Raw genomic sequence first — 72,089 nt, 5'->3', positions numbered from 1 at the left:
TTCTATTCGTGAGGGAAGAGGAGTTACTCGATCTTTAAGAGCGATGTCACAGAAGTCAGGAGGAAGATATGAAAATTCAGAAGAATTTGAAGTATGTGATAGCTGAGCGAATAGCCCTTGTGTTCCAGGTGGTAAGACGCGGGAAGCGCAGTAAGTCCGTTGGCAAGCTTGGGTGCTTAGTCATACGAAAAATTCTGAAGAAAATCTTATCTACAACCTGACAACTTTATCAGAGACAAAACAAAGATTGACAACTTGTCAGCCACAAAGTGAGGGCTCACATGTGAATTATGAGTGTTGGTAAATTATTAGTCTTTTAAATTATTAGTTTACTTTATGTCTTTTAGGAAAACAGATCTTGCAGGGGCCTATCATGCTAGATTCGATCTTATCTCTTAATTGGCGTTTTTCAAATTTACATTCAAATTCGAAGTCTATAAAAAGACTTCATCAATATAAGGAGAGCATCAATCGGCCGATAGCTCTCTCTTGAATATCAATTGAACAATTCAGAGAAAAATCATTCTACTCTTATCTTATCTATCTTATGAACGAATTTCTTAGAAAGCTCAGAAAATCAAGCCATCTCAAATGCTCTACCGATGAAGAAGAAAGTTCAAATGAACATCGAAGGGGAGAAAATCTCACAATCTCAAATACCGTCAATCAAGAATACCAGATTGCTAGAATCGAAGATCAACTCAAAAATTGGACTATTCCAAAGGTAGATCCTAAAACTATCTACCAAATTTCAACCTTCAATTTTACTCAAAGATCATGCATCAAATTCTCAGAGAATAACATCCCAATTCATAGCAATAGGGAATCTCTGAATCTTTTTTCAAGATCTCTTATACTCCAACATCGTGAAGAGTTTAACTATCTCCATGTCGGTCTTGTCCAAGTCGCGGTAAAACCATTGTTCAGACTTGGATTAGATATCCCAGTCCTTATCTCCTTACGAGATAAGAGACATGAAGATTTCTCAAATTTAGAGAATGGACCAGTCTATTTCAATTGTTATCCAAACTTTACTCTGTCTCTCCACGACCCACACATATTATCAGCTCTCATGCTAGATTTGCAGTCAAAAAATTTAAACATCAAGGCTGAAACCCATTCTTCAGTCGTTATATTCAGGGTTTATTATAAGCTCATGAATACAAACATTTCTCCAATAGCATTAAGATCCTCACCAAAGGGATCGACTATGCTCATAGATGCAAATCTTCCAAAGAGGAAAGAATCTCAAAACCCAGTCCAAATTATCGAACATGACGATGGAAGCGTTGAAATAAAATTCAGCGAAGAACCTTCGTCAGAGTCAAAAGTAAAAGAATTCCTGAGTTCTAGACCAAGTACTTCAGGAATATCAAGATCAATGTATGACCCCTTAAAGGTAAAAGAGGTCAGTTATGATCAAAAAAGGGCGTCAATCCATTATGAAGATGGCTCAAGGTCTCCAACCCATACGGATATGGATACTCAATCCGTCTACGAAAGCCAGCTAAATGTCATTACAGCTGATTTCCAGATAGACAAAGAATTTTTTAAAGCAGATTTTATGTCAACTACCAACTCTTCAAAAAGAAATGTCTTCTTCCAACGGGCCTTCTATGTCGAGACTCTCACTCTTCACTCTACTAAGTATGTTCGTTCCTAGGGTGGGATAAGACAGGAAGAAAAGAAGGAAAGATTCTGATTTCGTTCTATGTTTGCCCTTTAGAGGCCTTTGTTATGTTTTATGGCCTTATCTTCTCATCATGTAAGATGCAATATGATGCCATCAAAGCAAAGTAGGTTTTACACTCAAAGATCTTGCCGAAGCAGGACGGGCAGTGTGACATACTTTCTTTACATCGGTAATCAATTCCGGTATTTCTCATTCACAGGATTACTCACTAAAGGAAAGACTACTGATTAACGCCTGCCTAAGCCTTGATATTTCTTACAAAGAGGCTGAGCGAAATGAATTAAGAGCTCAGTGGTATTCTCATATGGAAGCCATCAAAGAAAATATACCATTCTTCGAATGGTTTGAAGAAAATATTCTGCAGGTATGCACCTTGACCCAGAGGAGTTGGAAGACTACCAAAAGAGGCGAGGTATATTCGAAACATCCTCCGTTAGAAGAAGTCGAATTCGACAACTACTGAGGAGAAAAGGTCAAAGCTAGCCCTTTCAAACATATTCCGGAAGGACTAGAAAAGGGTAATCCGACCCTAAAGGATATCAAAAATATCCAGCATCAAAACAATTATTCAAATAAGATTTTATCCACGATCGCTACTCAACTTGAAAGTATCGAGGGAAAAATCTCAAAGAAATCAGGTACTCAGCAAGAATAGGCAAGCAGCTCTGTACCAAAGGTTGATGAGTCAATACCAATACTCAAACCGGCAAATCTCGAAATATTTACAAAAAGGATTTCAAAAGAAGAGGCTGCAATGGCCAAGATAGAGGAAAAGTTAGACAGGATATTAAATCCCGCCATGACACCTCAAGATTCATCTGTCAATGTCATTAACAATGACGACGAGAACCAAGAATTCGAAGACGAGATTGCAAACGAGAGAGAAGAACCTTTCTACAATCGAATTGAAAGGATATCTAGAAGAAGTCAAAATAATGCCAGTAATCAGAAAAACTGGTATCCTCAACCGTCTTTTCCGGATATCCAGTTCGAAGAAAAGACACTACAAACTCAAGCTCATTACGATGGTTTAGCAATCTATGAATGGAATATCGATGGATTGTCTGACTATCTGATAATGAATGTTGTCAATGAAATGATGATGGCTGCAGGCGCGTATAAATTACAAGGCCATAAATCCGACCATCAGATAGCTCAAGTTTTGGTAACCGGATTTACCGGGCAACTCAAGGATTGGTGGGACAAATATCTCGACGAAACAACCCGCCAACAGATATTAAACCACTATGTCATTAGACCAACTACTCAAATTATCAAAGAAGAAGGTCCATCAACTAGGACCGAGGTACAACATGAAAGGGTAGAGGATGCCGTCAACACCCTCATATATACCCTCATAGAATTCTTCGTCGGCGACCCTCTAAAATACCAGGAGAGATCCGCCGAGATACTCATGAATCTGAAATGCCCTACCTTAGGTGATTTCAGGTGGTACAAAGACATGTACTTCAGCAAAGTTCTTATTAGAACAGATAGTTCGTTGGAATTCTGGAAAGAGAATTTCGTCAATGGACTACCAAAACACTTCTCAAGGAGGATCAAAGATGGTCTTAAGACAAAGTACAATGGAACAATTCCATGGCAAACTTTGTCATACGGATCCATAGCATCCTTCATCATAGAAGAAGGACTCAGACTTTGTAATGAGTCAAAGATTCAAAACAAGCTCAATTCTTCGATATCAAACAGAAAAGAGCTTGGTAGATTTTGCGATCAATATGGATGCAAGGGAATAGAAGCTCCCTCAACCTCCAGACGAAAGAAGGTTAAGACGCATCCAAAACCTTATCATTCATACAGGCCTAGAGAAACATATCGGAGTAAACCCGTGCAGTCTCAGAAGCCAACATACTCAAGAAGGAAGCATATTCCTACAAAAACTCATAGAGGAAAGAAAAAGCAAACTTGCTTCAAATGTCGTGAAGAAGGACACTATGCTAACAAGTGTCCAATCAGAGGAAAGATCAACGAGTTGGATATAGATCAAGAGCTGAAAAATCAGCTATTACGACTGACCCTAACCGACTCAGAGCAATCAAGCGAGGGAGAAATCCTCGAACTCCAAGAAGAATCTGATTCATATTCTAGCACAGAATACGAATTAGAAAAAGAAGGAAAAAGGACGTGCGAAGGATGCATAAATGTCCTTACCAAAGATCAAGAAATTCTACTCGAAGTAGTAGAAAAAGTTCAAGACCCAGAAATTCAACAGAAGATTGCTCAACGACTTAGGGATGCCATGACAATCTCTAAGCCAACTGAAAGGGAAGAAAAAAAATCCCTACAGACTCCAATCTGTTCTCCAAAGATTTGAAAAACCGAGGGAACTCACTACTCAAGATTTACAAAGAGAGATTAATAATCTCAAACAAGAGGTACAGGCGCTAAGATCTGAAACCAGGTCAGAATCTTATACGCTTCGTCAAGAAATTCTCAATCTTCAGGAAAGGCTGCCAGCACAAAAGGAAACGGCGCAACCGAACCTGGATGAAGAAGATTTTCAAAGTTCCTTCGTTGGAGCCATCACCACTTCTCAATTTCAAAAATGGTACGCTCTCGTTACCTTAAAAATTTATGATTTCAAAATCACACTAAAGGCTCTTATAGATACTGGAGCCGATCAAAATTGCATTCAAGAAGGCCTAATACCCACAAAGTATTTTGAAAAAACTACTGAGGGTCTTAGAGGTGCTAACAACAACAAACTCAAAATTAATTACAAACTATCAAAAGTTCATGTTTGCAATGATGGAATTTGCTTCGTAAATTCCTTCCTTCTAGTAAAAGACTTAGGACAAGAACTAATCCTAGGTACTCCTTTCATTACTCAATTATATGAGTACCTGATTTCTTTGAGATTTTTCCCTCGATACTTTCAAGTTGAGTAGCGATCGTGGATAAAATCTTATTTGAATAATTGTTTTGATGCTGGATATTTTTGATATCCTTTAGGGTCGGATTACCCTTTTCTAGTCCTTCCGGAATATGTTTGAAAGGGCTAGCTTTGACCTTTTCTCCTCAGTAGTTGTCGAATTCGACTTCTTCTAACGGAGGATGTTTCGAATATACCTCGCCTCTTTTGGTAGTCTTCCAACTCCTCTGGGTCAAGGTGCATACCTGCAGAATATTTTCTTCAAACCATTCGAAGAATGGTATATTTTCTTTGATGGCTTCCATATGAGAATACCACTGAGCTCTTAATTCATTTCGCTCAGCCTCTTTGTAGGTTTGGAAGAAGGCATTTCTTTTTGAAGAGTTGGTAGTTGACATAAAATCTGCTTTCAAAAATTCTTTGTCTATCTGGAAATCAGCTGTAATGACATTTAGCTGGCTTTCATAGACGGATTGAGTATCCATATCCGTATGGGTTGGAGACCTTGAGCCATCTTCATAATGGATTGACGCCCTTTTTTGATCATAACTGACCTCTTTTACCTTTAAGGGGTCATACATTGATCTTGATATTCCTGAAGTACTTGGTCTAGAACTCAGGAATTCTTTTACTTTTGACTCTGACGAAGGTTCTTCGCTGAATTTTATTTCAACGCTTCCATCGTCATGTTCGATAATTTGGACTGGGTTTTGAGATTATTTCTCTTTGGAAGATTTGCATCTTCTATTTTCCAGAGAGTGCTTCTGGTTATTTGATCCCAAGAGAGTGTTTTTGGGACAGTTACTGATGATTTTCCAATATTTACTTCTATGAGCATAGTCGATCCCTTTGGTGAGGATCTTAATGCTCTTGGAGAAATGTTTGTATTCATGAGCTTATAATAAACCCTGAATATAACGACTGAAGAATGGGTTTCAGCCTTGATGTTTAAATTTTTTGACTGCAAATCTAGCATGAGAGCTGATAATATGTGTGGGTCGTGGAGAGACAGAGTAAAGTTTGGATAATAATTGAAATAGACTGGTCCATTCTCTAAATTGGATTGAACCATTCCCAATAAAGAATTTGAGAAATCTTCATGTCTCTTATCTCGTAAGGAGATAAGGACTGGGATATCTAATCCAAGTCTGAACAATGGTTTTACCGCGACTTGGACAAGACCGACATGGAGATAGTTAAACTCTTCAAGATGTTGGAGTATAAGAGATCTTGAAAAAAGATTCAGAGATTCCCTATTGCTATGAATTGGGATGTTATTCTCTGAGAATTTGATGCATGATCTTTGAGTAAAATTGAAGGTTGAAATTTGGTAGATAGTTTTAGGATCTACCTTTGGAATAGTCCAATTTTTGAGTTGATCTTCGATTCTAGCAATCTGGTATTCTTGATTGACGGTATTTGAGATTGTGAGATTTTCTCCCCTTCAATGTTCATTTGAACTCTCTTCTTCATCGGTAGAGCATTTGAGATGGTTTGATTTTCTGAGCTTTCTAAGAAATTCGTTCATAAGATAGATAAGATAAGAGTAGGATGATTTTTCTCTGAATTGTTCAATTGATATTCAAGAGAGAGCTATCGGCCGATCGATGCTCTCCTTACATTGATGAAGTCTTTTTATAGACTTCGAATTTGAACGTAAATTTGAAAAACGCCAACTAAGAGATAAGATCGAATCTAGCAGGATAGGCCCCTGCAAGATCTGTTTTCCTAAAAGACATAAAGTAAACTAATAATTTAAAAGACTAATAATTTACCAACACTCATAATTCACATGTGAGCCCTCACTGTGTGGCTGACAAGTTGTCAATCTTTGTTTTGTCTCTGATAAAGTTGTCAGGTTGTAGATAAGATTTTCTTCAGAATTTTTCATATGACTAAGCACCCAAGCTTGCCAACGGACTTACTGCGCTTCCCGCGTCTTACCACTTGGAACACAAGGGCTATTCGCTCAGCTATCACATACTCCAAATTCTTCTGAATTTTCATATATCGGATGCGTCGGTCTCCACTATTAAACTAGCCCTTGGGTTTATCAGCGATAAACACGGAATTGACTTGACAAGGGATTTGATTTTTTGGACTGTTTTGGTATGTTCTTCAGTCCATGGCTTTGGATTCTTTTTTAGTCTCTCAAAAAGCGGCTTGCAAATGGGTCTGATATTTTGAAGGAAATCAGACACATAATTGAGACATCCCAACAATCTTTGTAGTTGGGTCTTATCTCTAATTTGATCTGGAAAGTTTGAGGCAAAGTCAATGGACCTTTGAATGGGTTTTATTAGGCCCAAATGAATTTCAAATCCGAGAAAACGGATTTTTGTTTGAAAAAGTTTAATTTTGGGTTTAGACACAACTAAACCGTTTCTTTTGACCGTCGTCAAAAATGTTTGAAGATGCTTAAAGTGTTGATCGATGTTTTGAGAAAAAATTATAACATCGTCAATATAAACAATTGAAAAGTCTTGAAAAGGATTGAAAATATCATTCATAATCTTTTGAAATTCGGATGGAGCGTTTTTTAGCCCAAATGGCATAACGTTCCATTCGTATTGTCCAAAAGGGACATTAAAAGCCGTTTTGTACTTGTCTTTTTCTGAAATCTGGATTTGCCAAAATCCTGATTTCATGTCAAATTTTGAAAATATTTTTGCATTTGAAATTCTTTGCAATAAATCTGATTTATTTGGAATTGGATATCTAATCCATTCCAAAACCTTATTTAAGGGTTTGTAGTTAATTACCAGTCGCGGGACTCCACGTTCCTTTTCTGCCTGGTTGTTGACGTAAAAAGCAGCACATGACCAGGGGCTCTTTGATGGTCTAATAAGGCCTTTCTGCAAAAGATCATTAATTTCTACTTTGCAGAATGTTAGTAATTCTTTATTCATTTGAATAGGTCGGGCTTTCGTAGGAATATTTTTCTCCTCGAAAGCTTTGATATAAGGAAGATCAACTATATGTTGTTTCCTATTCCAAAAGGCATTTGGGATATTTGAACAAACTTCTTTTTCTAATTGAGTTTGTAAAGTTTTGATTTTAAACTGGACAGCTTTGTTTTGAATTTGTTCTTCTATTCTTTTGAATGAAATTTCTTCTTTCAAAAAAGAAATTTGTTTTTCTTTATAATTTAATACATTGATTGAATAATTGTATTCTTTTGAAGATTATTTATTTCGCTAATCCTTATGGGGGAAAGAAAGTTAAATTTTATCTTCTCCCCTAAGGCTTTTGATTCTAACCCTTTTTCGGTTATTCTGAAAGGATATAATTGAGTAATGAAAGGAGTACCTAGGATTAGTTCTTGTCCTAAGTCTTTTACTAGAAGGAAGGAATTTACGAAGCAAATTCCATCATTGCAAACATGAACTTTTGATAGTTTGTAATTAATTTTGAGTTTGTTGTTGTTAGCACCTCTAAGGCCCTCAGTAGTTTTTTCAAAATACTTTGTGGGTATTAGGCCTTCTTGAATGCAATTTTGATCGGCTCCAGTATCTATAAGAGCCTTTAGTGTGATTTTGAAATCATAAATTTTTAAGGTAACGAGAGCGTACCATTTTTGAAATTGAGAAGTGGTGATGGCTCCAACGAAGGAACTTTGAAAATCTTCTTCATCCAGGTTCGGTTGCGCCGTTTCCTTTTGTGCTGGCAGCCTTTCCTGAAGATTGAGAATTTCTTGACGAAGCGTATAAGATTCTGACCTGGTTTCAGATCTTAGCGCCTGTACCTCTTGTTTGAGATTATTAATCTTCCCACCATTTGATTTTGATAATTTTGAAGACCTGTTTTATTTGGTTTTCGGTCTCTTTAATTTGAAAATTTCAAGTTAAAATCCAAGGAATTTGAAAATATACGCAAAAGTGCACGGTCAATGGAAATGGGATTTTGAATATGTTTTGAACAAAATAGTGGAACGATTCTTGGATTGGAACTGGAAATATACTTCGCCGATTTTCGGGTCGTCGTATTCTGGTTCTACCAGAGCTTCTGGTATAGACACAGATTTTTTAAAATAGGTTTTGATTTCAGGAACTGGAGAAAAATGAACGGGAACTACCGCGTCCGAGTAGGTCGAGGGGACAGAAGGTCCCTTTGAAGTGGAAGAGACAGTGGGTCTCGATGGAGTAACGGCAGATGGCCGTGTTGAAGAAGCTGAAGGCCTCGTCGGAGTGATAACCTCTGCCTGTTTTTGAGAAAGCTTTGCTTTAGATCTGGTCACCAATGTGAAGCCAGAATCCATTGCATAGCTATCGGATGTCATTGGAGTAGGTGTGCTTGAAATTTTTTTAATATAGCTAAAATAGTAACTCATTCTAAATTAAAGATGGAAGATGATTTAAAATATTATCAATGCGGCAAACCTCCTTTGAAAAAAGGAGATGGAAGATGATTGGGACATTCATATCGATTATGAGAATGATTGGATTCTTGATTTAAGATTCTCAAACATTCCTCCAATTACCTTTGTCATGATGGAAGGTCTTGACAAAACACTACGAAGTAACAAAAATAATAAAATAAGTTTAATTACTATTGGTATAGTACAAAGAAATCTCGTATTTAATGAAGCACGAAAAGAAACACCTTAGAGTAGATCATCAAGATGTTAACTCTAGTTTGAAGTCCATGCATAAATTGAGCATAAAGATTTGGAGACATGATCGGCAAGAAGACAATTGATACTTACATCTACCATTTGAATCAAATAAACATTAAAACCTCAACAGGTAGATGATTTGTGTCGGGATAATAATTAGGGAGGCATGATTGGCAAGAAGGTAGATGATACTGGTATCTACTGGTAGATTGTTTGTGTTGGAGGGAGGAAATAAGATATGTGTAGTTGAAGATTTAGGGGGAAGTGTTGTGATCGAACAAGTGGAAGATGCTACGCCTCAAAAGATATGGGTGTTGATGGAGCATCTTTGTGGTGGTCCTATGAAAAGAAAGTCTTGATAGACTCGAAAAACATTGAAGAAATTTTACCACATAAGGCAGAAGAGCAAACCGTATACATTTGGTCAAGTGTTGATGCACCTGAAGATCCAAGTGACATTTATGTTAGTGTAACAACCTAAAAATTTCTATTTAACCTAAGGTCGCTACCGTACACATATCATGAACATTTAATGCGAAACTAACTCTATTGATACCTTATAATAAAATCAACCATTAGGATAATCGTCTGTTTCCTACGACGATTATCCTAATGGGCAACTTGGATGTGTTATTAGTTTCCTACACACGGCCCATACGTGCAAGTATGGACTCATCATTCAGTTCGCACACCTCCTGGACTCCTTTCTAGTCGGGCGAGCATACTCTGGGAGCTGTTGATGCTGGACAACCATTAGAAGTAGTGACCGTCATGGCAGCATTATGTCAAACATAATGATCGTTCCCCTGCCTAGCAGTTTACACGTCTATGCTATCATGAAGGAATAGGGGTATCCCCCGATGCATCAGCACACAATAATGCATGAGATCCCTTAAATCTTTCCGTTTTAATTATCCTTAATACAATCAATGCTAACGCATTTTTAATATCATAAAATTTTTCATACCATTTCTCATAACATTTATCATAACTTTCATGTGTATGTCGGGGTTATATTTCATGCTAGTTATCGTTTTGCATATCAATCATATCATATCATTCATGTAACATATAAGTCATATCCTAACGTTGTCATGCTTTCAGACATAACAATCTATGTCAAAGCGAGAGTGCCGGGTGGGTGTGAAATTGAGTTGGTCGCGAAATTCCGGTGCCTCGTTGGAATTCTCGCGCATTTTCTGACGACTGCGCAAAATATCTTTTTTAAAGTTTTCATATCGTTACATTATCTACCCTTAAAAAGAACTTTTGTCCTCGCTATCTCGAATTCTTGCATTTTCTTGGGGTATTTTTACTTTATTTCCTCCTCCTGCTCCCACGTAACTTCCTCGGTTTGGTGGTTCCGCCATAGTACCTTGACGAAGCCAACATTCTTATCACATAATGTTGTAACCTCCCAGACAAGGATTTTAATTGGTTTTTCCTCATAGCTTAAGTCTTCTTCTATCTCAAGAGGTTTATAGTTTATCACATGCATAGGGTCCATGATATATTTTCTTAACATGGATACATAGAATAGGTTGTGGACGCTTGAGAGTGAGGGTGGTAAGGCTAACTTATACGCTATCAAACCTATTCGTTCCAGGATTTTGAAGGGTCCGATAAAGCGGGGGTCTACATCACACATTCTCAAAATTTAAAGAATTGAAGACGACGATCGAAATAAAAATAGGAATGAAGATTTGTTGCTTTTGCCCAGATAATGGCATATAATACACGTTAGATGAGCTCAATCAATATCTACACAAGTGCGGGATATGTCCTTAGTTTATCTGTGCCCACATGTCACAATAAAATAGTGTAGCAAAAAGAATCGACATTTGACATGCGAAGAATGTTTTAGGAAGATTTTGGGCTAAAGTTATGCAAACGGTTGGCCATGTGATTAACAAGCTTTCCCAACCCGGGTTAGGTTTCATCTCACCATTTGAGACACAATGGGACATGAAACTTATAGTTAGCTGCTTCTAAGTATTCAGTTGCATTTATTACATATTTGTGTCTAGTCATCTACATAGCAAGTTTGACAAGGAAGTAGTTTAGATGTATATTTGTTTACAATCAAACAAAAATGGTGAAAATGTTGTGATCCAACACGTGGAAGATGCTACACCTCAAAAGATGTATTTTTTTTTTTTTTTTTATGAAATATCTTCGTGGTGGTCCTCAGAGAAGAAAGTCTTACCAAACTCAAAAAACAATGAAAAATATTCTACAACAGAAGACGGAGGAGCCGGGAGCAAACTACACGCATTTGGTCAAGTGTTGATATGCTTGAAGATCTAAGTGATATTGATGTTGGTGAGCAAAAAATGACTCGAACCAGATGAGAAAGGAAACTAACACCTTATTTTAAAATCAACTTTTTGATTAAAAGTACCATTTTTATAGGCTTAATTTGTGTTTAAAAAAAAGAAGGGAAATAGAAGGAAAATAAAAGGAAGAATAGAAAGCTATTATTTGGGTTTGGCACTGGTAAGCATAAGGCGAAAGAGGGGGCGATTTAAGGAAGAACGGCAGGCAACCGTCTGCTATTCGGACGCCTGGGGATATCAGGAACTTCGCAGGTCTCGCTTTGCTCAAATTTCCCCTTCATACTTCACCATTCACACCACGGATACCTTCTCACTGGTAATTTTCTCCGTCTTTTCTCTCTTCAATTTACGCCCTGCAACTATCAATGAAGTCGGATTCAATTCGAGGAGCTTCACTGCTTAATTTACTTGTCGGTTTTCTATTCTCTGTGAGATCTGTGACCATTGTTAGCTTTGTGACTTTTGTGGTGCAAAGATTATCATGTTTTCTTTTTTCAGTTCCATGATATCAGAAAAATGATTATAATTCAAGACTAGAGTTAATGATTCATGCTTTCTTTTTTCAGTGAAGATATATGCTGTTAAGTCTGTGGACCATTGAACTTCGATACTGATGTCACCCTGTTTCATTTATAATAAACCTCAGCCTAAGAGCATTTCTTTGATCAGAAAGTAATAGAGGTTAGAGAATGTATGGAAGAAGTAGCCTTGATAGATTTAAAAAGTCTCAGACATTGGAACCATTCTCTGTAACTTTCGATTCTACTTCACATAAGTCTGCTCTATCTTCTGGCAAAGAAGGCATTCAGCCACTCGTTCCATATGCACAATCGATATCTTCTCACTTTCAGGCCGTTAACCAGCATCAATCCCATGATCCACCAAAAACGTAATGAACTTGAGGCAGGACCATTGGTGGGGCAGGCTCAACATTTAACTCGGGTTGGTGGAAGTCAGTCCACTTGGCAGCCCCCTGACTAGGCAACTGAACCACGCGCGGGAGTTTATTATCTTGAAGTTTTGAAGGATGGTGAGGCTATAGATCGAATTAATTTAGACAAGCGGAGGCACATTTTTGGGAGACAATTCCATACTTGTGATCTTGTGCTTGATCACCCATCAGTTTCCCGTCAACATGCTGCTGTTATTCCTCATAAGAATGGAAGGTTAGATGTTAGTTTTCTCAATTATGCTATCATTAATTTTGTTTCAATTTATTTCATAAAATTTTGAACCTATAATTAGTCCCTTGAATTGTATTATTGATCATAGGTTATTCATGGGTGATGTATTTTTCTCTATAATTTTAATCTTTAGTAGATTTCTTGATACAGTTGGATGTTCACGTTCTCATCACTGAAACAGATAATCTGTTTTAGGGTAGATATAATTAGTGTGTTTATTGGAGTGAAGGTGATTATAAATGGAGTGTTTTTATTTTTTGGTGTGTGGGTGTAGCCTAATAAGGATATTGCTCCTAATCTTATTGAATAAATGGTAAAAAGGAATAATCGTGTCAAAGAATACGAACTCATGTAGTTGGATGATGGTCTCAAGAACCACACCGGAAGATAGTTGCATGATGGCTGAAAGGTTGAAAAACTATCATGAAAGGACTTAATGGACATTGGACAGCCAAGGGAGATAGGAGATTGGGAATAGACTTCAACTGGAATATTAAAGACTCATATGAGAGAGAAGTTGCTGTTGAAGAAGGAAGCAAGCTTATTAGGAAAAATAGAGGAATGAATGGGCATTGTTGCAAGATTGGTGGTGGGCCTCGCCAAGGTGTTTATATTCTGACAATTAGGGAGAAGATGGAGGGATGCTTCCTTGTTTGTGGAATCAAGGTAGTGAGCAAGAAGATGAGTTCCACCACATGAGCACGATCTGTGAAAAGACATTTCCATTGAGCTCATTTCCTTTTCTCTTCTTGTCTAAGTACTGTATGCGGGATGGGAAGGAAACGTACTTTTAAGAGGAGAGTGGTGAGGGATAGACCCCTTTGCTCCACGTTTCCTCATTTATACCATCTGTCTTGCGTGAAAAACCATTATGTGGTTGATGTTTTGGATCCTTCTTGGAGCTTTCCCTCCTCTTTTGGCTTTCGACGTCCATTACCTCATAGGGAAACGAAAGATGTCTTGGCTCTCCTATCTTTGATTGAGAAGTTTGTCCTTAGACCAGGGAGAAAGGGACATTCATCTTTGGAGCAAGCCTCTAAGAGGATTTCTCTTGTAAATTGTTGTTTCAGTGTTTATTGGATCCCATCTTGATTAGTGAGTCAGTTTTTTCTTCTCTGTCGAAGGTGAAAGTTTTAAAGAAAGTTCAATTCTTCGTTTGACAAGTCATCCAAGAAGAGATTCATATTGGCTTTTAAAGAAGATGTCTTATTTGGTTGGTTCGTTTTGTTGTATTGTTTGTTGGAGGGAAGAGGAAGAGTTTGATCATATTCTTTGAAGTTGCAATTTTTCTCACTTATTTGGATCCTCTTTTTTGAGGTGTTTGGCTTTTAGCTGTCTAGACACTTAGATAGTAGGGAAATGGTTGAGGAGTTCGTTCTCCATCCGCCGTTTTGAAAGAAGGGAAAGCTTGGGTGTTGTGGGGTTTGTGGGAGGATAGAAATGAGATTGGAACTTCGGAGGAGTTGAGAGGGGCCCTAGTGATGTATGTCCCTTGCTAGGTTTTATGTTTCTCTGTGGGTATTGGTTACACTGTTATTTTGTAATTATTCCTTATGTTTTGTTTTACTTGATTGGCGCCTTTTTTAGTGGGGTTTCCTTTTGTATGCTACATTTTTGGATGCCAAAGTAAGCATATGGCAGGTTAGTTGATGCTTGCAACAAAAATACGGTCCTAACTTAACTTAAAATATAAGATTTAGGTTTGGTAGCAGGTGTGATTCAATCCATAAATGAACAAATTTTACTGCAATTTGTTTAACAATACTCCCGCTTTTGAATTCAAATGAAGCGGTTTGTGGGTGATATGTCTTGGTAGAGGGAAGATCAAGAGTTTCTAGCGACAATAATATGAGAAAACCAATGGGCTTATTGAGCAGGGTTGGAATTATTAGCAGATATGCATCCTCTTTCGTGAGTTCCTATAAGATCACGTTGGAATGAGGTTTTGCCGCTTCACTTTGACTTTATTGTGCCCGCTTGGTGTCCATATGCTATTCATGTTGGTTTCTTTTCTTTTATGAGGGTTTATTCTTGGTAATGGTAGATGTGAATAATCTATTATTGGTGCAATCTATGTTGGAAATGATAAGTTTGAAGTACCCTTTGGATGCTAAACCCTACACCTCCATCTATAATTGGCAATACCCATAAACTGCAATGGACATTCATTTTATTTTCTATGGATAATGTGATTGTGATGGGTTGATGGTTTTAGACCACATCAGTCAGTGAGTTTGAGATACTTTGTCCTACTGCATCATGGGGGAACTGGGGGTCTAATGTGTGCTCAATAGGTTAAAACAATTTGTACCCATTGGAGGGGCATGGAGAATTTGGTGAAGGGACGATGGTGTGCAACCATTGGATGATTTTATTTATTTATTATTTAATTTTAAAAAAATATGCGTGACTGTTCATTCTAAGCGCACCTCGATTATTCTCATGAGACAATTGACCCTAGTATATATTTTGTTGCCAAGTTGCATTTAGTTGGATGATGTGATATTATTTAGAACCAGGGTCTTGTTATCTACCGTAAGGGTATTTTTGAACTTTTTTTAAAGTTTAAGAGTAGTTTGAGTTTTTCTTAAGTTTTAAGTTTTAAGGATATCATTAAAACTTTGAAAGTTGAAGGGTATTTTAAAGTGCAAAATTAGTAGTATTTTTATTAATGTTTTAACATGAAGAAGATACTTTTTTATGGCCATATGGCATCACTAACACTAGAATTTGCAGCATATATGTAATTGATTTGGGATCTGCTCATGGAACATTTGTGGCTAACGAGCGATTGACTAAAGAGTCCCCAGTCGAGCTTGAAGCTGGACAGTCTTTGCGGTTTGCTGCATCGACGAGGACTTATATCTTGAGAAAGAATGATGCTGCACTTCTGATCTGTCCGATGAAGAGGCTGTTGTTTCTTATAATACGTTACTAAATCGCTTAGGTCTTACCAAATCTGGGTTACATTCATCATCTGAACATAGTAGCCCAGCAAGTGGAAAAGAAGAAACACAGCATGGAAGACCTACCAAAAAGCTTAGGAAGATGAGAGTGGCTTTCAGAGATCAACTTGGAGGGGAGCTGGTTGAAGTTGTGGGTTTTTCAGATGGTGCAGATGTAGGGACAGAGCCTGGTCCTATGGGAGTTAAAGAAGGAAGTCTAGTTGGGAAATATGAATCTCTTGTGCAGACTACCATAATACCTAAATGCAAGGAGCAATCTTCTTTGAGGGGAGATAACATTTCTCCAAAAGGCGTGACTGGTAAATTACAAGAAATCTTGAATAGGGTAAAAAATCCATCGAAAAGTGAAATATATGACGACCTTTATGGAGAATCATTTTCAGGAAATGTGGGAACGTCGTGGGCATATTCTCCTAGTACTGCTAATAACCCGTCTTCCCCTCCTAAAGACTTGATTGGTAAAGCTTCAAGTGGGAACCATGAAGTAGATAACAGGACCAATATGAATAATGACAGTGATGATGATTTGTTTGGTAATTGATCATAATGAGCTGAATGATTGTGGAAATCTGTAATTTTCTGTCGTGACAAATGGGTTGTTGATCAAGGCTACAGGAATTCTTTGCATATGGATGATTTTTTCCTTTTGAAATGTAACTGAGGACTTTAAGTTGATGCATTTCATCAGGAATTCTTCTTTGGTAATTGGACGCCTTACCAAGGGGCACGTGTAGAACTGATCATAATATTTGAAACTCTGGCTTCACAAGTGTATACAGTAGAAATTGAGGAAATGAGAAGAAAATGGGTGCGTGTCGCCTGTATGGTTGGTCGTTGAGGCTGTTCTCGTGAAGGTTCGAACCCGCCCCCCCCCCCCCCCCCCCCCCCCCCCCCCAAATCCCTTTTCCAATCTAGCCTAAAATAATAGTTCTTTTTGCATTGAGTTTGTCATCTATTGTTTGTAAGGTTCTGTTTGTTTGAACTCTTCGGATAATGAAAAGTGATCTATAGTAGGAAAAGAGATTCCAACAACATTTCCAAGTTGTGCACTTGTACTGAAAAAATAATTCAAGATTATTCCTAAATTAGAAGATTACTTTGGAATGAAAACACTGTTGTGCTACTGTTACTCTAGCAGATTCGAGTCGAGTTAAAGGAACGGATAGCTTAATTATTACTTTTGCTTGGCTACGCACAAAAATGATTTTTATGCTACTGTTACTCCTATATTATTCATTACATGAGAATGCTATATACTGTTACTTAATTATTACGTCTAGTGATTCTCCTTTTGACAGAATGACAAGATTTGCCGGCTACAAAAGATATGAAGATCAGCAGCTGTTTATTCAAGCTTTGAGCTAAAAAGTTGTTTGGACGATTCGATCAAAGATGCTTCCTGGAGTCAAATTATGGGAACTGTTAATTCTCGACGTCTTCGGCTTTACGAGGTAAGGTTTTATCAATGGTAGAAATTTGTAGTGATAAATATGGGTGCCAATGCTGTCTGGTTAAGAGTCCTTTATAAGAATGTAGTTAAAAGCTTAGAAAAACAGTGATATGCCTTGAGCAAGTGACACCCACTGAAAGACACGATTCCTTTTGATACTTTTTTGAGTCTTTGTAGTATCCCATCATAATGAGAGTGAAGTTTGACTATTCCCATTTGGTATACGTTTATAGTGTCCTCTCTCTCTATTTTCTCTCTCTACCCAATTATTTAGATGCCTTGTCCATGGAGTTTTTTGTTTGATTCATGAATCTTTTACGATTACTACTATTTAACGTATTTGATATTATACTTTTGTGGAAAGTATTATTGTTTTCCATGTTACTTTTTGTTGATACGTTAAAAAAAACGTTCAAAAGTAGAGCAAAATGTTTACAAAGAAAGTATATGATTTGGATATACTTATAGGATATTGTGGCGAAAGAGATTAGGACATAGAGCAATGATAAGAGATTCTCATTAAAAAAAACTGTAAAATTGATATGAGGTAATGATGGAAAAGAAGATGGTATTGATGATGATGATGTTAGAACGACGGTGATTTTCATCATGGCATGCAGTCATGATTAGTGATTCTGATTGAACGATGATGATGGATTGTTGAAGGGATTGAAGGGATGGGTGTGGGTCCATTATTTATAGTTTGATCTTACATTATTTATGTAGTTAATTACTTGCAACAGGAGCAGAGCATACTGAAGGTTGGAGGCACTGTTTCGTGAAAAGAAGATATATTTTAATGGGCTTTTTTTTTTATGTTCATCTCAAACTTTGTGCAAAAAAGTTAGCTGTTTTGTTCCCATTTTCTTACAAAAGTAGGCGTAGGAGGAGAAGGAATGATAGCAGTAACATGAAAGATGATCATGTGATTGCTATTAACTGTCCTACTCAACCTATTCCTTTGGTCTTCTACAAATATACTTTTGTTATTTCCTTCAATCCCATGTTCTTCAACAAATGAAATTTGTTCTAATACTTACAAGTAAATCCATGTAGTAGAAGATAATTTCGTTAAAAATGAAATAGATTTTCGAAATAAAATTGTTCTCATACTCCGAGATTAACAAATAAGTCAAATGTCAACGCGTTTATAAAAATGTATATCATTTGATCTTGAGTCTTGATATTCAACTTTAAATAACGAGATATATTCTGCTTTAGTAGTAGAAAGATTGACAATGAGTTGTTTTTTTGAACCACATGAAAAAAATACCCGAACCAATAATAAAAACACAACCAGAATATGGATGTAATGAAAGACTCTTTTACCTTCTTCTCAAAAAACTTGAGCTTGTCATAAATCTTCTTAACATACATACGACAAATGAAATATCAGGTCTCATTGCGATCAAATATACCAAGCTTCAACACAAATCTAAAACATATTCTACATAAACTTAATCAAGAAAAAGTAATGGATGAACGTCATATGCAAGACTACAATTTCAAAACATATTCTACATAAACTTAATCAAGAAAGTAATGGATGAACGTCATATGCAAGACTACAATTAAGAAAATCTTCAACACATGTATCGTGATGGAATCAAATTCAAATTTGAAAGTGTGTAGTTTTACAATCTTTACCCTATCCTCTCCTTAATAGGTAGATTTTAAAAGATCTCAAGTCGTTTTTACAGAAATAGTGAGACAAATACAACTCAAAATACGGTAGGCTCCTTCCAAATACAACTCAAGAGATTATAGTAAAAAGGAAATTGTTCGGTTACTTGTATGATTTAAAAGAAACAAGAACCAACATACATCAATATATTTCATGTAATCCGAAAAATTTCACGCGGTAAAGAAGACATTTAATATGAATCGTTTTGGAGTTAATAGTTCCATAAGATAAGGTAGAGTTTGAGGTTAAAATTTGGAAATTTAGGCAGTAGTTTTATTGGTTAAAAGAAGGAAAGGAAAGAAAGTAGAAGAAAAGATGGTTTTGTGTAGAAGAAAAAAGGAGACACGTGGGAGACATAGAAATGAAGAGAAGAGAGAAGAATTGTTGAAGAAGAGAATATAAGAAGAATGTAGGGTGGGATTAGTGGGGGAAAGCATGATGAGGAAAGGCAGTGTGTGTGGGGATCTTTCGCTTCGTTTTTTCACTTAATTGGTAGCACTCTCCAACAACTCTTCTTTTCCCCACTTCCCCTTTGCATGCCTTTTCTCAACTCAATCATTCACCTCCATTTTCTTCCTCTTTGGTGCCTACCTATGCACACAATATTCATATCAATATTGGTATGTGTGTGAGATTCCACGTCGATTGGGGAGGAGAATGAAGTATTTTTTATAAGTTCCTAGTAGACGCGTTTTAAAAACTTTGAAGACAAACTCGAAAGGGAAAGTCTAAAGAGGACAATATATGCTTGCGTTAGAGGGTGTGGAAACCTCTTCCTAATAGACGCGTTTTGAAAACCTTGAGACAAAGTTCGAGAAGGAAAACTCAAAGAGGACAATATTTACTAGCGGTCAAGGACGTGGAAACCTCTCCCTAGCAAACGCATTTTAAAACTTTGAGGGAAAGTTCGAAAGGGAAAGCCCAAAGGGGACAATATCTACTAGCGGTGGAGGGCGTGGAAACCTCTCCCTAACAGACGCGTTTTAAAAACCTTGAGGGAAAACTCAAATAGGACAACATTTACTTGCGTTGCAAAGTGTGAAAACCTCTCCCTAGCAAAAAAAAAAAAAAAAAAAAAAAAAAAAAAAAACTTTGAGGGAAAGTCTGAAAGAGAATGCCCAAAAAAGACAATATCTACTAGTAGTGGTGGAGGGTGTGGAAACCTTTCTTTAGCAAACCCATTTTAAAAACCTCGAGAGAAAACCCTAAAATACGCATTTTAAAAACTTTGAGAAACCCTAAAAAGAAAAACCTAAAGAGAACAATATATGCTAACAGTAGAGGGTGTGGAAACTTCTTCCTAACAAACGTGTTTTAAAAACCGTAAGGAAAAGCTCGAAATGGAAACTCAAAGAAGACAATACCCGTTAACGGCGGGCTTCAACTGTTACAACCTAGTTCGCTCATGTGGCCTTTCTTTCTATTCAAGCACCTTATCGTGCCTTGATGCATTGCCATGTTGACTAATACCAACCAACCAACCACTCTCTCTCTCTCTTTCTCCAATTCTTTAATATGCTACCCTTTTGTTGATGAGTTTGATACTCAAACCCACAAAGCTGTATTCACTTCTTTTCCATCTCTTCCAATATATAATATATTGCATGAACACAGCGTTGCTCCTCTTCCACACTCCAACCAATTCTCTTCCTCATCGCTTGTTTTATATTGATTTGATTGCAGCTGCCACCATGGATCAACTTTGCACAAGCTTTTCTATCAACTGATCTCTCTCTCTTCATACGGTACCTTTTTCAACTCTTTTTGGTTTCAATTCCAACAAAAAGTTTGATAATTTCCATTCCAATCACAAAAATAAGGAAACCCATCTCATAGTGTTCTTCATTTAATTCATGTTCTTCACAATTTTGCATTAATTCCCATGTTTGGTTTCATCCAATTCATAAAGTTTTATAGTTTACTTTGAGAAAAAGTGGGAAATAATTGAAGAAATAGAACCCCAAAGGGAGGGTTTGGTTGTTTTTGTGGCCACACAATATATAGCCTTTTGTTTTTCAGTGTCTTCTCTTTACCCCATTTGCCTGTCATTGCACAGACCGCACTTCCATGCTTATAACTCTCTCTCTCTCTCTCTCTCTCAAGAACAAACAACATTCTTCTCATTTTTTTCCCTTAATGTTTAGTGTTCATGTAATAGATCTTCATTTCCCATCTTTTCTTTTTATTTTCCTGATTTTTGTTTGATATAGGGTTGGTGTAGATGCTCCTTTAAACACATGAAATATTTGATTATTTGATTTGATTAAGGGAATAAACGGTGAGATCCTATATCGGTTGGGGAGGAGAACGAAATATTCTTTATAAGGATGTGAAAACCTCTTGCTAGTAGACATGTTTTATAACCCTTGAGGGGAAGCCCGAAAGGGAAAGTCTAAAGAGGACAATATCTGCTAGCGGTGAGTTTGGGCTATTACAAATGGTATCAGAGTTAGACATGAGCCATGTGCCAACGAGAAAGTTGAGATTTGAAGGGGGTGGACACGAGATGGTGTGCAAACAAGGACGCTCGGATCCGAAAGGGGTGGATTGTGAGATCCCACATCGATTGGGAAGGAGAACGTAACATTCTTTATAAGGGTGTGGAAACCTCTCGTTAGTACACGCGCTTTTAAAACCTTGAGGGAAAGCCCGAAAGGGAAAACACAAAGAGGATAGTATTGGCAAGCGGTGGGCTCGGGCTGTTACAAATGGTATAGGAGTCAGACACGGGGCAATGTGTCAACAAGGAAGCTAAGCCTCAAAAGGAGGTGAATTTAGGTCCCACATCAATTGAAGAAGGAAACGAGTATCAGGGGCCTCGAAGAGGGTGAATTGAGGGTCCCACATCGATTGAAGAAGGGAACGAGTGCCACCAAGAATGCTGGACCCCGAAGAGAATAGATTGTGAGATCCCACATCGGTTGGAGATTAATATAAAAATGTGAAAACCTCTTCTAGGAGACAACATCTATTAGAGAGTCCACTAGAGAGTCCATAGTATAGAAGGAGTTCGTTTCCAGTTCTTGAAATGTCGTCTAACTTAATTTTCATTACAGATTAAGCAAATCCATGTATCAAGCTTGTAAATCATTATATTATACCTTTTGAGAATTTGATGTTATCTAATTTGTATGATTATGGAAGGTGTGTGGCTAGAAATCTAGCATTTCAACTGAGTTAGAGCCATGAAGTTCATGAAATTAGGAACAAGGCCGGACACCTTCTACACTGAAGAAGCTACAAGGTAATGAATGCATTCATATGAACATAATTCAACCCACATGCCTCCTTTTTTTAATCAAGCTTTCATTGCAGGACTGTCATTTCTGATGCACCCACTGATCTTATTATCAAAATAAACAACATTACATATCTCATTCACAAGGTTCGTTCAACTCATCCCATGATGTTCTTCAAAAACTGCTTTTTCCGACATGTTTTTTTGAGCTAACCGAGCTGGATTTTGCTAGCTGCAGTTCCCACTACTGCCCAATTGCGGCCTTTTACAGCGTCTTTGCTCCAACAATGCTGACAAAATCAGTATTGAACTCCACGACATTCCTGGAGGAGAAGAAGCCTTTGAGCTCTGTGCCAAATTCTGCTATGGAATCACTATAAATCTCAGTGCCCATAACTTTGTCTCTGCGTTCTGTGCTGCTAAGTTCCTTCAAATGAGCGATTCCACAGATAATGGGAACTTCATCGCCAAGCTTGAAACTTTCTTTCTTTCTTGCATCCTTGCTGGTTGGAAGGACACCATTGTCGCGCTTCGTTCTGCTGTTGGCCTCTCGGAATGGTCCGACAATCTTGGAATCACCAGAAAATGTATCGATTCAATCGTCGAGAAAATCCTCACTCCACCTTCTAAGGTTTGAATCTCAAATGGGTTTGTCGAACTTTTTATTAGGAATAACGACTCTCTACCATGGTATGATATTATCATTAGCCAATGTGGAACTCCCTCCCAACCATCTCTACAATCCTCCCATCGAACAAAGTACACTATCAAGTCTCCCCTGAGGCCTATGGAGCCCTCGAACAACCTTCCTTAATTGAGGCTCGACTCCTTTTCCGGAGTCCTCGAACAAAGTACACTATTTGTTCGGTACTTAGAGTCACTTTTGACTACACCTTCGAGGGTCTCAACTTCTTTGTTCGATATTTGAGGATGTTGTTGACATGGTTAAGTTAAGGGCATGACTCTAATACCATGTTGGGAATCATGAATCTCTACAATAGTATGATATTGTCTATTTTGAGCATAAGCTCTGGCGGCTTTGTTTTAGGCTTCTCTAAAACGGAAAAGTTTCATACGAATGAAGATGTATTCTTACTTGTAAATTCATGATCATTTCCTAAATTAGCCAATATGTGACTCCCTCCCAACCATCCTTAACAATTCTCCCCTCGAACAAAATACATTATAGAGCCTCCCCTTAGGCCTATGGAGCCCTCAAACAACTTTCCTTAGTCAAGGCTCGATTCCTTCTCTGAAATCTTCGAACAAACTAGACCCTTTATTCGTTCTTACTTATAAACGGATGATCATTCCCTAAATTAGCCAATGTAAACTCCCTCCGAGTAATCCTCTTACACTTTTCCCCTTTTCCTTCCTCAAATTCCCCAACTTATCAATTTTGTTGCAGGTCACATGGTCCTACACTTACACCAGACCAGGCTACAACAAGAAAACCCACCGCTCTGTTCCCAAAGATTGGTGGACAGAGGACATAGCCGATCTAGACATCGATCTATTCCGCTGTATAATCGTGGCCATTTCATCAACATGCATGCTGCCGCCGCCGCTAATCGGCGAAGCTTTACACGTCTACGCCTGTCGGTGGCTTCCAGATATCTCAGCCCAATCAAATTCAGCTAAGAATCGGCAAATCCTCGAGACCCTAATCAGCCTCATACCCCCAGATCAAGAATCAATATCAGTAAGCTTCTCGCTTCGGCTACTCAGCCTTGCAAATCTCTTGGGAGCCTCTTCAGCTACAAAAACAGAGGTTATAAGGCGATGCAGCGCCCTGTTGGAAGAGGCAACAGTGAGCGACTTACTTTTTGCTTCACATTCTGCCTCCAATGATGATGGTGGCGATGAGTATTGCCATGATGTTGATTTGGTTGTGGCTGTTTTAGAGAGCTTCTTAATGGCGTGGAGACGACAGTCGCCGGCGGCTGATGAAAATGCTCAGCTTTTGATATCTATTAGAAAAGTTGGGAAGCTCATTGACTCTTATCTCCAAATGGTTGCTAGAGATCGAAACATGCCTGTTGCAAAGATGATTTATCTTGCTGAAGCTTTGCCCGACGTTGCCCGGCCGAATCACGATGATGTTTACAGAGCAATCAACATCTTTCTCAAGGTAAATACTTTGAGTTTATAAACTTGACTGAGTTGAATAAGTCACTAACTTATAGAGTAACTTTAGGACAAATTTATTAGACGGAGTATAATAAGTTACTATGGATATATGGAAGAATTGGGAGTAGTTCACAAATTGTGGACTAAGTTTTGTGGTTGTGAACTAAGTTTCATCCTTTAATGAGGAAGATCGTTGGTGGTTCTTAACTTGGGAGAAAGATTAGAAAGCTAGTTAGTGCTTCCTCCACGTAAATATTCATGAGATTATGATTTTTCGCAACAACAAACTGAAAAACTAAATGCTTAAACTTTCTTTGCTCCAAAAGATCTCTCTCCCAGGTATTCCTTTGTTTCTTTTACTTGTTTCGACATAATTTCGATCAAGGGTCACATCCAACATTTGGTATCAGAGCTCCTAGGATGCCAAAACAAATGTTGTCACCATACAAAGTCACTGGAGGAGAAGTGACAACAATAAAGAGCGGAAAGGAGGGGAGTGTAACGCTCTAGTACCCGTTACTCACAAATAGTAACTACGCAACATGGTCGATAAAGATGCGTGTCAACTTACAAGCACAAGGCGTGTGAGACGCCATCAAGCATGGTGACGTTGAGGAGCGTAAGGACATGATGACTCTTGCCGCCATCTACCAAGCAGTCCCGAAGGACATTCTTCTCATGTTGGCAGAGAAGGACTCGACAAAGGTAGTGTGAGAGATGCTGCAAACAGTGCATGTGGGTGTGGAGTGTGTCAAGGAAGCAAAGGTGCAGACCTTGAAGAGTGAGTTCGAGGCTATCCGCAGGAAGACGGTGAGTTAATAGATGACTTTGCCATGAAGTTGACAACGATCGTTAGTGGCATCCGTTCATTAGGTGATATGGTGAAGAGATCTCCATCGTCAAGAAGTTCCTTCGAGCTGTTCCCCAAGATTCATGCAAATTGTTACCTCCATTGAGCAGTTTGATGACTTCAAGAACATGTCAGTTGAGGAGGTTGTTGATCGTCTTAAGGTCCATGAGGAGAGACTTCGTCGTTATTAAGACAAAGAGGAGAAGAAAGACCTCTTACTCACACATGAGGAGTGGTTGACTCGGACAAAAAGGAACAATGCGGCTGACTCCTTTTTTTCAAGTACGAAGAGACGTGTTAGCCATAATAAGGAAAACAGAGGTCGTGGATATAGCTGTGGACATGATGGCAGAGAAGGCCGTGAGAATACCTCACAAACCCATGACAATTCCAACCTTTGGAAGGACATGAGCATGATCAAGTGTTACTCTTGTGGATAGGCACTATGCGGTAGAGTGCTGCAAGAAGAAGCATAAGAGGCAAACCTGACACTCACGCAGGATCAAGAGCCCGCACTAATATTGGTCAAGAAGATGCCGAACCTGTTGATGCTCAACGAAGAGAAGGTTATGATGAACTTTCTTACAAAAAGAGAAGATCGAATAGAGACCAACATGTGGTATCTTGACAATGGAGCAAGCAACCACATGATCGGAGATCAAACTAAGTTCAAGGAGCTTGATGAGAAGCTCATTGGAAACGTGAAGTTTGGCGATGGATCAATTGTACCGATCCAAGACAAATGATCCATCTTGTTCCAGTGTAAGAATGGTGACAACCGTTTACTGACCAAGGTATACTATATCCCAAACTTGAAGAGTAACATTATCAGTCTTGGTCAGATGACGGAAGAAGGAAATAGAGTGGAGTTAGCTGGCTCGTTCCTCGAGATGTTCGACATAAATGGAACCTTGTTGATGAAGATAAAACGATCGCATATTGCCTATATAGGATACTATTAAAGACCAGCCAGCCTATCTCTCTATTGACAAAACTTGCAGACACAACTTGGCTATGCCATGCAAGACTTGGACACGTGAACTTTCAAATGCTTAAAATGATGGGAGAGAAGAAGATGACTATGGGGCTACCCAAAATCATACACCGGGACCAGCTATGTGAAAGTTGTCTAGTCTCCAAACAAGCAAGACTGTCATTCTCATCTCAAACTAGTTTCCGTGCTGAGTGACCACTGCAATTGGTTCATGCAGATTTGTGTTCCCCGATCACCCAATTATTGATTGTTGGTAATAAGTATTTTCTCTTACTTGTTCACGATTATAGTCGTTGGATGTGGGTGTACATGCTCAAAGAAAAGAGAGGCATTATGTGCGTTTAAGAAATTCAAAAGACACATTGAAAACGGGTCTGATCAAAAGCTGAAAACCTTGCACACCGACCGAGGTGGCGAGTTCTTATCCCAGAACTTCTCAAAGTTTTGCAAAGAGGAAGATATCAAGCATCAACTCACTGCATCGTACACTACACAACAAAATGGTGTGGTCAAACGAAGAAATCACACTATAATGAACATTGCAAGAAGCTTACTCAAGAGCATGCAAGTCCCGACGATTTTTAGGGGCTAGGCAATATGACATGCAGTTTATCTTCTAAATCATTTACCGACAAAGGCGCTGGACACTTGTAGCCCCTACGAAGCATGGTTCGCCAAGACACCTCACTTTGAGTACCTAAGAGTCTTCGGTTGTACAACACATGTTAAGGCTGCAAAGTCATATATTAAAAAGCTTAATGATAGGAGCCAAAAGATGGTGTACTTTGGCGTAGAAGATGGAACTAAGGAACACAAGTTGTATGATCCGCAACATGAGAAAATTCATGCAAGTAGAGATGTCGCATTTGAAGAAGAGAAGAAGTGGGATTGGTGCAGTGTTGACAATAACAAACAGATTGTTATAGAGTTCACTATTCTAGAAGAAGAGGTAGATGCAAGAGACCTAGAAAGTGCCCTTACAGCAATACCAACAAATACACACATGTCATCACCGGTGATACCAATAGGCGTGATGGACTCTCTAGAACAAGAGAGCTTAGACGAGAGCACAAGAGGATCCACAACAGAGGATGAACCAAAGAAGTTTTGTTCTCTTGTTGAAATTTATGCGGATACACTTGAAGAAGAATTGGATCCCGATGAGTTAGTGTTGCTCGCAGCCAAGGAGCCGACAACCTACTGTAAGGCAATAACTGAGACGATGTCGTAGGAGGCTATGCAAAAGGAGCTTGAATCCATTGAGAAGAACATGGGTGGGAGGTCCATCACTTGGACGTCAAATCAGCATTCCTAAATGATGACCTCCAAGAAGAAGTGTATGTTGTCCAACCTGAAGGGTTCGTCATCAAAGCCGAAGAGCACAAAGTGTACAAGTTGTCAAAGGCCCTCGACGGTTTATGGCAAGCGCCAGGGTGTGGAACATCCTTTGAGGCCAAGTTTTTGTGAGGGCGTGGAACATCTCTTGGCAATCTCAGAAGTAGCGAACTGTGGCACTATCTTCCTGTGAGGCCGAGTTCATGGCAGCAACTGCAGCATCGTGCCAAGAATTGTGGCTGGGAAATTTGTTGAATGAAGTGGCTAGAAGTGAAATAAACCCAGTAACTCTCTATGTTGATAACAAATCTGTGATTGCACTGATGAAGAATTTAGTATTTCACGGACGCAGCAAACAAATTGACACTAGCTTCCACTTCATTCGTAAGTGTGTTGTCAAGAGAAATCGTTGTGGAGTTCGTATGCACTAGAGAGCAACATGTTGATATTCTAACGAAGACTCTAGCAAGGATTAAGGTTGCAGAGATGCAGGAATGGCTGGGAGTGAAGAATCTTGAACAAAATCAAGTTGACAGAGGAGATTGGGAGCTTATCAACTTAACTTAGTAGAATAAGTCACTAACCCGGAGTAATTTTAGTAGAATGGTTGGTAGGATTAGTTACTAACTCATGGAGCAACTATAGTAGAACTGGCCGTAGTTTCCCAATTGTGACCAAGTTTTGTGATTTAGACTAAGTCTTATGCTTTAATTAGGAAGATCGTTAGCTTGAGGGGAGAAAGTTATTCTTTTCACAACAACAGAGAGAATTAAGAGCTAAGTGCTTAACCTTTCTTTGCTCCAAAAGATCTCCCTCAAAGTGTTCCTTTGCCTCTTTTACTTGTTTCCACATAATTCCGATCTAGGGTCATGTCCAACAAACACGGCACGGTATGAATGAGTGAATATTTAAAATTTTTTTTTTTGATCATCCTAATCTCCGCTCCTAAATGCTTGGGGATCTCATTTATTGCAGGAGCATCCATATCTAAGCAAAGCTGATAAAAAGAGATTATGTCGAGTTCTGAACTGCCAGAAGCTGTCGGCGGATGTACGTGCTCATGCAGTGAAGAACGAGCGGCTGCCACTAAGAACAGTTGTGCAAGTGTTGTTCTTTGAGCAAGAGAAAGGTAATTCCAAGACAAGTAGCCGCGTAGCAGCAGCCACTGATGAGCTGAGATCAGGCCCAGATGAAAAGTTGAGGAGGTCAGCAAGCACAAGATCAAGGCACAAAGTTGCAGAAGCTGATAAAGATGAGATGAACACAAAACATTCGCTTGAATCACGAAGGAATCCATAGGATAGAAAAGGGATTGAGATGCGCCATGATCTCCCTTGCATTTTCAGGGTTCATGCTGTTCTTTCTTTAATCTCTGTTTGCTATAAAGGTTTGTACAGATAATTCAATCAATCCCCTCCTTTCCAACAGGATCTTCTCATATGTAATGTGTTTTTTTTTTTTTTTTTCCCTTTGTTGCCATAAGTGTGTTTATGAATAAGATTGATTTGCAAAAGGCTAACATTGGCAAAGTTTAATGAAACCGAATGAAGTTCTGGAGGCTGATTGTGAGATCCCACGTCGGTTGGGGAGAAGAACGAAACATTGTTTACAAGAGTGTGAAAATCTCTCCCTAGTAACGTGTTTCAAAAACTTTGAGGAGAAGCCCAAAAAAGAAAGTTGAAACAAACAATATCTACTAGTAGTGGGTCTGGGCCATTACAATGTTTGAGCAAGGAGACAGTAGTGGGTCTGGGCCATTACAATGTTTGAGCAAGGAGACTAAATCTTGAACCATTTCTTATAAAGGTGTGGAACAATGTTTGAGCAAGGAGACAGTAGTGGGTCTGGGCCATTACAATGTTTGAGCAAGGAGACTAAATCTTGAACCATTTCTTATAAAGGTCTGGAAAATATCTACTATTAATGGGTCTGGGCCATTACAAATAGTATCAGAGCTAGACACCGGACGATGTTTCAGCGAGGAGACTAAATCTTGAAACATTTCTTATAAGGGCGTGAAAACCTTGAAACATTTCTTATAAGGGCGTGGAAACCTGTCTCTAGTAGACACATTTTAAAACCGTAGACTAGCGGCGATATGTAATGGGCCAAAGTGGACAGCGGCGATATGTAATGGGCCAAAGTGGACAATATACTTAAACATATAGTATTGCAAAACAATCTGAAACCCTTATTCTTTATGAATTTAAACAGCAACTCATCCATAAAGATCATCTTAGTACATGTTGCTCTACATGTTGTTTGACTAAACAATGAAGTAACAATATTAAATGACTACATGTGTTTTTTTGAAGTGTTTCCACAAATGTGCTAGTTTCAAATTAGTATCACAAGCATATATCTCTTATTATTGTTCTTTAGTCTGGTAAAATGGTCTCACCATTTACAAGATTTTCTTTTCCTAGATTCAAATTGTGTAGTTAATGGTGGCTTGGTTGGTTGCATTGTACTTGTAATTACTAGAGCCAAATGGAGAAGTTTCAAAATTACATCCACATGCACTATTATTTTCAATCTATAAAAAGTAAAGTGAAATTAATATGATTCAAACGTTCATCCCAATATGACACAATAACCACAATATGCATCAAAATGACTCAATTATAAACTATTTACATAAACCATAAACATTAAACATACTGTGTTACGTTATTATCATCGATGTAATATACTATATTACCATCATCAACATGAATTTCATTAAACATTAAACATAAGAATTAATGTGCTACGTTATTATCATGAATCAATATGCTATATTATCATTATCATTATGGCTTCAATTTTCTATACATCAAATATAATGTGCTACATTATTCTTATCAACATAATAGGTTATATTATTCTCATTCTCATCAACATGGGTTTCATAAACAATGAACATAGTGTGCTATATTATATTATTAATAAACATAAATTGAAACCAAAACCTATATTATTATCGACCTGAGTTTCATTTTCATATATATGTTGACTAAGGTTAAAGGTTCTTATCAACTATGAAAATATTTTATTTTCACTTCTATGGAGTATCCAAACAACTGATTATCGAGTGTTGAAGACGACAAAATTGAGACAATTAAGTGTCGAGACAATCAACAACCGACAACCAAGTGCTTACTACTAAAGACGTCAGATGAGACTGAACCAGACTATGTGAAAACGTACTAAAGTGAAAGGGCAAAGGCAACGACGACTTGGAAGATGATGAAACTTGAAGAATGTATTGAAGACAATGGAACTTGGCGACCAAAAAAAAAAAATTTCTTTCTTTTTATTTAATCGGGTTGGGTTGGGTTGATCCAGTCCTTTACACACTAAACTCGAATCAACTCAAACTAGCTTGGGTCCAAAAGAAATACAATCCAACCCAACCCAAAATTCTATAGGACCCAAGGCAACCTTTGTAGTTGGGGTTGGATTTTTGGGTTCACGCCTGCCAATTTTAGTCAATTGGCTAATCTGTGGGAAAGAAAAGAAAAGGAAGAATAAAAAGAAAAGAGAAAGGAGAGAGAGAAAAGACAATTTGAAAAAAGGAAAACCATTGTGGGTGCTTCGATCTGGTCACGAGGAGTCGTTTTCAAGCAACGATCCCTTCATGAAAGTTGCTCAAAAGGTCAAAGGATATGAAGTCTGGACTCTTGGATCGCTCAAAATCATCCAGAATCAAGGAAGAACGAGAGGTAAGATTTTCAAGTTTTTAGTTTCTATTTTTCCTAGATTCGATAAGATTTTAGAGGAGTTAGATAAAAAATTTCGATAAAGTAGACACGAAGATAGAATTTCGATAATTTTTTTTAGTTCGGTTAAAAATGAGAAATAGAGATAGAATTGAAATCAAAGGGGTTGTATTCTCGTTAATATTCATATCCTTAAATAAGATAGAAGCTATCAAGTAATGCGTACCGAGGAAGAAAATATAAACTCATTAAATATTGAAAATAAAATATAATATCTAAGATATATTCTATAAATAATATATACTCTAAATATTATATCTAAGTTCAAAACAAATGTAAAAATAAAACAAATTAAATATTTGTATGTGCACGCACCCAACTCTAAATATAAAAATTTATATTATTAAAAAAGGGATTTTCAAAAGAAATATACAAGTACACATAAGACTCAGGTCAACGGTCCCTCCAATAGCCACACGGCTCAACACGTCCTTCATCATAGACAGATCTGCTGGTCACCTAAAAATGAAAGTATAGCAAGAGTGAGTATTAAAAATACTCCGTAAGTAACCTAATTTTAGGCTCTCATCTGACTTATTCCTATACTCATATTTTGAAGATATATGCTCAAACAATTCCTATAGTTAGCCAAAATTGTGCTCGAGGTTTATGCTACCTCAGGTTCTTAGATACCTAAACCCTACATGTACCCCTCTAAGGGGTACTTTATCACCTTTGGGGTTCATATCTGGATGGTTTTAGGTACTATTAACTCTGTATTTTACGTTTACTAACCTTGCCCTAAGTGTTCCTAAGTCACTGTGGCCGTGGCCCATGGAAAGGCCTTAGTACTCTATCTTAAGTATGAAGGAGACCCTTTGCTCTTAGAATATTTTGCATACTCCACACTTGACTACGTACTGAATTATATTCAAAAGATTATTCCTAAGGATGCCAAGCAACATCACTTTCGCCTTTTCAGGCTAAATCAATAAACTACCTATTCTTACCCTCAAATAAAAACAGTAAACTACTTGTTTAGGAACAACGACTACTTGTTCATTATCATTCTCAAGTTAGAGCAGTGGATTACCTGTTTAGGAACAGTAATTATATGTTTGTTACTTTTCAAACTAGAACAATAGACGACTTGTACATACACCCTCCTTGGTTTGGAAAGTATAAGGTCATGACTCCCCACTAAGTTTAACCAAGACTATCTCAATAGTGTACATCCTATACTCTTATAGTTCCTTGTGGGTGACGACTATTTCCTGCGTACCAAGTAGACCCTAACACCTGTTAGTTCGTTTACAAGTATGGGTTATGCCCTAGACGTTCCTGTAAGATACTTGATCAATTCAAAAAGGTTGTGTGACCCAATAGCTAGGCCTAGGATCAAATTATCATAAAAACAATAGTTTATGATCTAACATATTCATGGTAAGCACTCTAGGGCACATAACAATCGTTCAAATACTAATTGGGCGCATACAGGTTTTCAAACTTTCAAACTTTCAAACCTGTATCTAAAATTATATATAGGCATAAATCATAATCAACATGCTCAAATAAATAATAATAAATCAAATAAAGCATATTTAAGTACTTGTGAGCATAATAAAACTACCAGAATTTACAATTCATGCAACTAGATATTATAAAATTGAATATCATGCTAAACCGTAAATTTTTAGGCTTTTTAAGGCTTATTTTTCATAAAACTTGGGTCAATTAGGCTTCTAAACATGAATATTAATCCGTTGCTCACGGTCCTAATTGACTCTTATAAACTCTTCTGAAAACTTACTCCAAATAGTTACTCGTTTGGTTGTGTTTGGGTGCTCGATTCATGACCTTTTTAAGGTTGGAATTTCTTCAAACTTCTTGAGTAAGTGGAAACTTGTCTTTTAGTTTCTACTATAATAAACATTTTTGTAAGAATCCATAAAAAAATTGGGTAAACGGTTGGGATATGCAGCCTGCTGGCTAATTATTTATTGCTTATTCAATTCTTATATATATATATAGTAAAACTATATAGAGAAAACAGTCATATATAGTAAACGACTATTTATAGTAAAAAGCGGGTAAATAAATATATGGTAAATATTTATATGGGGAAGGGGTTATATCGGGTAAAGCTATATATATATAGTAAACTGAAGTCATACATATACCCCTTAGACAGTGCTTTGAAGATGTATTTTTCTCTTCTTGGTGTACATACCTGAAGTCATCAATATAAACTTTTAGCCAATATTCCTACTTGCATTTTCTCTCTCATACTCTTTGTATTCATCTAGATTAAGTGTGTGCGTTGTTGTGTGATCCTAGCTAGGCATGATTCACCACTATCTTTGAATATGGAAGGCTCAAAGATTGGAATTGAGAAGTTCGATGGATCCGATTTCGATTTCTTGAAGATGCAGATTGAAGATTATTTGCACCAGAAAGATCTTCATGAATCCCTGTTGGGGGTGAAGATGGATACCATGACCACGGAGCAGTGGAAGCTCAAGGATCGTTAAGGCTTAGGGTTGATCTGGTTGATGTTGTCCAAAAACATGGCGTTCAACATCATCAAGGAGAAGACGACGTCGAACGTATTAAAGGCGCCGTCGAATATGTACGAACAACCATCGGCTATGAACAAGGTGCATTTAATGCAGAGACTATTCAACCTACAAATGTCTAAAAGTGGATATATTGCAAATCATATAAATGAGTTCAACATGATTGTAAGTCAATTGAGCTCGGTAGAAATTATTTTTTAAGATGAAATTAAAGCATTGATTTTGATGTCATCTTTACCCAAGTTGTGGGATACTGTTGTTGTCACGATCAACAATTCACGAGGATTTGATAAACTGAAGTTTTATGTAATTCGAGATGTAATTCTCAGCAAAAGTATTCACAAATGGGAAATTTGAGATTCATCAGGCAATCCTCTCAGTGTTGATCAAAGAGGTAGAAGTAAATCAAAGAGCCCAAACAAACATGGGCGATCAAAATCAAAGAACCGGGGAAAATCTCCAAGCAAATCAAACGTAAAGTGTTGAAATTGTAGAGAAAAAGGGTACTTTCGGACAAAATGTACAAAATTGAAGAAGAAACAAAATCACAAATCTGAAGATAACAATGATTCTTCTATATATTTAACAGAAGATACTGAGGATGTTCTAATCCTTCGTGTGGACAGTTTGATTGGGTCATGAATTTTGGATTCAGGTGCATTGTTTCATTCTTCTCCAAGTAAGGAAATTTTGAGAAGATGTATCTTGCCGACAACTAAACCTTGGAGATTGAAAGAAAAGGGATGTCTGCATAAAAACTCCCGCAAGAAATCAGTGGACATTAAAGAATGTCAAATATATTCCTAGTCTCAAGAAGAACCTGGTCTCCATTGGTCAGTTGGATAGCACAGATTATGCAGCAGAGTTTGGGAAGAGTTCATGGAAGATCGTGAAGGGTGCTATGGTGGTAGCATGTGCCACAAAATCTGGAACCTTATACACCACTGCAGGGTGTATAAACATAGATACTGTTGTTGAGAGTGCTTCCAATTCAAGTCTATGACACAATGACTTGGACATATGAGCGTCAAAGGAATGAAGATGTTGGCTGTGTAAGGATTTTTAGAAAGCCTAAAATCTGTTGATATGGGTCTTTGTGAGAGGTGTGTCATGGTCAAACATAAATGAGTTAGCTTCACAAAGGTAGCCAAAGAACGAAAGAAAGTGCGATTGAAATGGTCCATATAGACGTATAGGAACTATCTCCAGTTTCATCACTTGGTAGATCAAAATTCTACGTCACCTTCATCAATGATTTCAGTAGGGACGTATAGGTTTATTTCCTGAAACACAAGTCAGATGTATTTGTCACCTTCAAGAAGTGGAAAGATGAGGTTGAAAATTAAACCACTTGAAGATCAAATCTCTGAGGTCTGACAATGGAGGAGAGTACGACAAGTCAGGTTTATAATATTTTGTGCCGCTTGGAAAATTAGATTAATGAGGAAATTTTCGTGTAAGGCCAGACAAAATGTCGTTGCAGAAAGGATGAATAGAACATTGAATGAGCGAGCAAGAAGCATGAGGATTCATTCTAGACTACCAAAGACATTCTGGGCTGATGCTGTGAACACAACAAACTATTTGATCAATAGAAGGCTGTCAGTACCCTTAGAGTTCAAGTTGCCAAAAGAAGTATGGACAGGAAAAGAACTCAAGTACTCTCACTTTAGAACTTTTGACTGTATTGCGTATGTTCATGTTGATCCAAAGAAGAGTGACAAGCTTGACGCTGAGCTTGTGAAGTGCTACCTCATATGCTATGATTATGACATGTTCGGGTACAAGGTTTGGGATGTCAAGAACAAGAGAATCCTGAGATGTTGTAGCAAATACTCAAGGAACTCCTGATGTGGGAATTGAGGTTGAGTTGCAAAAAAAATCACTAGTGATGTTGTAGCAGATACTCAAAGAACTCCTAAAACTGTTGATGAGGAACCAAAGGTGGAGCAAGTGACACTTGAGCAGGTGTTGAAAAAATCATCCAGAGATATTACTGCACCAGATAGGTATGTACCTTCATTACACTATCTGTTGCTGACTAATGAAGGGGAACCAGAGCCCTTTGATGAGGCCCTACAATTGGAGGATACAACCAAATTGAAGCAAATCATGAATGATCGTATGTTTAGGCTTCAGAAATGTGTTGTTCTTTCATCTACTCAGGCTGAGTACATGGCAATAGCTGAAGTTGGAAAGGAGATGATATGGATGATAGAATATCTAGAAGAATTGGGCAAGAAGCATCACGACAAGATTCTTTATACAGATAATCATAGTATCTTACAGTTGGTAAGGAACCCGGTCTATCATTCAAAGACAAAACATATAATATGATATCATTTCACTAGCAGGTTAGTTGAAAATGGTGATGTGTTTGGAGAAGATAGAGGGTGCAAAGAATCCAGCAAGCATGTTGACAAAATGTGTTATGTTAAAATATTGAGGTTGTGCAAATCCTCAATTGGTATGGTGCTTATAATCATTTGAGAATGAAATTCTTGGTTGACTGGATCAGTCTACCCGTGCGAGAATGGTTGGGACATGAAGCATGCTGCCTATTTATAGCTTATTTAGTTGTATTTAAGTGTTATAGACAGTAAAACTATATATAGAAAATGGTCTAAACAACTATTTATAGTAAAAAGTTGATAGAGAAATATATGATAGATATTTGTATAGATTATATGGTTATATTTAGTAGTGTTTTGGAGATGTACTTTTCTCAATCCCTCTATTCTCTCTAGTTAGAAGTCATCAATGTAAACCTCTAGACAATATTCTTCCTTATTTTCTCTCTCATGTTCTTTCTATTCATCTAGATCGAGTGTGTGCATTGTTGTGCGATCCTAACATAAATCATTCTAATCTATGAGCAAAGGTGCGCCCATATAGTTGTTTACATGTTCGATTGTGTTCGGGATCACTTTTAGCTACCTTTCCAAAGTTGTTTCAGTATCAAATTTCTTGGGTAGGACCCAAATTGAGTCTATTTTTTGGAACATCAAAACTTATTGTAAGAGAAAGTGTAAAAATAGGTGAACTAATCCAATTATTACTCGATGTTCAAGAAAACCTCAAGGGGCTGACGTGGCAAGCTTTGAAGTTGTCATGCCATCATCGTCTACGTCTGGACACAGATAGGAAAAAACCTGAACTTTCTACTCTTTGAAAATAACGTTTTTCATCGATTTAGTGATTACTTGAAAATGAGCAAGATATAAGAGGTCAAAGTGGGGTACCCAAGAATGAACTTACCGTCGATTCGACTTACTTCAATTCATTTGGTTTTAAAAAAAGTAAGATATAAGAGGTCAAATTGGGATACCCGAGAATGAACTTACCTAGATTTACAACTTTTTAAACTTTTTATGCTACTTTTGAAATCTCTTGAATATTTTTTAAACGCAATACTAACCGTAAAGGTATTTTTGAATTTTTATTTAAAGTTGATGTATTTTGTAGTTTTAAAAAAGTTTATAGATGTTTTTGAAGTTTTAAAAAGTGTATTAATGAATTTTTCAAAAACTTAAGGATATTTTTAAATGCTTTTGAAAGTTATTTTTGAAATTGTTTTTGAAAGTTGAAGGTATTTTTGAACGAATATTTTTTTTTCTTGAGATTTTTTCAAAGTTAAAAGAAACTTTTAAAAAATTATGAATATTTATTTTAGATAAAGGATAATGTTTAAGATTATTTTTATTAATTTAGTCATTAAGAAAGAACGAAACAAGAAATTAAAAAATGAAACATCATCGAATATCGAATCAAAAATAGATATAGTTCATAATGTTAAGAATGAGAAATAAAAGTGGGATAAAAAGTGCGATATTCATTAATGTTCACAATGTTTAAATAGGATACAAGCTACCAACTAATACCTAAAAACGTGGAGGAAATATAAACTAAGTAAATCTTGAGAATAAGATAAAATATACTACTAATCAAATCCTAAGATAAAATATTAACGGACGAATATTCCATAATTAATTATTATAATATATTTTTAAATATTATATTTTAATACTCCCCTCAAGTTGGAGCCCAGGGTATGTAATCACACCCAACTTATCTTTCAAAAAATCAAATTGATGTCTTTCCAAAGCTTTAGTGAAAATATCTGCCAATTGAATTTTAGTCGAAACATAACACGGTTTGATAATTCCAGCTTGTAACTTTTTTCGAACTATATGACAATCTATTTCAATGTGTTTCGTACGTTCGTGAAAGACTGGATTGGCTGCTATATGTAATGTTGCTTGATTATCACAATACAATAATACTAGTTCGGATAGTGGAACTTTCAAGTCTTGGAGAATGTATCTTAACCAAGTTAACTCTAAACAAGTATTTGTCATAGCTCGATACTTGGCTTCTACTGATGATCTGGACACATTGGTTTGTTTTTTAGACTTCCAAGAAATAATTGAATTTCCGAGGAAAATGCAAAACCCAGAAATAGACCGCCTGGAAGTTCGACAACCACCCTAGTCTGAATCGCAATATGCTTGTAATCTTAAGTTGTTTTTAGATGGCAGTAGAAGTCCTTGACTAGGGGTACTTTGATGTATCTCAGAACTCGAAGAGCTACCTCCCAATGTGGTTTTCTTGGTTCATGCATAAATTGACTAAGCATACGAACTGAATACACTATGTCAGGCCTAGTAACGGTTAAATATATTAATATGTCAATCAACCGTCTGTAATTACTTGGATCATTCAACATCTCTCCTTATGTTAAAGAAAGTTTCAGATTTTGCTCCATAGTAAATCTTTCTGGTCATGCTCCTGTAAGACCTGTGTCTCGAAGAATGTCTAGAGCATACTTCCTTTGAGACATAAAAATTCCGTTTATAGATCGAGAAAATTCAATGCCTAGGAAATATTTCAAATTCCCTAAATCTTTGATAAGGAATTTCTCGAGTAAACTAGTCTTGAGATATTGAATTTCTTTGAAATCATTGTCTGTCACCAGAATATCATCAACATAGATAAGAGCTGTAGTGAAAGAGATACCTTTACTCTTAGTAAATAAAGAGTAATATGCTTTGGATTGAATGTAGCCTGCATTTTGTGTAGTGGTAGAGAATATGGAGAACCAATTGCGAGAAGCCTGTTTTAAATCATAAAGTGATTTATGGAGCCGACATACTATATTCTCCCCTGTCGGCGAATACCTGGTGGTAAAGACATATAGACTTCCTCATCTAGATTACCATGGAGAAAAGCATTTTGAACACTCAACTGATGAGTAAACCATTTTCGAGCAGCGGCAATAGTGAGTAAGCAACGAAGTTTAGTAAGTTTCGCTGTATGAGAAAATGTCTCTTTGTAATCAACACCTTTAACCTGAGTGTATCTCTTTGCTACCAGTCAGGCTTTATAACGTTCGACAGAACCATCAGAGTTGTGTTTAATCTTGTACACCCAACAACAACCGATAGCTTTATGGCCAGGTGGTAGAGAAACGAGAGACCAAGTATGATTACGTTCTAAAGCTGCAATTTCATCATTCATAACCTGCTGCCATAATGGGTTGCCAACTGTCTCATCATATGTTTTAGGTTCTGTTTGGACTGTAATAAGAGCTAGAAAAGCACGTTGAGTAGGAGAAAAACGCAGGGAATACCTAGTGCTAGTGTTTGGACTTGAGCTAGAGGTTAAATGATTGACTCCAGAAGACATCTCATAATCATTATGTCAAGCTGGAGGCTGTTTGCTACGAGTAGAACATCGGAGTGGAACTGATGTATCAGGTTGGATAGGATTAGAATTAGTGGGTGAATCTAGAGAAGGAATAGAAGGCGGAGGAGACGACGAAGTAGTAGGTGAAGGAATAGAAGATGAGGGAGGACTAGAATGGATGTTTGAGTAGGATGGATCATGAAGTGGTAAAATGGGAGTTGAATGAGCTAATGTCAAAGTTTGTGAAGCAGATGAAAAAGGAAAATCATCTTCACAAACTTTAACATCACGACTGATAAAGAATTTTTTAGATTGCATGTCATACAACTTGTAACCTTTGTGACCACAAGGATATCCTACGAAAACACAAGGAATTGCCCGAGGTTCAAATTTTTGTTTAGGATGTACTACAGTTGCATAACACTTACAACCAAAAACTTTAAGATGGTGAAATGTAGGTGGTCATTTGTAGAGTGCTTCAAAAGGTGTCTTGTTAGATAACAATGATGATAGTGTTCTATTTATAAGATAAACAGCAGTTAAAATGCACTCTCCCAAAAAATTAAGTAGATCATGTGACTGAAAGAGAAGAGACCTAGTTACATTTAGGATATGACGATGCTTACGTTCTACGACTCTATTTTGTTGTGGAGTATAGACACAAGTGCGCTGAAATTCAATGCCACAAGAAGTAAAAAATGGTTGCAAAGATAGGAACCTGTCCCATTGTCTGATCTAACTATCTTGATAGTAGTATGAAATTGAGTTTGAACGAATTTAACAAAGTTCATTAACAAATGATGTACTTCGGATCTATGTTGCATAAGAAAAATCCAAGTACATTCAGTAAAATCATCAACAATAGTGAGAAAAAAACACGCAAACCATAATGAGTTGGAATTTTATGTGGTCTCCAAACATCACAATGTAACAGATCAAAGACAGAATGAGTTGTTATTGAGCTTTTTGGGAAAGACAACCTAGTTTGTTTTGCTAATGGGCAAATACTAGAATTATGAAAAAAAGTAGCATTGCTAAGATGCAATTGATTAGCTAGAAATTTAAAACGAGAAAAAGAAGAATGACCTAGGCGTAAATGCCACAAATCAGATGACTGAGATACTTGGTGAGCTGAATATTTGATTGGAGATGAAGAAATATGATAGACCTCTGAATTGTTTACCCGAGCCAATTATCTTCCCCATAGCCAAGTCCTGCATAACACAAGAATCAAGATAAAAGGTGACATAACATTTCAAGTCATAAGGTAAGTATGCTGATGGACATTAGTTTAAATTGAACGAAGACACACATAAAATATTGTTTAATTTAAGGTCAGGACTAAAGGAAATATTGCTAGGATGTGACACATATGGTGTCCCTCTATTAGGCAAATTTATTGTAGATATGGTGACACCCTTTCGTTCAGTCATAACAGAAGCTTTTGATACTATAAAGTGATCCGTAGCTCCACTATCAAGAATCCATGAATTAGAACTTGTAAAGTTAATAGATAATGCAAATACTGGAAACAAACCTGCAGTACTGATATTATTATCAGAATTACCAGAAGGACGATGATTGAATGCAAATAAGGCTTGTGTTATATGTTGTAATTGCTTAGAACAAAATTTTGGAATGGAATTAGGTGACTATTCTTCTGTATTCAATTGAGAAACATTGGTCATATTTGCAGATGATCTATATCCACGATTGTTGCGTTGATTGACTTGTACTGCCCTTCTAGAATTATTTTTCTGTCGACATCGATCTTCTGTATGTCCCCTTCTATCACAAAATTTACGGTGAAACTTAAGCATTCGACACTCATCAATTATATGACCACTTTTATTGCAGTGTTCACATGATTTGTCTTTGGTGAATTTTGAATATGTTGTTTTCTTGTGCACTGCTAATGCAATCGAGAAATTCTCGGTAGGTTCAGAAGTTACCTGACGCTACATCTCTTCTTGTACCAAGTAATGAATAGGTTTGCCTCACATTAGATAATGGAGTCATAGATCTCACCGTTTTATAAGACTCATTGAGCCCCATGAGTAGTTGCATTAACTTGTCTTCTTCGCATTGATCAACATATATTTCACGTTGATTACAGGTATATGGTGTGTCGTACGCTTCCAATTCATCCCAGAGTGCTTTGAGCTTGGTGAAATATGTTGACAGTGTCATGGTTCCCTGTAACATCATTGCTATCGACTTTTGTATCTGAAAAATTGCTGGAGCATTTTTTTTCTTTTGTGAAAATTGATCGTGAAGATCAACCCACACTTGATGAGCTGTCTTGGCATGAATAATACCTTCAACAATATCTGCTTCAATTGAATGAGTTAACCAAGATATTATCATATTGTTGCACTGATTTCAGAGTTCAAATTCGGTTGAATTTGCATCTTAAGACGGTTCTTCAATTGTGCCATCAATGAAGCCATTTTTTTTTTTTGGCAATAAGAGCATGCATAACTAATTTACTCGATGATTAGTACTTTGTTCCATTTAATTTGATTGGAACAAATGAATATCCCGGTTAATCAGAGTAATGAATATAATAAGGATGTTTTAAATCAACATCTGAAATTTTGGAGCTGAATTTGGCTGATTCCGCCATAAAGGAAATTTTGATATTTAAGAACACCAAGATCGGTGCTCTGATACCATGTTAAGAATGAGAAATAAGAGTGGGATCAAAAGTGCGATCTTCATTAATGTTCACAACGTTTAAATAGGATACAAGCTACCAACTAATACCTTACAAATAAGGAGAAAATATAAACTAACCAAATCTTGAGAATAAGATAAAATATAATACTCATCAAATCTCAAGATAAAATATTAAAACCTCTAACATATATTCTATAACTAATTATTATAATATATTTTTTAAATATTATATCTTAATACATAATCATATCAATAATTACTATAAACATTTATATTACAAATAAAAATGCAACCACCCAAGAAAAAAATTCCATGAAAAAGAACAAAAAAAAAAAAAAAAAAAAAAAAAAACTTTAAAAAAATGATAAAATCTCATCCTCCCATGGTTGAACACGAAAAAAAAAAATGAAAGAAAGAAGTTGCATAAAATGGAGTAAAATTTAGAATGAATCCACAAAAGTTGGGTGTAGGCCTAAATGCTTCCTTGCCTTACCCACAAAAAGATCTCTGGATTTGATGAAGCCAGGCAAAGTTCCGGCAATGGTAGTCAAAGAAAACTGGGCCACTGCCTGTTTCCTCCCCAGCGAAACTATGGCGGTGGTGGAAGATGGAGGCCTGTAAATCTCCATCTTACCCTCTTTTCCAACCATTATCATCTTCATGTTCTTCGTAGCTACCCTTGCTTGTCTCTTCGCCGATTCCCCTTGCTTACTTTCCTGCATTCCCAATAACCATTCTTTACTGCTTTACTTATATTATGATATTTAGCCTTCCATTATAGTTTACAGTAAATTTGGATACGTTTCACACCTTTATAAACCGTGTTTTGTTTTCCTCCCCAATCGATACAGGATCTCACAATCTACCCCCTTCAGTGTCCAGTGTCCTCTCTATCACTGGTTCCTTTCTCCAATCAACATGGGATCCCCACTAAATCCACCCCTTCGAGGGCCAGTGTCACAACCTAACAATGGTTGTGCCTCGATGACTAGTTTAAATGGGGGAGTGTCACCACCTAACTATGGAGAGAGTAAGTTGTGACCCTCAAGTTGTGACAAGATGAGACGCGATGTTGCATTAGGTGACCTTGGCCCTGAGCAGAGGCAAGGTCGAGTTCAATGACTTGGCATAGTGTAGAGACAAGTTGGTTGTGTCACAGACGATTGAACATTCACGCGCAGGCAGCGTGTGTAGTCGAACAAGCTTAGATTTTGCACAAGCGATGTTCGATTAGCGAAGACAAACCTCTCCTAAGGTCTGATGAAGCCACAAAGTCGGGGTGAAAAATATATATGGGGCTTAATTCCCCTTAACGCTCATCATGAACGTGTCAAGATCACAACGCCGTGCCGTTGAAAAAGTAGGACCGTGACACCCAGTGTCTTTACTGGCACACCACCTCGTGTCTACCCCTTCGGGGAACAGCCTCCTCCCTAGCATATCGCCTGGTGTCATATTGTCCTCTTTAGGCTTTTCCTTTCAGGTTTAGTCTCAATGTTTTTAAAACGCATCTGCTAGGGAGAGGTTTCCACTCCCTTATAAATGGGGTTTCGTTCTCCTCTTCAACCAACGTGTGTTCTCACAACATAAGTAACACATGTGGCATTTTATAATATACAGATGTCTTCTTTCTATTTATTTTTATTTCTATTTATTTTATAATTTATTTGATGATTATAAATAGAGAACTTTCACGAATACAAGTGTTTTAAGCAAACATTCTCAATATATAGATATAAAATCTTACTCGAATGTTGGTGATGTCTCCGATGGCAAAGATGTTATGTCGGCCTTTAACTCGGAGATTTCCGTCCACCATCAACCTTCCATGCCTATCCAAATTGGTTTTCAACATGGTCTTGTGAAGCCAAGCCGACCCAACTGGTTTTCCGGTGCATACAAAATGGCAGTCCGCCCTGATGGTCTCGCCCTTTGAACTTCGAAAGGTTTTGGTTCCCTCTGATACGTTGTTTAGATCAATTTTTTGATCCAATTTTACAGCCACCCTTCTGGAGATGAGCCATTTTAGAGCCTTGTCTGAGGCCTTTGGTCCCATGAATTCCAACAATCTTGGTCCGTCGTGGACCAGGGTGATCGCCTTGTCCCGAAAGTCTGTGGCAATCTCTCCGGCGAGTTCGACACCACTCGGTCCACCTCCGATTATTAGTATGGAATTGGCTTCTCTAATCCTTTCATTTTCTGTAGCAATGACAAAATCATATTTATCTACCAAACATATTACCGAGTTGAATAGTCCAGATTGAATAGTTCAAATGGGCGAGTACGTCCCTTAATCTTATAAGATTTTTCCATCACAATTATACCCTATAAAAATAAATGGAAATGAAAATAGAAATTTAATTGTTAATTCTTTTAATTTTTAACGGAATATATATATATATATATATATATATATATATATATATATATATATATATATATATATTATAGTTGTTTATTTCCTAGTGGTATGCATGAATTGATGTTGACCATTAGTTCATTAATTAATTAATTAATTAATTAGATAAATACATTTCTTGTTTGACTATAAAAATAAATTAATAAAAAAATATAAGACAAATATTAGCAACCATTGTGATATGTATTATTTAAAATATTAATTAACCATAAAGTCTAAACCAAAAATAAAAAATGAAAAAATATACTTTTGATTTTTACCCTTCTGTAAAATATTTTTTAATCCAAAAAGTGAAAATTGAAAAAGAAAAGAGATGAATTTACCTGTTCTGTAGTGTTGAAGACGGAGATCCCTGGTTGTCGGAAGGGGATGATCGTGGCCAGTGGCGACAACGAGAAAGTCAAAGTCGACATGTCGTCCATTGGCAACCAACACTTGGGATTCAGTTATATCCACAGCAGGGGAAGTAATTAATCGGCCATTGCTGAAATACTCGGAATGTTTAATCAATGATCGCTCTGCAAAAGAAGGCTCCACCGTTGATCTCAAGCTGCCGTACGGAATCTCCAAATACTCCTTTCTGATCGCCAAATCGGCTTCACGATCAATTTAAAACTTCGATTTACTTAAATATAATAATAATAATGATAACTTTTACTCACGGATCAATGAGAGTGACATTGGCGAAGAACTGGAGGGATTTGGCTAGCAGAGAGCCGGCTATGCCGCCGCCAACCACCACCACTCTTCGCAACCCTCCGCCGCCTCCGCCGCCGCCGTGTTTGTCCATTGATCTCAAGTCCGATTAGGTGTATTGGGAAGCGGAGCCTTGAATTAAAGAACAAAGAGTGGAGACGTGCAAATTGGTGTTAATTAATACTTAATAATAATAATAAAGGGCAACTTGGGTGGACTAGCGGAGTTGACTTTGGGGTTCGTCAAGTTATTCATTTGCTTCTAATGTTCGTATGCCATAACTTTAAAAGTTGGAGTTTCAACGTGAGTTTTGACATGCATCTCTAGAGTTCAATCAATATTTGTAAAAGATAAAAACTCCGTAAATTTGGTGTCGATTGGACACTGTATGAAGGCTTTACGAGGCTGTATGACTAATGTCTAAGATCATGTCTACTCCTACCATAACTAAAATGCCTCATAATATACTATATGAAGAAGCATGATGTCATCTTTCCACCACCCCTAGACCTCAAAGTTTAAGTAAACTACCCTATGCCATATGTGTGTGTCTTGAGTGTCTTCCTTTAAGAATGAGTTTTCAAGGACAGTGTCGGGTGATACGAGTGTATTGACATTGCGCCCCGTCCTTTGAATAGGATGTTGGTATATGAGGCTGCTCTGAAATAAAATATGCAGAAATGACTTGACATGAACATGAGAGAATTCATGCCTCAATAATGTTTGAATGGATGTTCGATATGTCCCAATTATAAAGTTGGCTCATGGATCGATTTTCAAAGCATATCCAAGCAAATAGTAAAGGTAGATGATATTCTAGAACTTGAGATGATATCAAGTAATGTGTGAATTGTGTTAATGAGAATCAAAACAATGGAATGAGATGTGACATTAAATTTGAAGTACCTTGGCCTATAGTAGAAGCAAGGTCGAATCTTACTACTAGGTCTAGTAGAGACAAATTACTAAAGTTTCAATTGAGGAAAAATACATGCATGAGCAACGTGTATGCTAAACGAAACTTAGTTTCTATATGAGTGTTGTTTAATTGGCAAGGGAGAACCTTGCCTAATGTCACTCAGCAGCAATACTTGGCGAAAAAGTATAATAGGGCTAGAAGCATGTATGATTTTCATTCGATATAAATTCACCATCCAACCAAATTTACTGGTTAAAAGTATTATATCTATAAATGTCCACCGGGCGGGGATGAAAAAGCCTTTTCCATTTCCATCCTGCCACCTATTTTTATCTCTATTCTTACAAAAAATTTCGGGACAAAGATTCTCATAAGAAATGGGTAGGAATCTGGTTCCACCGGAGGAATTTTCACCGTTTATTATTCTTTAAAATAAATAATCATTTTAAAGAAATTTTTTAAACTATACGTTTATTTTTAATATAAACTATTAATTGGTGATTCGTTATTATTTGTTGATATAATCCTTTCACCCACCATCTAAACAAAATATATATATATATATAGATATAGTGTTTATTTTTTATTAATAAATTGATAATTAAATAAAAAATGATAAGGCATTGTACCCTTAGAATAGAATATAAAAAGTTTTTATTACTTGAAAGGTATGAAACTTGAAAAGTCTCTCTTTGAAACGGGACGGAGACATGGACGGGATGAGGCGGCTCATTTATTTAACGGAGAGAAATTTTTCTCCACTCCCTCTCCCATTCCCGATTCAATACAGATCTCCATGAAGCCCTTGCACACCCATTTTGGGTTCAGTACGGATCTCCATGAAACCATCTCTAATTATATATTCGAACCAAAGAAAAATAAACACGTTCTTAGTTTGTTTTTCAAAGAAACTTTTATTAAAATTAACTAGCCACGTGGGTAATAAAAGGGTCCACTTGGCATCTCTTCCAATTATTTTAGGCTAACGAAGCTCGTCTCCAACCACACCGCATGCACCCAGCTGCAACAAGCCATTGGTATCGAACTCGATAGCAGGTATGAAGGATGTAAAGCTTGTGTCACTTAACGCAATAAAGATATCTCCCCTTCTAATTTTCCATACATTCAAGCTCTCTTACCCGTGTTTATCACCATGTTTAAATGAAGGTAATATATATAGTAGTTACTGCTAAGTCTTCAACTTACAGTGGATTGTGTTAGACGAACACGACTCTCTATAATGGTATAATATTGTCCACTTTGAGCATAAGCTTTCATGGCTTTACTTTGGACTTTCCAAGAGGCTTCATACCAATGGAGAGAGTATTCTTTGTTTATAAACCTATGATCATTCCTCAAATTAGCCGATGTAGAGTATAAAATTTAGCAAATTAAACTTGAAATTGATGTCATGTGTTCACATAAGTTGACTTGGATATAAAAAACAATATCGAACTTTCGTTAGGGATAAATTGGTGACATCAGCCTAGGCTAATCAGGTAAGTGGCCTTACTATCGATTCAGTTGGAAGACTTGTCTTATGTATGACGACACGTGCCCAGTGACCCTTGCATGTGTCATTTATGTTTTATGTAATATGATGATGTGTTGATGTTGTATGATGATGTTGTCTGATGATGTGATAATGTTATATAATGACGCAATGATGTTATATGATGACGATATGATATGATATGATGACAACATGATGATGAAGCATAATAACATGATGATGATGATGATTGATAACATGATGATGAGATTTCATATTAAGATAATGTGCATGTACTAAATGTCATGATGCATTGTGACAAAGAGTTTTCTAAAACACAACCCTATATGATGTTATGGATGAAGAAAGTACGAATGACAATACATGCATGTTACCTAGGATAATATGTGAATGATGTATAGAGTTACGTCCTAAGAATAATTTCAGATGAAAACAATAGGAACCTTATGAATATTGCATGTTCATATACATCGAGTTACTTCTCCATTTATGATAATGAGTACGGACACGAACACGAACATTGATGATGATCATCATCATGCCTCACATGATACTCGGAGGTTTGCTGACCTCTGGACGTCTAGCTATGGACAACTAACTTGATTACGATGAGTTCAAGGGGATGCAAACCGCCTGGAGATTCACACTTGGACTTATGGGTCGTGTATAGGGAAGTACTACAATCCAATTTTGTCTAGACTGGAGGCCACCTCTAATGGTTTTAACGATAGGTCTCTAAACATGAGTTGCATGTGTTTGCATTCTCTAACTCCAATAGTGGGGTCACTCATGGACTATTTCTTAAAATACTTAAGTTTCTATTTCAAGTAAAGACAAGGCACTCGTGTACAACTCATAACGACATCAAAGTCAAGACTATGACATATGCATAGGATAGTGATATTTTATTTCTTTGACTTTAGGTTAATATAGAGTGTTTTACTTTTAATGTTTTATTTAGTATTTCGTTACGTTGTTTTAAAGATATTTTCGAACACGTAAGTCTATGACAATGTTTTGTGATAAAGTTTTAAATATTTATTTTTGCATAGGAGAGTATGTTATGACGACGGTAGTGACTTTAAATCTAAGGTTGTTTGAGGTGGAGGCGTGGGTTATGAGGTCAGCTGGTGGTCCCAGGTTGCAGTGCAGCTGAACTTACTGGATTTGGATCTAGGCCTCTAAGTTGTCTGGGCCAGGTGTTTGTGTTGTAGGGCCAAGTGGGTCACTACAGGTGGGCTGAGTACAGAGTTGAGTTGTCGGGCTGGGTTGAATATAGGGTTGTAGATGGGTACCCGACCCGGATCCATGGGTTGCATCTTCTTCACCCATATACGCTGTGAATTCCCGATAGTTTTCTCTCTCTTCTCGAAGGTACCCGACCCGGAATTCTGGCGCCTTTTCTGGTGACTTGGCAATTTTTTTTTTTTTTTTTTTTGTAATGGTTACATGAACCAAATTTTAGTTGACTGACTTACGAGGATGAGAATAAATACTCTGCAATCGTGTTACGAATATTGATAGTGTATGATTGTGATACTTAGCACGATATCTTATGTAACGGCCCTAGTAGATATTGTTCTCTTTGAATTTTTTCTTTTTGGCTTCCCGTTTTTAAGACACGGAGAGGTTTCCACACCCTTATAAAAGAATGCTTCGTTCTCGTCCTCAATCGATGTGGTATCTTACAATCCACTTGTCCCCGTCCCCAACTGATGTGGTATCTCACAATCCACCCCTTTAGGGTCCAGACTTCATTCATCTCAAGGTTTTTAAAACGCCTACTAGTGAGAGGTTTCACACCCTTATAATAAAGAATACAAAGCCAACCGATGTTGGATCTCACAATCCACCTCCTTTAGGACCTAGCTTCAATCGATGTGGGACTCCAATTTGTTAGGTTATGGAGTTTGCTGTTATTTATAGCTTAATGAACGACTATACATATTAAAGCTATATTTGGTAAATGACATATAAAATAAATTATCATAAATAGTAAATAGTTATGTATAGTAAAAAGCTATATCCGGTAAATGGTAGATAGTTATATATGATAGATATTATATATGGTTTATAGTATATATATAGTAGAGATTATATTTGGTGGAGCTATATATATATAATAAATAAGCTAAACCATATTTATATATATCCCCTTACAGAGATGTAACTTCTGTATTCTCTCATACTTGTATTCATCAATACAAATTCTTTAGCCAATATTCTCCTTCCATTTTCTCTGTCCTGTTCTTTGTGTTTCCTTCCATTTTCTCTGTCCTGTTCTTTGTGTTCGTTTAGATCAAGGTGTGCGATTCTAACACAATTCACATCCACTCCCCCTTTGGGACTCGGCGTCCTTGTTGGCACACTACCTCGTATCAACTCCCCTTCGGGGCTCAGCCTCCTCGCTGGCACATTGCTTGGTGTATGACTCTAATACCATTTGTAACGGCCCAAGTCTACCGCTAGCAGATATTGTATTTTTTGTGCTTTAACTTTCGGTCTTCCGCTCAAAGTTTTTAAAATGCGTCTGTTTCGGAGAGATTTACAAACCCTTATAAAAAAATAATTCATTCTCCTCCCAACCTAAATAGGATCTCAATATTACCCTATAAGCTCATATTGATTGATTTTGTAACTTCTATTGCTTTGAAATTTTTTAGAATTTGAATTTTAAGAGATCTTGTTCGTTTAATAGAATTGAAGGTCGAGAAAATCAAATAACTATTAGCAAAAAAAGCATGGAAAAAAACACAAAAAATAAAAAAATAAAAAAAAATAATAAAATTTAGGTTTCTATCTTTTGTCTTTCTATTTTCTTTTTAATTTTTTTAAAGTTTATTATTATTACTTTAATATTAACAATGTATTATTATTCCTTGGAAAATAATAATGTACGAGAAGAAATTAAAAAAAAAATCAAAATTTGGAAAGTTTATTAATTTTTATTGTTATTTTAGTATTAAAAGTGTATTTTTCTTCTAATTTTGGTAACTTTATGATTCTTCATTATTGTTATTATTATTATTTTAGTATTAAAAATCTATTATTTTAGTATTAAAAATTATCTAATTTTGGAAAATTTGTTTTTTATTTAATTATTATTTTGTTTGCAGAAAAAGACTAAAAAAGAAAATGACAGCACGTCCATTCTTGTATTCACCTCTTCCTTATATAACAATGAAGATCATCAAATAAAATTTCAATGGCGACTCTAAAAGATCTCTCCACGATATTGTTTATCGAAATTCTATCGAGACTTCCGTCAGAGTCATTATTCCACTTAAAGTCGGTGTGCAAATTTTGGTACTCTCTAATCAACGATCCTACAAATTTTTCGCTTCAAGATAAATGTATTCTTATGGAGCGAAAGGTGATGGTCAATTCTGAAAACTTTACGTATATACCCTTCATCCTCAAGTTTTCCCTCACTCCTGGTCGATCTATGTCCATTCGCGATCTCCATAGTCCATTCAGAGATTGTACGTGTTTTAATATTTGTGGGCATTCACATGGCTTGTTTTGTCTTTCCAACGATAGGGTTATTTTCCTCTTTAATATGACGACCGAAAAGTTTCGTAAGCTCCCGTTATCGATTCTTCATTTTGGAGATGTCTATGACATTGATTATTCAACCACAAATGCGGTTGGATTCGGATACGATTCCAAGTCTATAGATTTCAAAGTGGTTAGGGTTGTAGAATTTGGGAACAAATACGGAGAAACTGATTTCACATATAGAGTGGAAATTTACGATTTGAGGAAAGAAAGATGGAGGGAAATTGAATCTCCTATTTGTGGGATTGTATCGGGGTCATTTCCTTATGAGATGCGTCATGAAGGAACATATTATTGGTGGGCATTCAAAGAAGGAGGAACTAATATTATACACACGTTCAACATGAGCGAAGAAGTTTTTGGCGAAATTTCAATATCGGACAATGTAGCCGAGGAGGATGAGAAGTATATAAGTACGGGGATTTTGAATGGATCAATTGTTATATTTCACTATCCAGTAACAGGGAATGGAAAAACCTTTGACATTTGGAAGATGGAGAAAGATGTCGTTTCATGGTCAAAACTGTTGACAATTGGTCCTACTTTTGGAGTCCAGAAGCCATGGTTGTTTGTGAATTCGGATGAACTTTTAATGGATGCCAACGAAGGACAAGTGATTTATTACAATATTAAAACTCATATGACCAATGTTCTTCCGATAAAAGGGCTTCCATCCGTGTATGGTACTTGTTATTTTGACTTCGATTTGCAAGATGAAAGAGAATCACATATGAATTTTCAAGTTTAGATAAGTTTAAATCTACAAATTCATGTCTTAGGTTCGCGAACCAACCCAATGAGTAGCAAGGGTCGTTGTTCTTTTGTTTGTTTGCTTATCTTGTTTGTTCAATCTATCAGATCCATATCAAAATTTTGTATAGAAACACATAAGACCATGAAGTTATTTTAAGTATTCTTCGAAATTTATGTTATAACTAACGTCGTTTTAAGAGTTATATTCCACATATGAGCTTAGGATGAGACGTTAGTAGTGACTCTAAGTAAATAAAAATTTAGGATCGTTGAAACACTCCTAACTAGAATTACTTTATATAGTTGCAAGAATTGACCTTGCAACGATCGGGGGCAATGAGTGATCGTGCATGTTAATGGACAACCCTAGTAGAACTAGTACACATATTAAAGTACTCATTTTTAACAAAATAAATAGAAAAATTTCAGTCTTTTAAATTAACATATCATATTGGTGTTTAGACACCAACTTCATCAAATATACCATCTATGACTAATGACCTACCACTAGTTATGTAGATATGTGGTTAATATTTATATATAATATATATGTATATATATAATATTCTTCTGCCTTGGGGACTGACTTGACCATATTTCTTACCAATCTATCTGATAACCGATTATTGAACACAACTTTTTGTGGAAACACTCGTACACTTAACCAATCGAGAAGACATTACAAGACACGATGTATAATAATATTGAAACCTAGGGTGGATGAGTCTTCATAGTAGAGGCAAGACAATTTATTCCTAAAATTTCTCAAAAAATTTTTCCTTAACATATCGTGCTATCTTTATTTCTAGAATACCTAAATCATTTTCCTAAAATAAATATATAACCGGCTCGAAAATAAATATATAATGGGCTCATACACGAAAGATTCATATTATTATTGGGCTTGACTTTATTGGGCTAGTGATGATATTGTAACCTAATATACACATTAGAAATGTCCATTTAACACGGGTGCATTTTGATTATATATATATATATGGAGAATTTCGTGGGATGGGAAATGATTCCCTATCCTCAACTGCCTCATGGATATCACACGTACGTATGTATGAATATTAACCAATAAAGCGTTTTATAATACCCTTTGAAAAAGGCATATATTAACGAAAATCAAACACATTTTTCCAACAACATTAGTCGTGGGGAGAACAAGCATCTTCTCCCAACGCCAGCTTGTTCTAAACAGGGTTTTACCATTACTACTGCCAATGATCGATTTTATGTTGGGAACATACTTCTCGATAATGCATTTTGGTATGCGAAAAAAACGTTAAAAAAGAAAACACATTAGGGAAGAAAAGAAAGAAGGGCACACCACACATAAGTTGCTTGAAGAATTTTAAGTATGACATATTGGGCACACCACACATAACATGCTTGACTCATCTTTTAAGTAAAGTTTGAACTGATTGAATAAATTTTTTCTATAAATATTGCCATTTCATCTTCCAAATTTCAATCTTTTATATACATCATTTTCATTATTCTTCCTATCTTTTAACTCTTTCTATCCTTGGCTAATATTCATCTATTCGTGTTCTCCTTCCTTCTACTTTGATCTTGTTTGTAAATGCTCAATTTCAATGCTTTCGAGTGGTTCAACTTAGGCCACCTCCAACGAAATTCACTATTCATGGTATTTGGCTAACCAACTATCGATGTCAAACTTGTTTGACAAGAAACAAAATTTTCTCTAAATAACAAGGTAACACATGCTGCCATATATGAGATAAGAGTTTTTTTTGTTTTTTTCTCCCTTCAAAAGCATGTAACTCTCGCATGGCTCAAGGCGGCGCGCGCAACTTGGGTTGCAGCCTCGCCCAGCCAGCTTAATTGGGCCAGTTTGGCCCCTTTTGAGTAATTCACCGGTTTTAACTCCGATTTTGACACGGTATTTTTCACCAATGTAGGACTTATTGGGGGAGTTCGGTAACTTTTGAAACCCTCTAGAGACATAAATTGGAACAAAAAGTGTCACACTTTTCAGGTAAGTAGCACATCGGAACCTTGGATGTAACTAAGCTCTTAATATGCAAGAAAGTATGATATAAGAACATATCCTAGGAATTTGAGCATAGAATGAGTTGAGATGACACATGTTGAATGTGATTATGTATGTCTACTGAAACGCGTATGCATTGTCTTATGAGCTAAAATTCATAACTAGGTCGATATGCTATGTCTCTATTTCATATGTTTATGATATATGCGGTTATACGAAGACAGTTAGGGGTTCGTCAACTAACTTCTAATTGTGAACTTGACTCGATTGTCAGAGGTCCGGATAACTATAGAACTCGCTTATGATAGTTTACGATTTATGATTGTATCATGTGGGGACTATTGCGAAGTTTCCCTGTTAGCTCCCTGTAGTGAGCCTGCCACAAGCAGTAGAGGTCCACAACTGTACCTTATGAGTTGGTTATGATTATTGTTCATGCATGTGATTTATGTGGTTATACGAGGACGATAGGGATTCGCCAACTAACCCCTCACCGTAAACCTGACTCGATTGTCAGGGATCCGAATAACCATAGAACTGACATATGATATTTTATGATATATGATTTGTGCCCTGTGAGGACCATTAGTCCCCTCAAGGAAGTTTTCCAGTTAGCTTTCTTTTAGTGAACCCGTCGTGAGTGGTAGAGCGCACAGTTGCACTTTAGAGTTGGTCAAACCTTAACATGCTTGATCCTTGTGAGATCTCTATCGAGGTTGCATCTCGAGGACTCTGAGATATGATGATGATGAGAGACTAGTAGAAACGACTAACTAGGAGACCTAGAGAACCTAAGAATACTTAGAGGGCTGGAGGTCCAGATCGGATCGAAAACCAAAAAATAGAATGAGTAAACTTAGGGTGTAGCCTAGGAAATGCCTATTTTGGGAACCAAACCCCCTAATGAGAATAAGACACCGAATGAACTAACAAAGATTAGCAAAACTCGGTAATAAACTATGAATACTAGGAAGCTACTTACTGCGTATATTTTAGATACTCATCCCTGCTACTCTGAATTTTCTTCCAGATGAGGCTTGATGAAGCGTCCGAGGTGGAGACGCACACGAGCTAGGGTCTATGGAGTTTTGGGCTAGATCGTGTCATGTGACCTATTGATATGTTTTACTTACAAAACTTTTATGTTTAGTTTGTATTTCTTGATTTCATGGACTACTAGTGTCATGTTCTTTTGTGTGTGTCGTGTGAGTCTTCAGTTTGTGATATGTTTTCAAACGATGTCGTACTTAATCTAAATTTTCTATATTTGCATATATGTTCAAAAGTTTTAAATTTTACGCATTTTTACTTATTTTCATGTGAGTAAGTAACTGTTCGTGACTTGAGTCCCTCGCAAAGCAAGTCGTTACATATTATCATCTAATAATTATTAATGTATTTTTTTTTTTCAATTTGATTATAAAAATGATTACTTTATTTTAAAAACTAAAATGATGTTTACTTAGAATTTAAAATTGGGATGAAATTTTGTTGCATTTTTCTAAAATTAGAATCTCAAATTCATTTTTTTCGTTATTTGTATGAGTTGGTTAGTAGTATATTTTATTTTATTATTAATAGTCTATATTCTATCCTATTTTCAGGATTTTGTTAGTAGTCTCTTATTTTTTTTTTAATTAGTTGATTGTTTGTATCCTATTCTAAACGTTGTAAACATTAATGAAGATAACATTTTCGATTCCGCCTATATTTCTCGTCCTCAACAGTTATGGATGATGAATATGGATGATGAATGGGAGAGTGAATATTAATTCTACTCTTCCCTCCATTTTTTCTATATATTTGTCATTTCATCTTCAAAATTTTAATCTTCTATAAACTATCCTTTTTCATTATTCTCTCCTTCTAACTCCTTCTAACTCTTTCTATCATGGTTAGTATTCATCTCTCCTTCTAACTCTTTCTATCATGGTCAGTATTCATCTCTTTGTGCTCTCTCTCCCACTTTAATGTTGTTTGTAAATGCTCAATTTCAATACTTTCAAAGGGTTCAACAATAGCCACCGACCATATGTATAAATGTCTACAGTATTTTCTCGAAAGAACAAGGTAACACATGGGGTATGAGGTTTTTTTTTTTTTTTTTTTAAATGCATATAACTCTCCATTTCTTTATTGCTCTAAAAAAAACTTAACCTCAAATTTTTTTTTCACATTTCTTCCACATATAATTCAAAAGTCATGGTCTCAAATGTCCTCCAACTATACCATCAATTTGTATACATCGAGTTAAATATAGATTTTAATTTTAAAATTTTATAAAGTCAGTTAAAATTAATTGTTTAACTTTTAAAAGTAACGTCATTGGTTTATTTTAACAATGTGAACATTATAAGACTGTTTTACTTTTTGTTTTCTCCTTCCTATAAATGGATCACTGTCAAATAGACACGTTTTTTCATTGAGACGTTTGATGCACTTAAACCACTTTCGAACCTGATAGGCAAGGCAACCAAGCTTTTTCGATATGCCAATGGAATAAATATGGAACATGTTCCGAGAATATTTTTAAACCGGTTCAATATTTCCAAATAGCTTTGAACATTCCTACAAACCCCAAATACGACGGCCATTTTGAACGTCGCCAAACTCGGTCCGACCGTCAACACATTCCACCAATATCATGTCATTGAAGGTTTCATTTAGGCCGCAATAGGAAAGAAGCCAGACCTCCACTGCAACATCAATATGATGACTAAAAACAGTCAATTGTATGAAATCACATTGTGCTCCGATAAAGATGGAGTGACTCTCCTTGACTACCCACAAGTGCCCAACTCATTTTAAGTTGGTTTAGCACTCTTCTAAGATGTGCATCGATCGATGCTAAGAAAAAAAATAAAAGAATTGCTTTTTGTTAGCGAATATTTCAAAGATGGTGATTCTCAACCATATATATATACACGTTCTGTTATTTAAAAAACAACAACTAGTGCCAGTCGACGTGGGCCTGCGCCTCGTGTGGCCCAATACAACGCGCGCGACCCAGGTTGCGGCTAGGCCAGGCCCGACTTGGCTTAATTGGGTCGATTTCGCCCCTTTTGAGTAATTCACCTATTTTAACTCCGATTTTGGGGCCGTTTTCATGGTTTTCCTTATTTTACACCAATGTAGGACTTATTTGAGGAGTTTGGTAAATTTTGGAACCCTCTCCACAAAAATACCAACAAAAAGTGTCATGTTTTTCACGTAAGTGTAACATCGGAACCTTGGATGTAATTAAGTTGTTAGTATGCAACCAAGTATGATATAAGAAACATATCCTAGGAATTTGAGCGAGTTGAGATGACACATGCTGAATGTGATTATGTATGTCTAATGAAACGCGTATGCACTACTTTATGAACTGAAATTCATAACTAGGTATCATGTTTAGATCGCTATGCTATGTCTCTATTTCATATGTTTATGATGTAGGTAGTTATATGAGGACAGTTTGGGATTCGTGAACTAACTCCTAATTGTGAACTAGATTCAATTATCAGGGATTGCTATAGAACTGACTTATAATAGTATATGATTTATGATTGTACCATGTGGGGGACTAGTGCGAAGTTTCCCAGTTAGCTTTCTGTAGTGAGCTTGCCACGAGCGGCAGAGGTCTACAACTGTACCTTATGAGTTGGTTATGATTATTGTTCATGCATGTCATTTATGCAGTTATACGAGGACGATAGGGATTCACCAACTAACCCCTCACCGTAAACCTGACTCGATTGTCAGGGGTCCGAATAACCATAGAACTGACATATGATGTTTTATGATATATGATTTGTCCCATGTGGGGATGATTAGGAAGTTTTCCAGTTAGCTTTCTTTTGGTGAACTCATCGTGAGTGGTAGGGGTGAACGGTTGCACCTTAGAGTTGTTCGAACCTTAACATGCATGATCCCTATGAGATCTATACCGAGGTTGCACCTCGAGGACTCTGAGATATGATGATGATGAGAGACTAGCAGAAACGACTAACTAGGAAACCTAGAGAACCTAAGAATACTTAGAGGGTTAGAGGTCCTTATGAGACCGAAAACCAAGAAATAGAATGAGTAAACTTAGGGTGTAGCCTAGGAAATGCCTATTTTGGGGAACCAAACCGCCTAATGAGATTAAGACACCGAATGAACTAACTAAGATTAACAAAGCTCGATAGCAAACTATGAACTACCAAGAAACTGCTTACTGAGTATATTTTAGGTACTCATCCCTACTACTCTGAATTTGCTTTCAGATGAGGCTTGATGGAATGGACGAGGTGGAGACACACACGAGCTAGGGTTTATGGAGTTTTGGGCTAGATTAGTGTCATGTGGCCTATTGATATGTTTTACTTACGAACCTTTTTATGTTCAGTTTGTATTTCTGGATTTCATGGGTTACTAGTGTCATGTTCTTCTGTGTGTGTGTTGTGTGTGTGTTGTGTGAGTCTTCAGTTTGTGATATGTTTTCGAACGATATCGTACTTAATCTAAAATTTATGTATTTTCATATACGTTCAAAAGTTATAAATTTTACTCATTTTTACTTATTTTCATTTTACTCATTTTTAATAGTCATTTGGTATATTTTATCTTATTTATAAGATTTAGTTATTAGTTTCTTTTTTTTTTTAAATTAGTTAGTTGGTTTATCCTATCCTATTTAAACACTAGGAAGATAACATTTTCTATCCACAACAATCCCACTTATGTTGTTTCACGTTATTAACAATTATTGGATGATGAATAGGAGAGTTAACTATTAATTATACCTCTCTCCCTTTTATCTATATATTTTTCCATCCATCCAAATAATTTCAATCTTTTATATATCATCATTTTCATTATTCTCCCCATCTAACTTTTTCTATGAGGGTTCATATTCAATTTCAATACTTCCAAATGGTTCAACAAGAGTCATGGATCACATGTATAAATGTCTATCGTGTTTTCTCGAAAGAATAAGGTACCACATGCGGTTTTTTATTTTCACCATTTAAAAGCATATAACTCTCTTCGATTTTTCTTATTGCTCTTAAAAAATTTCCATTCAGGCCGCAACAGGAAAGGTGTCATTCAGGCCACAGGTGCCAAAAATTTCCATTCAGGCCGCAACAGGAAGGGGCCATTCAGGCCGCAACAGGAAAGGGGCCATTCAGGCCGCAACAGGAAAGGGGCCATTCAGGCCGCAACAGGAAGGGGCCATTCAGGCCGCAACCGGAAGGGGCCATTCAGGCCGCAACCGGAAGGGGCCATTCAGGCCGCAACGGGGAAGGGGCCATTCAGGCCGCAACCGGAAGGGGCCATTCAGGCCGCAACGGGGAAGGGGCCATTCAGGCCGCAACCGGAAGGGGCCATTCAGGCCGCAACGGGAAAGGTGCCATTCAGGCCGAAATGGGAAAGGGGCCATTCGGGAAAGGGGCCATTCGGGAAAGGGCCATTCGGGAAAGGGCCATTCGGGAAAGGGCAATTCGGGAAAGGGGCCATTCAGGAAAGGTGTCATTCAGGTCGCAACGGGGATTGTGTCATTCAGGTCACAACGGGGATTGTGTCATTCAAGTCGTAACGGGGATTGTGCCATTCAGGCCGCAACGGGGAAGGTGCCATTCAGACCGCAACGGGGAAGGTGGCCGCAATGGGGAAGGTGCCAGTCAGGCCGCAACGGGAAAGGTACCATTCGGGAAAGGTGCCATTCAGGCCGCAACGGGAAAGGTACCATTCGGGAAAGGGGCCATTCAGGAAAGGTGCCATTCAGGCTGCAACGGGGAGGTGCCATTCAGGCCGCAACGGGGAAGGTGCCATTCAGGCCGCAACGGGGAAGGTGCCATTCAGGCCGCAGCGGGGAAGGTGCCATTCAGGCCGCAACGGGGATTGTGCCATTCAGGCCGCAACGGGGAAGGTGCCATTCAGGCCGCAACGGGGAAGGTGGCCGCAACGGGAAAGGTGCCATTCAGGCCGCAACGGGAAAGGTACCATTCGGGAAAGGGGCCATTCAGGCCGCAACAGGAAAGGTACCATTCGGGAAAGGGGCCATTCAGGCCGCAACGGGAAAGGTACCATTCGGGAAAGGGGCCATTCAGGAAAGGTGCCATTCAGGCTGCAACGGGGAAGGTGCCATTCAGGCCGCAACGGGGAAGGTGCCATTCAGGCCGCAACGGGGAAGGTGCCATTCAGGCCGCAACGGGGAAGGTGCCATTCAGGCCGCAACGGGGAAGGTGCCATTCAGGCCGCAACGGGAAGGTGCCATTCAGGCCGCAACGGGGAAGGTGCCATTCAGGCCGCAACGGGAAGATGCCATTCAGGCCGCAACGGGGAAGGTGCCATTCAGGCCGCAACGGGGAAGGGGCCATTCAGGAAAGGGGCCATTCAGGCTGCAACGGGGAAGGTGCCATTCAGGCCACAACGGAGAAGGTGCCATTCAGGCCGCAACGGGGAAGGTGCCATTCAGGCCGCAACGGGGAAGGTGCCATTCAGGCCGCAACGGGGAAGGTGCCATTCAGGCCGCAACGGGGAAGGTGCCATTCAGGCCACAACGGGGAAGGTGCCATTCAGGCCGCAACGGGGATTGTGCCATTCAGGCCGCAACGGGGAAGGTGCCATTCAGGCCGCAACGGGGAAGGTGGCCGCAACGGGAAAGGTGCCATTCAGGCCGCAACGGGAAAGGTACCATTCGGGAAAGGGGCCATTCAGGCCGCAACAGGAAAGGTACCATTCGGGAAAGGGGCCATTCAGGCCGCAACGGGAAAGGTACCATTCGGGAAAGGGGCCATTCAGGAAAGGTGCCATTCAGGCTGCAACGGGGAAGGTGCCATTCAGGCCACAACGGGGAAGGTGTCATTCAGGCCGCAACGGGGAAGGTGTCATTCAGGCCGCAACGGGGAAGGTGCCATTCAGGCCGCAACGGGGAAGGTGCCATTCAGGCCGCAACGGGGAAGGTGCCATTCAGGCCGCAACGGGGAAGGTGCCATTCAGGCCGCAACGGGGAAGGTGCCATTCAGGCCGCAACGGGGAAGGTGCCATTCAGGCCGCAACGGGGAAGGTGCCATTCAGGCCGCAAACGGGAAGGTGCCATTCAGGCCGCAAACGGGAAGGTGCCATTCAGGCCGCAACGGGGAAGGTGCCATTCAGGCCGCAACGGGGAAGGTGCCATTCAGGCCGCAACGGGGAAGGGGCCATTCAGGCCGCAACGGGGAAGGGGCCATTCAGGCCGCAACGGGGAAGGGGCCATTCAGGCCGCAACGGGGAAGGGGCCATTCAGGCCGCAACGGGAAAAGGGCCGGCCCACGAAAGGGGCCATTCAAGCCGCAACGGGAAAGGGGTCGGCCAGGAAACGGGCCATTCAGGACGCAACGAGAAAGGGACCATTCAGGCCGCAAACCAAAAGAGGCCATCAAGGAAAGGGGCCGGCCAGGAAAGGGGCCATTCAGGCTGCAACCAGAAAGGAGCCATTTAGGCCGCAACCGGAAAGGGGCCCTCCCGGCAACAACCAGAAAGGGGCAATTCAGGCCGCAACCGAAAAGGGGCCGGCCAGGAAAAGGGCCATTCAGGCCGCAACCGAAAAGGGGCCGGCCAGGAAAAGGGCCATTCAGGCCGCAACCGGAAAGGAGCCGGCCAGGAAAGGGGCCATCCTGGTCGCAACGGGAAAGGGCCATTCAGGCCGCAATGGGAAAGGGGCCGGCCAGGAAAGGGGCCATCCTGGTCGCAACGGGAAAGGGGCCATCCTGGTCGCAACGGGAAAAGGGCCATCCTGGTCGCAACGGGAAAAGGGCCATCCTGGTCGCAACGGGAAAGGGCCATTCAGGCCGCAACCGGAAAGGGGCCGACCAGGACATGGGACATTCAGGCCGCAACCTGAAAAGGGTCGGCAAGGAAAGGGGCCATTCAAGCTGCAACCAAAAAGGGGCCGGTTAGGAAAGGGTCGTCAAATTTGTTTGCCATTGGAACAAAATTTTCTCAAAAGAATTAAGGTAAGCATGCTATCATATAGAAAATAAGGTTTTTTTTTTTCCTCTATTTGAAAGCATTTCTGGTTTTCAAATTTCTTCTATATATATAATTCGAAAGTCATGTTCCCAAATGCTTTCAAAATAAGAAATCAATTCGAAAGTCAGGTTCCCAAATGCCTTTGAAATATAAAATCAATTTATATGTATGAAGTATGAAACATTATATTTTAAGACTTAATTTTTTTTATTATTTGTTTTTATTTTTTATTTTTTAATTTCTAAGAATTGGTAATGTCAAATACCTCGAAAATAACTACTAACTATTGGTGTAATTTATTTTTATTTTTTCTCCTTCCACATTCTAAGTGGTCTACTATCGGTGTAATTTACTTTTCGACCGGCAGCACATCCCACCAATATTAATCATGTCATCGAAGGTGCCATTCAAGCCACAAGTCAGGTCTCCGACTAAAAACAGTCAATTGTATGAAATCACATTGTGCTTTGATAAAGATTGAGTTGTTAGATGAACACGACTCTTCACAATAGTATGACAAAAGGCCTCAGACAAATGGAGATAATATTCGTTGATTATAAACTCATGATCATTCCCTAAACTAGTTGATATGGGACTTTCATCCAACACCTCCCCTCGAACAAAGTACGTCTCCCCTTAATCGAGGCTCGACTCCTTCCCTTTTGGAGTCCTTTGTTCAACATTTGAGTATTCTATTGACATGACTAAGTTTAGGGCATGGCTCTCATACCATATTAGATGAACATAACTCTCCACAATGATATGATATTGTCCACTTTGAGCATAAGCTCTCGTGACTTTGTTTTGGGCTTCTCAAAAGGCATCATACCAATAAAAATAAATATAGTATGAGTTGATTATAAACACATGAATATTCCCTAAATTAGCAGATGTGAGACTTTTATCCAACAAGAGTGACTCTCATTGATTGTCGGTGTGCCCGCAAGTGCCCAACTCAATTTATTCCCTAAATTAGCCGACGTGATACTTGCATCCAACAAGAGTGACTCTCATTGACTGTCGCCGGCAATTGCCCAACTTAGCTTAATGGCTCTTGTCTTAGCACTTTCTTCTAAGATGTGCATTAATGCCATGAAAAAATATTTTGAAGCTAGGTGATTCTCATCCATTCATATTCGTGCACAAATCTCAAAAGATTGCTTTTTTTAAAATGATAAATTTCAACGTGATAAAATAATTTTTATGCTATTACTGAAGTTCACTATTTTAATTGATAAAACCATTTGTTTAAACCTAAAAAATTCAAGCTAAAAGCAAGATGGCATCATGGTATAAAAACTATGAAATTTGCATATGGTAAGTGCATTATTTATTTATTTTTTTTTTTTTATTTTTTTTATTTTTTTTTTAAGATTTTAGGTTAGTATAGACATTCTTTTTAATATTTTCATTTGATTTTAATTTACTTTAAATATTTCCTTCGTTTTACTTTAAGACTCTTGTTTCAACGTATAAGTTTATGACATAATTTTATGAAATGATTTTAAACAAACGTTTCCATATAAAAAGATTAGACCCGGTTTGCTTCTACTTTCAAATGCGATAACAAATGCAAAATCAAAGTCAATCTATTCATATTTTATATTTCACAATGAAATATAAAATCAATTTGTATGTATGGAGTTAAATATGGGATTATAATTTTAAAATTTTATAAATTCAATTAAAATTAGTGATTTAATTTTGAAATTAAAGAAATTATTGTCATATCATTTGTTTATTTTGACGAGGGGTAAAATGACTCGTAGTTCATGAACATTATATGTTAAAAGACTTAATTTTTTTTATTCTTTGTTTTTATTTATTTTTTTTAATTTCTAAGAATCTGTAATGTCAAATCCCTAAAAAAAATTTCTTTGTCTAATTTACTTTTTGTTTTCTCTTGATCACATTTAAAGTGAAATGAAGTAAAATATGGGATTATAATTTTAAAACTTTATAAATTCAGTTAACATTAGTTGTTTAACTTTTGAAATTAGAGAAATTATTGTCATATCATTTGTTTATTTTGATAAGGTGTAAAATTACTCGTAGTTCATGAAACATTATTGTCATATCATTTGTTTATTTTGATAAGGTGTAAAATTACTCGTAGTTCATGAAACATTATGCGGTAAAGACTTAATTTATTTTATTCTTTGTTTTAATTTTTTTTTAATTTCTACAAATTTGTAATGTAAAATCTCTATAAAAAAAATAACCGCGTGTCTAATTTACTTTTGTTTTCTCCTTCCAAGAAATGAATCATATTCTAAGTGAGTTTTTTTGTTGAGGCATTTATGCACTTAAACCATTTCGGAACCTGATAGGGAAAGAAGGCAACCAAGTTTTTTTTGGATAGGCCAATGCATAAATATGAAACATGTTTCGAGAATATTTTTAAACAGGTTCAATATTTTCAAACAGCTTTAACATTATTTTTAAACCGGTTCAATATTTTCAAACAGCTTTGAACATTAGTACAAACCCCAAATACGATTTACTAGCCATTTTGAACGTCGCCAAACTCGCTCGACCGGCAGCCCATCCCACCAACATCATGTCATTGAAGGTGTCATTCAAGCCGCAACAGGAAAGAAGTCAGACCGAGACTGCAACATCACTATGATGACTAAAAATAGTGAATTGTATGAAATCACATTGTGCTTCAATAAAAAGTGAATCTCATTGACTGTTCATTTGCCCCCAACGAATGTTTCGAAGATGGGTGATTCTCATCCATGCATATATGTAACGTTTTTTTTATTTAAAAAACAACAACCAGAGCCGATCGAACATGGGCCTGCGCCTCAGGTGGCCAAACAAGACGTGTGCGACCCAGGTTGCACCCAGGCCAGGCCCGACCCGACTTAATTGGGCCGGTTTTGCCGCTTTTGAGTAATTCACCTATTTTACCTCCGATTTTGGCACCATTTTCATGGTATTCCTCATTTTTGCCGGTGTAGGACTTATTTGAGGAGCTTGGTAAATTTTGGAATTGAGAGACAAAAATACCAACAAAAAGTGTCATGTTTTCCAGATAAGTGGAACCTCGTAACCTTGGATGTAACTAAGCTCTTAGTATGCAAGAAAGTATGATATAAGAAACATATCCTAGGAAGTTGAGTATAGAATGAGTTGAGATGACACATGCGGAATGTGATTATGTATGTCTACTGAAACGCGTATGCACCGCCTTATAAACTGAAATTCATAACTAGGTATCCATGTTGAGATCGCTATGTTATGTCTCTATTTCATATGTTTATGATGTACGCGGTTATATAAGGACAGTTTGGGATTCGTCAACTAACTCCTAATTTCAATTTCTATGTACCATCCTTTTTCATTATTCTCCCTATGTTTTAACTCTGCCTATGTTTTAACTCTCTATCGACTCTTAATTTCAATCTTCTATATACCATCCTTTTTCATTATTCTCTCCATGTTTTAACTCTGTCTATCAAAGCTCATATTCATCTATCCGTGCTCTCTAACTCTGTCTATCATGGCTCATATTTATCTCTTCGTGCTCTCTCTTGCATGTAAATGCTCAATTTCAATACGGGTTCAACAATGGCCACCGGGTTCAACAATGGCCACCAGCCACATGTAAAACTCTACTATGTTATACCACCTCCAACCAAATTCACTATTCATGGTCTTTGGCCGAGCAATTACACTAAAAACTTGTGTGACCATAAACAAAATTTTCTCTAAATAATAAGGTACACATGCGGCCATATATGGGATGGGTTTTTTTTTCTCCATTTAAAGCATAGAACTCATGGCTCAATGAGGCGCGCAACTTGGGTTGTAGCCCGGCCCAGCCCGGCTTAATTGAGCCGGTTTGGCCCCTCTTGAGTAATTCATCAATTTTAATTCCTATTTTGGCACCGTTTTCCTCATTTTTTCACTAATGTAGGACTTTTTTTTTTTTTTTTTTTCTCTCCATTTAAAGCATATAACTCATGGCTCGATGAGGCGTGCGCAACTTGGGTTGTAGCCCGGCCCGGACCGGCTTAATTGGGCCGGTTTGGCCCCTTTTGAGTAATTCATCAGTTTTAATTCCTATTTTGGCACCATTTTCACAGTATTCCTCATTTTTTCACTAATGTAGGACTTATTTGAGGAGTTTGGTAAATTTTGGAACCACTAGAGACATAAATCGGAACAAAAAGTATCACACTTTTCAGATAAGTGGCACTTCGGAATCTTGGATGAAACTAAGCTCTTAATACGCAAGAAAGTATGATATAAGAAGCATATCCTAGGAATTTGAGCATATAATGAGTTGAGATGACAAATGTTGAATGTGATTATGTATATCTACTAAAACGAGTATGCACTGCCTTATGAACTGAAATTCATAACTAGTTATCCATGTTTAGATTGCTATGCTATGTCTCTATTTCATATGTTTTTGATGTATGCGATTATACGAAGACAGTCAGGGGTTCGCCAACTAACTCTTAATTATGAACTTGACTAGATTCTTAGGGGTCCGGAATAGTTTACGATTTATGATTGTACCATGTGGGGAATACTGCGAAGTTTCCCAGTTAGCTTCTTGTAGTGAGCCTGCCACAAGCGGCAAAGGTCCATAGCTGTACCTTATGAGTTGGTTATGATTATTGTTCATGCATGTGATTTATGCGGTTATACGAGGACGATAGGGATTCATCAACTAACCCCTCACTGTAAACCTGGCTTGATTGTCAGGGGTCCAGATAACCATATGTTCTCACTGTAAACCTGGCTTGATTGTCAGGGGTCCAGATAACCATATGTTAAGTTATGGAGTCTGCTCCCTGTATTTATAGCTTGGTCAACGGCTATATCCGGTAAAGCTATATTTGGTAAAGCCATATATGGTAAAGCTATATCCGGTAAAGCTATATATGGTAAATAGCTATATATAGTAGATGGTTAAATGTGGTAAAGCTATATTTAGTAGACTGAACCATATATATATCCCGTCCAGTAAAGCTTTGGAAATGTACTTTCTATTCTCTGTACTCTCTCTTGTTGTACATACCTGAAGTCATCAATAAAAAATTCTTTTAGCCAGAGTCCTCCTTGCAATTTTCTCTATCCTTTTCTTTGTGTTCATCTAGATCGAGCGTGTGCGTTGTTGTGCGATCCTAACAACTGGTATCAGAGCAAGGCAAAATTCACCACGATCTTTGAAGATGGAAAGTTCAAAGATTGGAATTGAGAAGTTCGATGGATCCGATTTCGGTTTCTGGAAAATGCAGATTGAAGATTATCTGTACCAGAAAGATCTTCACGAACCTCTGTTGGGGGTGAAGCCGGATACCATGACCACGAAACAGTGGAAGCTCAAGGATTGTCAAGCCTTAGGGATGATCCGGTTGACGCTATCCAGAAACGTGGCGTTTAACATCATTAAGGAGAAGACAACGTCAGATCTGATGAAGGCGCTGTCAAATATGTATGAAAAATCGTCGGCTATGAACAAGGTGTATTTGATGCGTAGATTATTCAATCTACAGATGTCTGAAGGTGAACGTGTTGCTGATCATATAAATGAATTCAATATGATCATAAGTCAACTGGGTTCGGTGGAAATTAATTTCGAAGACGAAATTAAAGCGTTGATTTTGATGTCATCCTTACCCGAGTCATGGGATACTGTTGTCGCAGCAATCAGCAGTTCCCGAGGATCTGATAAACTGAAGTTTGATGAAATTCGAGATGTAGTTCTCAGCGAAAGTATTCGCAAACGGGAAACTGGAGATTCATCAGGCAATGCTCTCAGTGTTGATCGAAGGGGAAGAAGCAAATCAAAGAGCTCAAACAAACATGGGCGTTCAAAATCAAAGAACCGGAGAAAATCTCCAAACAAACCCAACGTAATGTGTTGGAGCTGTGGGGGAAAAGGACACTTTCGGATAGATTGTACAAAACTGAAGAAGAAGCAGAATCATAAATCTGAAGATGATGATGATTCTATATATACAACAGAAGATGTTGAGGACGTTTTAATCCTTAGTGTGGACAGCCCAGCTGAATCCTGGATTTTGGATTCAGGTGCATCGTTCCATTCGTCTCCAAGTAAGGAATTGTTTCGAAATTTCAAATCAGGAAATTTCGGGAAGGTGTATCTTGCCGACAACAAAACCTTGGAGATTGAAGGAAAGGGAGATGTCTCCATACAAACTCTAGCAGGAAATCAATGGACATTACAAGATGTCAGATACATTCCTGGTCTCAAGAAGAACCTGATCTCTATTGGTCAGTTGGATAGCACAGGCTATGCAGCAGAGTTTGGAAAAAGTTCCTGGAAGATTGTGAAGGGCGCCATGGTTGTTGCACGTGGCACAAAATCCGGAACCTTATACACTACTGCAGAGTGTATAAACATGACTGCTGCTGTTGAGAGTGCTTCCAATTCAAGTCTATGGCACAATAGACTTGGACATATGAGCGTCAAAGAAATGAAGATGCTGACTGCGAAAGGAGCTTTAGAAGGCTTAAAATCTGTTGATATGGGTCTTTGTGAGAGCTGCGTTATGGGCAAACAGAAACGAGTTAGTTTCACAAAGGCTGCCAGAGAATCGAAGAAAGTGCGGTTGGAAATGGTCCATACAGACGTCTGGGGACCATCTCCAGTTTCATCACTTGGTGGATCAAGGTACTACGTCACCTTCATCGATGACTTCAGCAGGAAGGTATGGGTTTACTTTCTGAAACACAAGTCAGATGTGTTTACCACCTTCAAGAAGTGGAAAGCTGAAGTTGAAAATCAGACCGGCTTGAAGATCAAATGTCGAGGTCTGACAATGGAGGAGAGTACAACAAATCAGAGTTTATAACATTTTGTGCAGCTGAGGAAATTAGATTAATAAGAACAATTCCCGGTAAGGCAAGACAAAATGGTATTGCAGAAAGAATGAACAGAACATTGAATGAGTGAGCAAGAAGCATGAGGATTCATTCTGGACTGCAAAAGACATTCTAGGCTGATGCTGTGAACACAGCAACATATTTGATTAATAGAGGGCCGTCAGTACCCTTGAAGTTCAAATTGCCCGAAGAAGTATGGACAGGAAAAGAACTCAAGTACTCTCACTTGAGAACCTTTGGTTGTACTGCGTATGTTCATGTTGATCCAGAGAAGAGAGATAAGCTTGATGCTAAGGCTGTGAAATGCTACTTCATAGGCTATGGCTCTGACATGTTCGGGTACAGGTTTTGGGATGAGAAAAATATAAAGATCCTAAGACACTGTGATGTGACCTTTGATGAAAATGTCATGTATAAGGATAGAGAGAAGATAAACTCTGAGACTACGAAGCAAAGTGGGAGTTGAACTTGAGTGGCAAGAAAATTCACGCAGTGATGGTACAACAGAAGCTCAAGAAACTCCTGATCCTATTGCTGAAGAACCAGACGTGGAGCAAGTTGCACCTGAGCAGGTGTTGAGAAGATCATCCAGAACTACGAGAGCACCAGATAGATATTCAACCTCATTACATTATCTGTTGCTGACTGACGAAGGAGAACCAGAGTCCTTTGATGAGGCCCTACAAGTGGAAGATTCAACCAAGTGGGAGCAAGCCATGGATGATGAGATGAGCTCACTTGAAAGGAATAATACGTGGGTGCTGACTGAGTTGCCTACAGGTAAGAGAGCTCTGTTGAACAAATGGGTGTTCAAAATCAAGGTTGAACCAGATGGCAGAAGGAGGTTTAAGGCTCGGTTAGTAGTTAAAGAATACTCACAAAGAAAAGGCATTGATTATGCTGAGATCTTTTCTCCAGTTGTGAAATTAACTACTATCCGAATTCTGCTGAGTATTGTTGCATCGGAGAATTTGCACCTTGAGCAAATGGATGTAAAAACGGCATTTTTACATGGAGATCTAGATGAGAAGATCTATATGCAACAACCCGAAGGGTTTGCAGCTCCATGCAAGGAGCACATGGTGTGTAAGCTCAATAAGAGCTTGTATGGACTGAAACAAGCACCGAGACAATGGTACAAGAAGTTTGACTCCTTCATGAGCAAGAGTAGTTTCCACAGAAGTGAAAAGGATCAGTGTTGCTACCTCAAGAAATACACTGATTCTTATGTGTTTCTACTCCTGTATGTGGATGATATACTAATTGCTGGATCAAGTATGAGGGAGATAAACCACCTGAAGGCAAGCTTGTCTTCATTATTTGAGATGAAAGATTTAGGTGCAGCGAAGCAGATCCTTGGGATGAGAATTTCTCGAGATAGATCTGGTGGCACATTAAATCTATCCCAAGAGCAGTACATTGAGAAGGTGTTGTCCAAATTCAAGATGAATAACGCTAAACCCAGGACTACCCCGTTGGCAAATCATATTAAATTGTCAAAGAGGCAATCTCCCAAGACAGTTGAGGAACGTGAGCACATGGCATCAGTTCCGTACGCTTCTGCAGTTGGGAGTTTGATGTATGCTATGGTCTGCACTAGACTTCACATAACACATGCAGTGGGAGTTGTTAGCAAGTACATGGCAAATCCAGGGAAGAAACATTGGGAAGCTGTGAAGTGGCTTCTGAGATATCTAAGAGGTACATATAATACTACACTTTGTTATGCCAATGGCAAAGTAGTTCTGCAAGGTTTTGTGGATGCTGATCTGAGTGCAGATGTAGACTCCAGCAAGAGCACATCTGGGTATATCTACACTATAGATGGAACAGCAGTGAGTTGGATGTCCAAGCTTCAGAAATGCGTTGCTCTTTCATCTACTGAAGCTGAGTACGTGGCCATAGCTAAAGCTGGAAAGGAGATGATATGGATGACAGACTATCTAGAAGAATTAGGCCGGAAGCAGTGCAAGAAGATCCTTTATACAGATAGTCAGAGTGTCATACAGTTGGTGAAAAACTCAGTCTATCATTCAAGGACAAAACACATTAGAAGACGGTACCATTTCACTCGCAGGTTAGTGGAAGAAGGCGATATGTGTTTGGAGAAGATAGAGGGTGCAAAGAATCCAGCAGACATGTTGACAAATGTGTTGATGTTGGAAAATTAAGGTTATGCAAAGCCCTAATTGGTATGGTGTAGGATCAGTCTCCAGGTGGGAGAATTGTTGAGTTATGGAGTCTGCTCCCTGTATTTATAGCTTGGTCAACGGCTATATCCGGTAAAGCTATATTTGGTAAAGCCATATATGGTAAAGCTATATCCGGTAAAGCTATATATGGTAAATAGCTATATATAGTAGATGGTTAAATGTGATAAAGCTATATTTAGTAGACTGAACCATATATATATCCCGTCCAGTAAAGCTTTGGAAATGTACTTTCTATTCTCTGTACTCTCTCTTGTTGTACATACCTGAAGTCATCAATAAAAAATTCTTTTAGCCAGAGTTCTCTTTGCAATTTTCTCTATCCTTTTCTTTGTGTTCATCTAGATCGAGGTGTGCGTTGTTGTGCAATCCTAACACCATAGAATTGGCATATGATGTTTTATGATATATGATTTGTGTCTTGTGGGGACCATTAAGAAGTTTTCTAGTTGGTGAACTCGTCGTGAGTGGTAGGCGTGAACAGTTGCACCTTAGGATTGGTCGAACCTTAACATGCGTGATCCCTATGAGATCTATACCGAGGTTGCACCTCGAGGACTCTAAGATATGATGATGACAGACTAGCAGAAACGACTAACTAGGAGACCTAGAGAACCTAAGAGTACCTAGAGGGCTGTAGGTCCACATGAGACTGAAAACCAAGAAATAGAATGAGTAAATCTAGGGTGTAGCGTAGGAAATGCCTATTTTGGGAACTAAACCCCCTAATGAGGATAAGACACCGAATGAACTAACTAAGATTAACAAAACTCGATAGCAAACTATGAACAACTAGCAAGTTGCTTACTGAGTATAGTTTAGATACTCATCCCTGCTACTCTGAATTTTCTTTCATATGAGGCTTGATGAAGCGGACGAGGTGGAGGTGCACACGAGTTAGGGTCTATGGAGTTTTAGGCTAGATCGGTGTTATGTGCCCTATTGATATGTTTTACTTACGAATCTTTTGTGTTTAGTGTGTACTTCTAGATTTCAAGGACTACTAGTGTCACATTCTTTTCTGTGTGTCGTGTGAGTCTTCAGTTTGTGATATGTTTTCGAACGATATCATAGTTAATTTAAATTTTATGTATTTGCATGTACGATCAAAAGTTATAAATTTTATGCACTTTTACTTA

At 37.8% G+C, this 72,089-nt stretch overlaps 3 protein-coding genes and 1 pseudogene across 6 annotated transcripts; 3 read left to right on the top strand and 1 right to left on the bottom strand.

The window, feature by feature from the left end:
- Positions 1–11,641: 11,641 nt before the first annotated feature.
- On the top strand, positions 11,642–16,550 carry LOC111784564 (protein phosphatase 1 regulatory inhibitor subunit PPP1R8 homolog; annotated as a pseudogene). Its single transcript, XR_015422513.1, has 3 exons — positions 11,642–11,853; positions 12,104–12,703; positions 15,458–16,550. The product of XR_015422513.1 is annotated as a protein phosphatase 1 regulatory inhibitor subunit PPP1R8 homolog (transcript).
- Positions 16,551–20,277: 3,727 nt separating this feature from the next.
- On the top strand, positions 20,278–28,925 carry LOC111784566 (BTB/POZ domain-containing protein At5g47800). 3 transcript variants are annotated; one of them, XM_023665228.2, is made up of 6 exons: positions 20,278–20,566; positions 21,966–22,065; positions 22,137–22,206; positions 22,292–22,690; positions 23,468–24,190; positions 28,344–28,925. In XM_023665228.2, exons 2-6 carry the CDS (start codon positions 22,007–22,009, stop codon positions 28,665–28,667), a joined length of 1,575 nt encoding a protein of 524 aa, XP_023520996.2. In that variant the 5' UTR covers positions 20,278–20,566; positions 21,966–22,006; the 3' UTR covers positions 28,668–28,925. The 3 variants fall into 3 exon arrangements, with proteins under 3 accessions (XP_023520996.2, XP_023520998.2, XP_086983341.1); XM_023665230.2 differs by having other exon boundaries at positions 20,279–20,566; positions 22,298–22,690; XM_087127215.1 differs by lacking the exon at positions 20,278–20,566 and adding an exon at positions 20,865–20,972.
- A 13,414-nt stretch (positions 28,926–42,339) lies between these two features.
- LOC111784562 (uncharacterized) lies at positions 42,340–45,218 on the bottom strand. Its single transcript, XM_023665226.2, has 4 exons — positions 45,091–45,218; positions 44,752–45,008; positions 43,757–44,208; positions 42,340–42,725 (listed from the first exon to the last, which is right to left on the bottom strand). The coding sequence occupies exons 1-4, from the start codon at positions 45,216–45,218 to the stop codon at positions 42,450–42,452; spliced, it is 1,113 nt and encodes a 370-aa protein (XP_023520994.2). The 3' UTR covers positions 42,340–42,449.
- Positions 45,219–50,761: 5,543 nt separating this feature from the next.
- LOC111784563 (F-box protein CPR1-like) lies at positions 50,762–52,000 on the top strand. Its single transcript, XM_023665227.2, has one exon. It carries the CDS (start codon positions 50,762–50,764, stop codon positions 51,860–51,862), a length of 1,101 nt encoding a protein of 366 aa, XP_023520995.2. The 3' UTR covers positions 51,863–52,000.
- Positions 52,001–72,089: the final 20,089 nt, after the last annotated feature.

The sequence above is a fragment of the Cucurbita pepo genome, chromosome 9 (assembly GCF_057944985.1).
Source record: "Cucurbita pepo subsp. pepo isolate OVF chromosome 9, ASM5794498v1, whole genome shotgun sequence".
NCBI lineage: Eukaryota > Viridiplantae > Streptophyta > Magnoliopsida > Cucurbitales > Cucurbitaceae > Cucurbita > Cucurbita pepo.
Note: the sequence above shows the minus strand (reverse complement) of the source record. Positions and strands in the feature narration are given on the sequence as shown.

Excerpts from the sequence above, each read along its gene's own strand:
- LOC111784566 (XM_023665228.2), top strand. The coding sequence starts at position 22,007 with ATGAAGTTCATGAAATTAGGAACAAGGCCGGACACCTTCTACACTGAA. Across the intron at positions 22,691-23,467 it reads TCCTCACTCCACCTTCTAAG|GTCACATGGTCCTACACTTA; the intron begins GTTTGAATCTCA and ends ATTTTGTTGCAG. Across the intron at positions 24,191-28,343 it reads CAATCAACATCTTTCTCAAG|GAGCATCCATATCTAAGCAA; the intron begins GTAAATACTTTG and ends CATTTATTGCAG.
- LOC111784562 (XM_023665226.2), bottom strand. The coding sequence starts at position 45,218 with ATGGACAAACACGGCGGCGGCGGAGGCGGCGGAGGGTTGCGAAGAGTG. Across the intron at positions 44,209-44,751 it reads TCTTCAACACTACAGAACAG|AAAATGAAAGGATTAGAGAA; the intron begins GTAAATTCATCT and ends TCATTGCTACAG. Across the intron at positions 42,726-43,756 it reads GAGACATCACCAACATTCGA|GAAAGTAAGCAAGGGGAATC; the intron begins GTAAGATTTTAT and ends TTGGGAATGCAG.
- LOC111784563 (XM_023665227.2), top strand. The coding sequence starts at position 50,762 with ATGGCGACTCTAAAAGATCTCTCCACGATATTGTTTATCGAAATTCTA.